This window comes from Astatotilapia calliptera, chromosome 3 (genome assembly GCF_964374335.1).
Source record: "Astatotilapia calliptera chromosome 3, fAstCal68.1, whole genome shotgun sequence".
Taxonomy (NCBI): Eukaryota; Metazoa; Chordata; class Actinopteri; order Cichliformes; family Cichlidae; genus Astatotilapia; species Astatotilapia calliptera.
In genome coordinates, this window is record NC_137424.1 from 44734498 (window position 1) to 44795563 (window position 61066).

A 61066-nucleotide genomic window follows, 5' to 3' on the forward strand; every position below is an offset into this window, starting at 1 on the left:
TATGTACTATCTCTGCTATGTCCAGTCTATGTCCAGTCTGTGGCATGCATGACCCCCTTCATGGAGGAAACATAAAACACTGCCAAATATAATTACCATTTCCATTGCTTGGACATATATGTGGCTATAGTAAAGACAACATCAAACAAAAAGAAGACAACTATGGGAAAATACCAAAACTATCTCAGTTTTAGTGGTTCAGTATATTTACAGCACAAACCTAGTTTTTGTGTGCTTACTTTACAATCATAATCATTCATTATTCGAACCTGAGGAAAATGTTTAATTAATCACAATTTTGATTTAACGTCCAACCGTCCAGCCCTAGCTCCACAACGTCCAACACTCAAACACCATTTTAATCAGCAACTCTTAAGAGAAAAAAGACATGTCTTAGTATTTGTTTCTTAACCCTTTAAAGCTGGTCGGAGTGGGCACACTCTGTTTTGCATAGCTATTTTTAAATCCCGGTAGCGCTGCAACCAAGTAAGCTAGCGCAATAATTTTTTTGTATATGAAGCCGGAGGAGTTGTACTTACATCTTATGCCATCAGCTTGTCCTAGGTCACAGTTTCCTTCCACATATAGCTTTGCAAAAACTGCATAAAAAGCACTTGCAGCAAGTTGATTTATTTTCGTTTTTCCTGCAGTATATAAAATTTGGTGTATTTCAAAAACAAAACTATGAAGACACTTAAAATAAATTTCCTGTGGTGGGAAACTATTTTGTGCAACTTTTTTGTATTTACAGTTTTGAGGGATAAGCCTCTTAAATTTTTCTAACTAGAAATATATGTTAAAAAAACAAAAAAAAATTTGTAGTTTATTGCACTTTTTTGCAATTTATGTAATTACTATGCACTTAATGCATACATATTATTAAAATTTGGGTTGTATTGATGTATAGAAACTTGAAATGCTCCCAGAAATGGCACTACAGCATGTAAAAATATAATATAAGCTCTGGCGGACTTGGTTCTATGGTAGGTCTTAAAGGGTTAAATAAACCAGTTCTAAAAAAAGTTGTTGAGCAGTTGCCACTGTGGAATTAAAGAAATTATTTTGTGGCTACAATATATTCTGCATCATTAATGATATAATCTATAGTATTGATACTGCATTAAGATGTTTATTAAAACCTGCTGACTTTATATTAACCTTTTTATTACAGGTACAGCTAAGACCATTTTATACACATTGCATTTTGTGCTCAGTAAAGAGTTAAAGCTCAGTCAATTAAAGGTCTCAAGCTTTGTTTGGCACAAATGTCCAGGCAATCTATTGTGTAGGTGACTTAAGAGCAACAGAAGGTTAAAACTGCATACACACTTACAAAACACATATAGTACATATAATCTAGAAACAGGCTTGAGTGAAGGCCTGAATGTATTCAGCTTCTTGTTACAACCTGTGGCATTTGAGTTTACTTAGTAACAGGTGACAGAAGATGGGTCAACAGGAGGACAAGTCCACGGGGACCTCCAGGGACTGAAATCATCGCCATATTTGGGAAAAGATGTTAGAAAGAGGAACTTCTGTGTCTGACCGTAGCTCTAAAAATCATCTCATTGTCTGTACAAGATACAAATGATGTCCTTAGAAATACAAAAATATGTTATAGAACGCATGAGGGGGTGTCAAACCCTGATGATATATAAACCATTCTCTTTGTATTTTTGGGCAGAAGACATATGCTGATGTGATGCTGTGTACTTCTTCCTGCATGTGTGTTCTTAATAAACTCTTCATCTGATTGCACTCTACTGGGGCCTCCATTGGTTTGTTTTTGTGCCACTTGTCGAATTCGGGACAGATTCATACAGTCCTATGTTGATAAAAACACATTAAATTAATATCTGTTTATATGTTTTTGTTTTTGATTGTTATATCTGACTCTGACACTGTGTTAGAACAGAAATATACTACAACCCTGTTTCTAAAACGGACAGGATATTGTGCACAATGTAACTGAAAGTAGAATGCAATGACTGGTGATAATTTAGAACACAATATTATTTCATTTGTGTGCCAACGGGATGCAGTGTCAATGGATTCCACAAAGAATTTAATATTTTGTTGTATTTCAGATATATATATCTACTGGGATTTTCCCACACAACCATCTCCAGGGATTACAGAGAATGGAATGAAAAAGAGAAAATATCCAATTCTCTGCATGAAAACGTCTTCTTGATGTCAGAGGTCAGAGGATGGCCAGACTGCTTTGACTTGATAGGAAGGAAACAGTAACTCAAATAACATCACAACATTATAATAAAATTTTAACAGCAAAGATTTAAAGCAGCACTGTTACTCTCAAGGTGTACCTAATAAAGTGTCCAGTGAGAGTGTTACCATCTGGCCTTTTATGACCTATGTGTTTTGGGTTTTTTTGGTTTTTTTTAAAACAGTATCTTTGATGATATGGAAGTGGAGTATCATACATGGCATTGGTTACTTGCTTGTCTACAAAGGCTTTAATACTAAATATTATATCTGTATCTGCACAGTGTGCCATGATGTATTTTTCAGGTAATGTGTTCTTATTTAAACAATGCTGAACATGTATTTTACACTCTGTATTAACAGCGAGACTCAGAAGTGAAGGAAGCCTGAGAACTGTCAGTCACTGAAAACACTGAGGCACAATGAAATGAAAACTATAACAAAGAAATTGTTTTTGTCAATATTGTCCTCAGCTGTCCAACTTTTCCTGGAGGCTAACTCACTCCTCTTAAACTGGTTTGGCCACATTATTCTGGCGCTCAGTTTTTACTGTAACCAAAAGTCGTGTTTGAAAGAGCAGTAAACTGTACCAGTGATTGGCTTGTCGATGGCTGGTCAGAGGTCTGTGGTGAACTTGTCCGGCTCACGGTCAGCCGCACTTCTCCACTCGGAAGAGTGATGGTGTGAAACTTCCTCTGCAAAACTCTGTCTTGATCTGGAAAACATCCATAAACAGAGTCACTGAAATAGCCTGAATTTAAACACAAATCTAAATTTTTTTTTTTTTTTTACAAATGATCGACTGTCCTACCCTCTTTTAACTTGAAACAGATTTTATAAACTCTTCCTCCGAGTTTTTCAAGATTTCCGCAGTCGCCACCCCCGGAGTCTCGCCTTTTCTGAAAGTATCTCCTCACTTTCTCCTTCTCTCTGTCTGTAAAGTCAGTGGCTTCAAAAAACAGTGGATACTGATATTGATCCATTTTATCTGCAATTCTACACTAACATGAGAACTTTCAGCCCGTCTAACACTTGTTTGTGTCGCTCTGTCACGGCCTGTTTTTGTTTCACTTTCACTTTTAAAGTATCACATCCTGGTGTTTACACGCCCACACCCAGCAATGGAAAAAGTCCGCATTTAATTCTCAGGGGCTTTTCTCGGCTCACCTGCTCTGCAGGTACTTTAAAGGTGTTTCAGCTGTCAGAGTATAACTCTAAATTATATTTATGTCTTAATATGGTTTTGAGAAAGACATTTTACCAGTAATTATGCTGACAGCAAATAAGGGTTTGAACTTTAACATTTGAGAAAATCTGAAACAACAACAAATATATTTCACATAAACCCATCCATCCATCCATTCGTCCTCTTGCGCTTATCCCTATCTGGACGCAGTGGAGCTGGAGCCTATCCCAGCTACCATAGGTCTGTAGAGGCGGGGCACACCCTGAACATACAGGAATCCCTCCGTGTAAAACCTTCCTTATATCCTGCAGTATTACCACACCAACCCACTAGGTGTCATTATAGACCCAAAACTGTGTCGGTGCAGTGAGATGTAATAGTAATCCAGGGAAATTTGATATTCAAGTTGTTTTTATTCATGTTTTGCTTCATTTAACATTTAGGTTTAATTCATGATGTGGCCTCCAGAGTGAAAGAAAACACATGTAATAGCAATAGAGTCATTTCTAAAATGTTAATTCGTTAATACAATGAATGAAAAGATGTTATTTAAAATGTTTATAGAAACTATGAAGCAGTTTTAAGAAGTAAAGCACAATTATTGATGTACTGATAAAATACATTTATGTAGGTGTTACACTGTGTGTTCATTAATTCATTCATTCATTCATTCATTCATTCATTCATTCATTCATTCATTAATGAAACAGTTTAAACTGATGTTAGGCAATGAATGATCTAGCTAAGAAAGACAACAAATTTAATTTGGATGTTCAGACACACACGGCCCTGACTCAGTGAGTGTCAGAGGAATGAATCCTAAAATCTGGAAATCAGTCACAGTTTTTGTACCTATATCCTTTATTTTTCTTTCTCAAAGAATTTATTTTAAGAGCTAAAAAAGTATATCTAAAAATTCAGAGGGAAAAAAAAATCATTGTTGATGTAAGACATTTTAAAAACACTTTGTTTTTGATAATGCTACTAAACAAACTCAAAATCACATATTATTCACTTCTGAGGAAATTGCAAATATTTAAGAACCCAATCTTTAGAGTCCAATTGAAGCAAGCTTTGTTTATTATGCATTAACAAATAATGACATGGTTTTTCAAAATATGGTTTGAATAGCATTGTTGAAATGCTCATATTTTTGGTGTAAATTGTCAGAAAGACCAGAAGTGACCACGTATATATGTTGCACTGTCTCAACATCAACAGTGATCTGTGCTTCTTTAAATATGTCCTTCCCATTCAAAGGTGCTTCAGCAGTTTTTCCTTCAGAGTGATTATTTTTATGGCTGCTCAGTTGATAGTAGGTTAGATCAGCAAACAGTGACAGCGTTGACTGAGAGTGGGAAGGAAAAACTCCCTTTAACAGGATGAAACCTTTTAGCAGAACCAGGCTCAGGGAGGGGCAGCCATCTGCCTCCCCGCAGCTAAGAAAAATACATCAGTTTATAGAAAATATTTTAACAGTGTGACAGTAATTTGAGAAGAAAAACAAACTACAATATCTCTTAAAATACAACAGTGAAGCCATACAATAAACCTGAACAGAACCGATACAAATATTAATCATTTTATAACCACCCCCAAAGCCAGATTTACACAGGATACAACATACTCAAGTATCCTTTTGCACCAGAAGTAGTACTGTGAAATCACTGCTCAATCATAATGTTAAACTTCTACCTTCATCTGCTTGCATGGTTGCATTGCTCCAATTGTGACTTGGGGTGTTTTCACACCTGTGCCGTTTAATCTATTTAAGCAAGCAAGCAATTTATTTATATAGCGCTTTCAGATCAGCCACGAGCTGAACACAAAGTGCTGTACACTTGACATGCCAAACATGATACATTGAGCATGTTAAAAAAAATGAGAAAAATAGTAATAATAATATAAGATAAGTAATATATATATAAACACATTTAAAACAATAAAATCAGCACATTAGATTAAAACAATAAAATCAGGGTCAGACTGTGTCATAAGCCAAAGAGTAAAAATGAGTTTTAAGACGTGTTTTAAAAGTGGACAGTGAAGGGGCCTCTCTAATGTGCTGGGAAAGATTGTTCCACAGATTAGGAGCAGCAATAGAGAAGGCCCTGTCCCCTCTGAGCTTCCTCTTGGACCTGGGTACCTCCAGGAGCAGCTTGTCAGCTGACCTGAGAGACCTGGGGGGTGAGTAAGGATGCAGAAGCTCAGAGAGGTAAGTTGGGGCAAGACCATTTAAACATTTAAACACAAACATGAGAATTTTAAAGTGAACTCTAAGATATACAGGCAGCCAATAGAGTGAAGCCAGGACGGGAGTTATGTGCTCTCTTTTACGAGTTCTGGTTAAAAGTCGTGCAGCAGAATTTTGGACCAGCTGCAGACGAGAGAGAAGATGCTGACTAACTCCACAATATAGTGCATTACAGTAATCTAAACGACATGAAATAAAAGCATGGATTACCGTTTCAAGATGCGGCTGAGATAAAATAGGTCTTATCTTTGCCAAGCGCCTTAGATGATAAAAACTGGACTTGACAGTACCCCTAATTTGACTATCTAATTTAAAATCACTGTCCATCTTAAAACCCAGGTTTGTAACAACAGATTTAAAATACTCTGCCAGGGGTCCCAAATCAATAGCAGAGGGTTCACAAGGTCCACTAGGACCAAACAGAATGACCTCAGTTTTGCTGGAATTGCATCTTAGAAAGTTTAGGGACATCCAAGATTTAATGTCTTCTAGACATGCTAAAAGTGGCTTAATAGAGAAGGCATCGTTCTGCTTCAGAGGCAGATAGATCTGACAGTCGTCAGCATAGCAGTGGAAGGATATTCCATGCCTTCTGAGGATGGTTCCCAGGGGCTGTAAATATAATGAAAAAAGCAGAGGCCCTAAAATTGAGCCCTGCGGGACCCCAGACTGAAAAGTGGCAGAGGAAGACTCATACCCTAAAAAGTTAACACTAAAAGTTCTGTCGCAAAGATAAGACCTAAACCATTTCAAAGCAGTACCACAAATGCCTGCAAGATGGTGCAAGCGAGACAGTAAAATGTTGTGATCTACAGTGTCAAAGGCAGCTGTTAGGTCAAGGAGGACAAGAACAACATGATTGCCAGAGTCACAGGAAAGGAGGATATCATTAAAAACCTTTAAGAGTGCTGACTCCGTGCTATGCAAGTTTTTAAAACCTGATTGAAAGACCTCCAGGATACCATTCTCATTTAAAAAATCCATCAATTGGCAATGTAAAATTTTCTCTAAGATTTTAGACATAAAAGACAACTTGGAGATAGGTCTGCAGTTAGCCAATACAGTGTGGTCCAGGGCAGGTTTCTTAAGCAAGGGTTGTACTACCGCATGCTTAAAATTAGCAGGGACTACACCAGATATTAAACTGCTGTTTATAACACTAAGAACAGCCTGGCCTATGCTAGGAAAAATCTCCTTAAAAAATTGTGGTGGGACAGGATCATTTGGGGAACCAGAGGGCCTCAGGTGGCCAACCACATCCTCTAAATAAGAAAGAGACACAGGCTCAAACTGGTTAAAAACAGCAGAGCAAGGGATCAAGACAGAGGGGTCAGACTCAGGAGAAGAAATGAGAGCCCGCGTGGTTGCAACCTTCTCAATGAAAAAACACATCAAATCATTAGACAGTTTATGAGAGGCCTCCAAACAGTTTGTGGAGCATTTAAGACTAAGTCAATAGATTTAAATAACACACGTGGATTGTGACTGTTGGAGGAAATGATCTTTGAGAAGTATTTTCTTTTAGCCTCTTTGATTGCATCCTGATAGAGGCGCCAGCAGTCCTTTAGGATTTGAAGAGACACCTGCAGTTTGTCCCTCTTCCATCTGCGTTCAGCTCTACGACACTCCCTCCTCACAGTCCAAGTGGCGTCATTAAACCAAGGATCGGTTTTAGCCTTGGGCTTCCTGGTTTTTAATGGTGCCACAGAGTCCAGAATGGTAAGGCAAGAAGATTGAAACCAGGAGCTGAGGTTCTCTGTGTCCAAGGGAGTACGATCGGCGGGGATAGACAGCTGGTTAAAAGCAGTTGAGAACTGGGCAGCAGTGAAAGGGTTAATAATCCGACAGCGGCGAACAGGAGCACCGGTTTGAGCTGTAGTGCGTGAAAACACAGCATCAAATAATACAGCCATATGGTCAGAGAAAGCAGTGTCAGTCACTTCCACATTAGACACAGGTAGACTGTGTGACAAGACCAGGTCTAGTGTGTGTCCGTGTTCATGTGTGGGACCAGGTACGGACTGGACCAGATTAAAAGAGTCAATGAGGCTTAAAAACTCCTTCACCAGAGGTTTATCAGGACAGCAGACATGGATATTAAAATCTCCCACAATAAGAACATGATCGTAGTTGGGCATAATCCCAGCTAGAAATTCTGAAAAGTCATTTATGAAATTCTTATTGTATTTAGGGGGACGATAAATAACAGCAAAGAGCACAGAGTTAGAGCGATTAACTTCAAAACACGTGAGCTCAAAGCTGGAAAACGAGGGCTGTAAAACACACTGTTTACATTTAAAATCCTTTTTAAAAACAACCGCCGTACCTCCTCCTCTCCCTGATGTCCTTGGTGTGTTAAAATAGGAACAACCCGCTGGTAAGAGTTCAGATAAAGTACTGGACTCACCAGTATTAAGCCAAGTCTCCGTGACACACATGAAGTCTAGTTTCCAGGAGGTGAATAACTCATTCAGAATAAAAGATTTGTTCACCAGCGATCTGGCGTTTACCAGCCCAATCCTGACAGGAGCCGGGGATGAGGTAAAAACCCCAGCGGCACAGGGGGTCCGACACAGCGGCCTCAGATTGCGGAGGTTCGCCCGGCGCACGTTGAGCCGAGGGGGACAGGGGTCACGGAGGAGCGGTGCATCATCCTGGCAGACCACGGGGATGAGGCAGGAACCCACGGGGTCCAGGAAACGTCGGTGCACAAAAACTCCAGGAAATAATCTCTGTATTCCTTTGACGGTAGTGGGATGGTGTGCTAAAGAGATCTTGAGTTTAACCAGCCGACCACTGCGCCTACCCCGACGTCTACGCCGGGGAGGTAGCATGACTGCACGGCATGGGCAAGTTGGGATATGTGACAGCAACGGACACCATGAATTCTGACCTCCGTTAGAAAATGGAGCTGTATTTTGTCCAGAACTTCGGAGGTTCAGAAGCGATTGGCGATCGTACACCAGTAATGACCCGATTTCTTGAGTGACACACGACAGGAGCAATATAAAAACAAACAAAACTGACAGCGACAGACGAGCAGCCACGTACACCGGCGCCATCTTTACTGTCATGATATGTCATCATATTTAAATCAAACATGGGTTAGTTTTCCTCCTTGGTATGGTTCGATTGTCCAGGTGTGAACAGTAATTGTACTTGGTGTGGACCAAAACAATGCCTATTTGGTCTTACTTTGATTGGCATGGGCAGGCTCTGGCAGATGGTCTCGGTACAGTTCCAAAACTCCACAGCGGTTTGTTTATGCTGTGGACGTGATCCAACCCCAACTAACAGGTGTATGTTACAAGTTTGAACTAAAGAAAGAAACTCCTGTAGCCGTGTAGACTTTGTATTCTCAACCCACGGAGGTGCTGTAGATGTACAAAGATCTCTACAGAGTAGCAGCTCGCTGGGAAATGAATATAAATTTTCAGTTTTCTCTCCCAGCACTTTCTTCTTGTATTTAAAGTAGAAAGCTCAGGGCATAAAGGTACTTTATGTAATTACCCTTTAAAGTATTTAAATACAAACTTTACTGCAGGGGACAGACTTTTACTATGTGGATTTGTTACAATCTCAGAAAATTGATTCAGATCCAGATCAGATCCACTTCTTTGGATTTTGTTACCTGGAATTTTCGGCATTTGTGTGTCAAAATTTTCAAATCTGTGTTTCTCTTTAAATATTAATATTTCCTTTTAACCAGCCTGATCTGTTTGTCTCCTTGTCAGGCTTTAAATTTCTTCCAGGCCACTGTGAGAAATAAAAATGTAAGAATGTGTTCTTAAATGAAGCTTTCACTGATTCGCTGCACCATCTAGGGGTACAAAGTGGTATTACATAAAAAATTCAACGTGTTTCTGGTTCTACCTCATTATTGCAATCTGTTAATAATCTCAGTTAAGTTTGGAAGATTTTTAGATATTTTTAGACCAAGGGCTTTACAATAAGCACCTTCAAGGCTACTTTATGGTGAATTAAAGTAAAGCTGCGATGCTGTGTCTTCTTAAGTAGAGACTTAAAGGTGTGCATCACATTATAAATTGAAATGTCCCATATGTGAAACTTTTAGCCTGCAATTATAACAATAATAAAAAAAATCTCATCAGGATGTTTGGGTATCCTCTGTTGTGTTGTTTTAATTTTTATGTGTGTGTCTTTTAAAGTCTGAACTGTAACATCACAGTTTGGTTTTTGTCCCACTCAGTCACCTGACGTGTTGTCGTCCCTCAGAGGATGCTGTGTTTCTGGATGATGAGATGGAGAGGGAGGAGTGTGTGATGACCGAGATGGGGATCATCTATCATGGTTTCTATGATGACATTGCTGAGACTGACTGGAACTATGGACAGGTCAGAGAAAACCAGACTGAGGCTCTTCAGGACTTATTTACCAGTTGTCTTGTGACTGACCTGAGGGTTTTTATGCCTAGTTCAGGGGTCGGCAACATGCGGCTCTTTAGTCCTTATAGTGTGGTTCCGCGTGGTTTGGGAAAAGAAATTAGAAGTATTTAGCTGAAGTGTATTTTATTTATGTTAGTTCTTTTTTAACTTGTAATTCTAGAAATATAAAAATACAATTCTATTCTATTATTTTTTCATCGCTCAAAATAAGCGTCATACCCGCTGAAATGACATGCATTTATCGAGACTTTCAACCCCAGGTAGGCCAATTATGGATCTTCGGATCCACATTATGTCAGCAGCTATTCTCCTCCGTGAACTATGTTAAAAACAAACACCACTCACAGATGACAGCTTACAGTCCTGCGTAAAGTTGAAAGCCCTGATTTGCAGACGCTGTGCGCAGAGGTTCAGGAGCAGAAGTCCCATTGTAAACATACCATGAACATGCTTTACAGCTTCTCTTTATTGACCACTTTTCACACACGGTTGCTGTACGCATACAGCCGGCTGTAGCTTTTCAGCTCACAGCCCGACACACACCAACAACAGCATAGAGAGCACAGACGTTAAGACGGCGAGGCGTGATTGCGGGTGCTGCTCAGGTGCGTCCGCCTCCCCTGCAGCAGCGCTTCAGACCACGCCCCGCCGCACACATTAACCAGGTAAAATACATATTTAGGCAGAATTTTGCAAATATCTATTTTTCATCTTTTAGCAGCATAGTGCTTTTTTTCCAATTATTTTTTAAAAGTCCGGTCAAGGCTCCAAAAGCCCAAAGGTGATATAAGGCTGGCGGCTCACCACAGTTTCTGTTTGCTACATGGATCATTTTAGTTCAGCTGGGTGTCTTTCCTTTTGTTATATTTCTTTAAGAGTTCAAAATGTGTTCATTACATAAATAACATGTAAGTTTCTCTGTAGCACTTCAAGGATTTCACAAGCAACACACCTTAGTCGTTCACACAAAGCATAAAAGTAAAAAACAATATATACAGTGTTATCTTCATTTTAGATGTCAAAAAGTATTTGCGGCTCCCAGTGTTTTCTTTTGCTTGGAAACCGGGTCCAAATGGCTCTTTGGGTGTAAAAGGTTGCTGACCCCTGGCCTAGTTCAACGTGTTCATTTCCCATTTAGAGTAAGATAGACAATAACGAAGGTGTAAATTAGAGCTCGTGTCCCTGAGATTCTCAGTCAGGTCCAACACTGTCTTGGTATGGTCTGGTTTTATTAAAATAAATAAATAAATAAATAAAATATAAACTAAGATAACTGCCAAAATCCTCAGCTTGGGGGTTTTAAACAGGAAGTCTGCTGTTGATTACCCACCTCTAATTTCTCAAGAATGGACCATTGTCAGTCAGTAAATCTTTATTAGGGTATTGTGACATGTTTTCAGATTAATTAGATGTATTCAAAGCACTTTACACTTGGCAAGGTGAAGATGTAAGAAGATCAACCAAATAAAAGATTAAAACCTGCATAATTGTGTAACATGTTTCCAGTGTTTATGTACATATATGTAACTTTTAATTTCATTTGAAGCAGCTGCTGTTTAGCTAGGTCGGTGACAGTGACAATTCAATTTGTAACTTTTATATTATTCATAATTGATTTTTCAGACACTTTCATTTATAAACAGTGGAAAACACTTTTCCTTTACTCTCACTTGAATGTGATGAGGTAATCAGGGTACGCTTGGTTGTCATGAAACACAACATACATGCTGGGGTTATCCTTTTTGTCTACCACACTGTCATAGCGGTCATGAGGCTGCTGGGTGTTTCGAGGTGGAGGCACCTTCATGGTAGCTTGGCCCTGAGCGAAGACACCTGTGAGGACTCGGGCGACGAACATTAACTGAGAACCATCAGCAGCTGGTTTGGAGTAGGTGGGTTGAGCCGAGTAGTTGGCATTTACAGCAAAGTAGGTCCCAAGACCGTATGCAGTTGCTGAGGGTGAAAAGAGAAAAGGAAATTAACAACAGGTGATTGTATTTACACTGTAGTGACACAGAACTAGTTACTAGTTCACTAACCGTGACTTTGTTACAAGTACTGTTTATTTCATATCTTTCACCAGGTGTTCAAGATTTTAACCATGCAGTGGATTGCAGCATGTTTTATTAGTGCATACAGGAACATAAAAACATGTCTTTAAGAAATCAAGTGCCGTCACTCTACTAGGCCTCGTTTTTATTGTTAACTCAGTGTCCCTGGGTCTTGTCCCTTGTGTTATGAATAAATCTTTTTTTTTTTTTTGGTACCGGTACTGGTTTTATTTTGTTGTACATATCTGCAACACCTTAAAGGCCGGTCCGTGAAAATTCTGTTGGACATAAACTGATCCATGCTGCAAAAACGGTTGGGGACCGCTGCTCTTCAGGTCCCACCACAACATTTGACTTTGGGCTATTGTAGCACTTTTCTTGTCTTCTTTTAGCCATTTTTTATTGTCCTATTGACCCAGCATTGTATAATTTTGAGCATTTGACTTTCTAGAACAGAGACGTTCATTGTTGACTGAATGACTCTAAGGTGCAAAATCGTTTAACGCATTTGGCTGTTAACTCACGGGCTGCTGATTTCAGACGACCCAGGGATGTAGTCTCTATGCTTAGAAGTCAAGCACTATTCTATTTTCACAGAGTTCTAGATATCTACCAAAGCAGGTGGAGGCATAATCATCCAGAGAAGAGCTGCTTTATAACAAGCTTTAAAACTCTAAAACCATAAAGAACACCAATCTTTCCATTAAGGAATATAAAGAATATAAGAAGTAAAGAACCATTTATAACACAAAGTTTTGGTTCAGTAAATGTGGACTCTATAAAAAGATTATTACCATTTTGTCCAGCAAAGCTCCTGTTGAATCCAGTTTTCACTATGGAGTCGCAATTTTCCTGGGTCGTCCCATGGTACAGAAGTTTCTCCCCTGCTCCTCCCTCCTGTGCGTTCTTATCAGAAATGTGCTTCCTCTGTGCTTCATAGGTGCGCCGCAGGTGAACGTTCTGCAAACGCTCAATCTGACATGAGAGAAGAAGGACAAAGGATTAAAGAGCTGCCTAACAAGATAATCCAGGATATTAATTACATCTGAGGGGTAGTTCAAAGTATGTCATCATAGTGATGGCATAGTTTCAATGGTGGATTGAAAGTAAAATCCTCCTAAAATCCCAAATGAATGCTGAAATAAATAAAGAAAATTTAATTAAATGAATCATCTTTTAAAAGAGGAAATGAATTTATTTGTAAAATGTGACATTGACTGATTTGGAATTAAATTTTAATATTATTTTATTCTTCCTTTTTCTATATAAATGTGTTTTGTTACTGATAAAAGAAGTTTTCATATTACTGAATGTGGGAGTGAAGCTGTGGAACAGACTTAGTGAGGAACTCAAACACTAAGTCTGTTCCACAGTTTGTCTCCGTTTCTCGTCATGTTGTCAGTCTTCATGTCCTACTGCCATGTACCCCCCATGTGCAGTTTACTTCATGTTGCCACGCTGCTTAGTTACCATTCCAGGAGTTTTGTTTTGTACTTTCAGTTTGTAGTTCTCAGCAATAAAGCTGCATAAGTTCATGTTTCGTCTCTGGAGTGCTGCATTTGGGTCCAACCTCTGCTTGCCACACAGCCAGACCTTGACAAACCCCCTTTTAACATGTTGTTACTGATTATGATTATTTAGTGTTAAGCCCCAATAGCAAAAACAACCATAACAATACGTGGACGCATAAGCAAAATCATGTTTTCGATGACATTGCCATTGCAGGATTTTGTTTTTTGCTAATAGTCAAAAAACAAAACAAAAAAAGCCAAAGAATTGAATAAACAACTGTTATATTTAGTGAATCAAAATAAATAAACTGTTCTATTGACTAAAGAAGAATAAAGTAGCGACAAAGCAGCATTCATATTATAAGACAGGTAATATAAATAGAAACTGAAATGTTCCCTTACACAAAGGACAGCCACCCACCTTCATCACAGTTTTGGCAACAGTTCGTTTGAAGGCCTCCTTCACTGCCCGGTACTCTGCAGAGGAAGGCTCCAGTGTAACGACCTTCAAGCTCTCATTAGCAGCCATGCTGTCCCAGTACAGAGGGTAAGTAAAGTCTGAAAGAGAGAAGCATATATAGCATATACCACATGAGAAGACACCTAGAGCCTATGTTGAGTTTTATTTTGCTATTTACTGCAAATCTTTAATGAAGCACGTAAAAAGAAAAAAAGATTTTAATAGTATCATGAATGAATACAACCAAAACTTGCAATGGAGCCCGTCTGACAATATTATAACACTCCTGTTAAATCAACATGATCCAACCTTATCAGCTGATCTAGGATTTTCATACTTTTTGTTTAAAAGTGAACAGTTTATTGTTGCTTTCATGTTTCACAAAGACTTTTGCAACCTTCTTTACTACAAGTAGTTTTTTAGTTTCTTTCTTCTCACCTCTCAGATTCTCAAGTCGCTTTAGCTTCATCGCCTGTCTGCTCAGTTGCTGTGTGGCCATCATTGTCTGTAGATTAACCTCCCATACGAGTCCCTGTGCGTCTTTTATTCCTTCTGTTAATTCGTTGTTTTCCAGTTGGTGATTGGCTGTTCTGGGAAGTCTTTCCCAGTTTCCGTTATGTGCCAGGATGCACCAAACAACTCGGAGGTACAAATCCTCCTCCTCCCTGACTCTCACCTCATTAGCAAGACCCATTAACTGACACTGATTCATTTTCTTCATCACCCGGGTGACCCCGTCTTTCAACCCACTCACTGTTAGAGAGCCAGACTGATCAGTTTGCATGAATAAACCCTCAGACTCCACCAGCTCCTTCAGCTCCATCATGTCGTCCTGGTCGAGGAGTTCCAGTTCCTCCTTTAAGAAGGTGTTACTGGAGCACTGTGTGTGATATTGATGCTTCAGCTTTTCCATGGCATCATCAACGTCTTTTTTGGAAAGACCCAGGAACGTGAAGACAGACTGCTGACTTGTAGAGCTGATATGGAGACTGCTGAGGTATGCACTCACAGAATGAGGAGGCTGTTGTTGCTGTACTTGAACTGGAAGTACTGGAAGTACTGGAAGTACTAGAACAAATCAGGAAAAAATTTCAGTAAAATAAATTTGTAATCAGTTTTTATTTTCAAATTCGTTTTAAAATTCAATTGCACATAAGATGTCAGTTTGTGAATATTTCTGTCACCTCTGTTGATGACAGCTGAGGAATACATCTGCATCGCTTTCTCTTTAAAAGCCAAGAAGACATCGATCTTAATCAGGGTGAGACGGATGTTGGTGAGGCTGTTCATAGATGATGCAGAAGCCTTGATCCCTTGAAGAATGGCTCCTGCTACAATCGCAGGATTCAACCCTCCAGCTCCTGAAAAAACACCACTTGCATTTAGGTGTGTGTGTTTGTGTTTCACAACAAACTGAATGAATAGAAATGCCCAAAAAAAATACTTACCAGCACAGATGGCAGGAATTGCCACTGAACTGTATTTATAGCATTCACAATAGGCAATGATATCACACACAAGTTGTTCAATGAGAGCTTGATCCTTTTCTCCACATACATGAAAAATAGCTTTACAGGGGAAGTTTCCAGACTGGGTCACATAAATTTCTCCTCGATTCACTTTTGCTGCACAGAAAGTGACACAGGAAGCATGAGTGAGAGTCAGATAAGTAAGATGAGAAGGTAAGTAGCAGCTTCTCTTTTTCTCACCTGCTTTCAGTTTAGCTTCCACCTCTGGTCCAGCTACAGTTAAGATGTCTTTGCATACTCCATCTGTAGATGACGAAAAATCAGAAAAATATATATTAAAGAACTTATAATCTGTCCGTGAAGGAAAGCTTGTGAAGCATACAGTGAGTCATCAACCCTATTTCCCCTAATCAATCTAAATGCATTTATGGGAAATGGTACTCACAGGTAAGTCAAAGGTTAATCCCTGCCAAACCTGCTTGGCTGGAGATCAAACATTTCTCATGCCAGGTTGACACCACAGGCAGTATACCAGTTCACCACGTCACCTCTGTTCCCTGCCAGACTGTTATTGACTCACTTGTCTTTGTTATAGTTTGATCATCTGATTGCTTTCCATCGCCTGTGCCTCAGAGTTTTGGATTGCCATCCACTAAGACTAATGTGCATATTATGCGTAATATGCACTTTATTCCACTATGTGAAACTATAATCATGATAGGTATGAGATCCAAAATACAACAAATTATCTAGTGTTGCAGCTCCATATGCATCACAAAATGTCAAACTGTCAGTTATGCTCTTCATAAGTATATAGTGAGGTTTTTAGCTAATCCAAGAGGCTTGTTAATAATGCTAGATGAAAACTTCAAAGATTACAATCATATGGGTATCCCTATATCTGTGCAGATTTTCATGAAGAGCTGTTTTCCTTTGTCATCCATAGAGAGCTATGCTACCATTGTGGTTAAAAATAACTTCAAAGTTACATCATGGGCCTCCTGCTCACTCCGCCTTCCTGCCTTTATATGCATCCTCGGTTTCACCTACCAAGGTTAAAATTTTGGAAGTCTGTTGTGTTCACCACAGCATCTGTAGTCTCATTAGTGATGTCACCAAACACCACATGTAGTTTAACTCCACTTCCCACTGTTATGATGATGTCATCTAGGTCGCTGGTGAGGGACCTGAAGATTGCTGAGATGAAGAACACCACACATTAGATTTTGTTTGACATTTAATCTGATGACTGAGGGTGCTGATGAATATGGTAAAATATGACACTGGCTGAAGGCTTTTTATCTGCTCACTATTCATTAATGTCACATAATAAAGACAGTCTGAGTAGTGCTAGTTTACCTTGGCCTCCCTGGTTCATATTTAAGCTGAGCTGTTTGTAGACATCGTGGTAGCACTGTAAATAAAAACACAAGAATAACAACATAAATAATTGATGTCTGGTCAGGACAGCCCTGTTCTTGTTTTTTAAAGTGTTTTATAAATAAAGTATGATATGCATATCAGATCAGGACATATCGATTGACACTGACCGCCTCAGAATCAGGGTAACCAGGTTTAATGACAATGTGGATGTTTGTAAGAGATCCAGAGGATGCAGATAATCCAAACTGGTGAATGACGTCAGTCAACACTTGAATAGCTTCTCTCAGCGGGTATTGTAAAACAATTCCTGGCCCAATGATTGGAATGGCCACTGAACCCAAATTCAGCTGTGCACAGAGCTCCAGACACCTCTTCAGACCGTTACCAAGAGCCTGCAAATCAAAAGTTACATATTTTTAAACTATGTTTTCAAACTGTTGGATTGCACACTGCAACTAACAGAGCACACATGGAAAACAGTGAGGCTGCACAAAAAGTTCAATTTGGTTGTATAAGACTGCTCTTGCAGTTATCTGGTTGGTACATTAATGCTTTCGCTTTTCAATTAAATTAAGAAATATTTTATTGTATATTTTTTTGTCTCGATTCTACTTTTGTACATACACGTAGATATCATCTGATTATTCCAATTAATACTTTCATCTATGTACAGCTATAAAGTGGATTTCAATGGTTTTCTGAAGGTAAATTAAATATGAATTAGCACTTCTCCATCACCAGAAGTGTTAATGAAAGTCCTCAATTTTACCTGAACACTCTTTCCTCTTACTCCGTCCCAAGGCAAGCACTCAATGAAGAAAATCCTGGAGCAGCCCAGAGATGGAGGTGCATCAACCAGCTGAACATCACCAGGGGCGAGGGCACAACTGGCTAAGACTGAATCAAACTTTAACTTTAATACATTCCCAGCTTTGGCCAACAAACTGTTGCCAATATTTGTAGAAGTCAGCTGCTTGTTGAGCATGGGGACCACCAGAACATCCGCCTGCAGAAATAATATTGAATAACATGAATGTTGATATTTTATTTTGGGATTATGGGAAATAGAATTGAATGGAAATAATCAAACCTGTTCATTTTCTAAACTGCTGAGTTTGATCTTCAGGTTTGTTCTGTTGATTGCAGAGTTTCCAACTGTGCTGTACATGCTGCTGCTGTAGCTGAGAGATCTAGGTGTGTCGCTGAGTCTGCTGGTGTTTCGTGGTCTTTGCACATTTGGGATGGCTGCAGTTTGTTTATCTCGGATAATGACGTGACAGGAGCTCTCTATCAGCTCTTTAGTCACTTTACCCTCTTCCTGGAAGTACTGCTGAGCCCCTGGTCCATCTAGAGTCAAAGTGTCTACTACAACACTGTCTAGAGTTGATGTTAGGGCCTCCTTGACCTCCTGAACATGACATCGAGGACCAGACACAAACACACAAGGATTTGGAAAATGTGAGGCTTGTAAGGTCACCTTGGTCTGCTTCATGCCAATCAAGTCTAAGATTTTATTAAAACAGTCGACCATTTCAGGATGAAGCAGATTGATGTTTTCTTGAGTTGAAACTTGATTCAACTGGAAGTCATGAAGAACTTCATTGAGCTTGGCCACATTTTCACTGTAGCCCACCAGTTGGACGTTGGTTGTTGAGGTTCCCCTGGCGCCTGGCATGTAGCTGATGTCCACTCTGAACTCTCTACTGTTTGCCTCGTTCTTGGCTTTCATCAGAATTTCTTTCAACCTGTTGAGATCTGTTGCACCCTGCAGCTGTACAGTGGTCACTTTAAGGTCTCTCATTACTGCTGCCTCGGCCTCATTCAGAGCATCAGAGGACAAACTGGACAGAACCAGATCTGCACCCACCTCAAAGAAAACAGGGTTTCTGAGGCTCTGCTGGAAGCGAGTTTGGTATTTTGGGATGGCATCACTGGTCTTCATGAAGGTTAGCAGAGCTGTAGGGAACTTAACGCTCTTCTCCTTTACGTTCTTAATCAGTTCAACCAGTTTTGCAGCTCCTGACTGCACCTCTTTGTCAGGGCCCTCCAAAGTGATCATGGCACTACCTCTGATGATTGTAACCTCTGGACAATTAGCACGCATTTCTCGATTGAACTCTTCTTCTATGAGCTTGAAGTTCTTCTCCACAATTGGCACTTCCTTTTTGGTGGGTAGGCTTTTTTCCAGAATTGCAATCTTCTCCTTCATGGCATCAACCTCTCCCACAACCACAGCATAGCCACTCTCTGTGTAAACTTTGATATCATCTGTCTTAAAGGCCGAGTCCTGCAGTACCATTTTCATCTGTTTTGGCTCAAGCACATGATAGCAGAGGTAGGTCTCGGTGAGCCGAATGAAGACCTGATCCACTTGGCACTCCCATTTCTCTGCAGCACCACCAAATCCTCCTCCTGGACCCTTGTCAACCTCCCCTCTAACCAAAACTTCTTCTTCATCAAAATTTAGCTCCACTGTGCAGCCGATTGAAGACAGTTGTTTTTCCAAAAATTTGTATGCTTTACAGTTGTCTCTCAGGAAAAACATCAGGAAAACATCTATCCTGAAAGTCTTCTCAAGACCCTTTATGTTTGGGTTTCTAGAGATCTGAAAGAAGGAAAGAAAAAAAATCTGTCAATTTATGATATACGATAGGCTACTTATTGTAAACAGTGGGAGTGTACCACATAGGCCTGGGCAGTAAGTCAAAAATGAATCACAACCGTCATTCAAAACCTCTAATTGACGTAATCTTTACCATGTCTGGTTTTTTTTTTTATTTCTTTTTACTTTAAATCTATTAATACTCCATCCAATATGTGCCATCTCTGCTATGTCCAGTCCGTTGCCCCAATTCACACTGTGTGACACTGTGTTAGAACAGAAATATGCTACAGGCCTGTTTCTAAAACAGTCTGGGTATTTGTGTATAATGTAAAGGAAAGCAGAATGCAATGATTGGTGAATAATTTAAAGGTTTTTTATCTGTGTGCTAGCAGAGTGCAGTCTCCATGGATTTCACAAAGAATTTAATATTTTGTTCACTCTGGCCACTATATTAGGTACACCTCTTTAAGCGTATTAATACATAAGGATAATCAGCCAATCACACGCAATTAACAATATAGACATGGTCAAGAGGATCTTCTGAAGTTCGAACTCAGCATCAGAATGAAAAATAAATTTGGGCTGCTTTGATTTATTTCTACTGGGATTTTCCTACACAACCATCTCTAGGGATTACAGAGAATGGACTGAAAAAGAGAAAATATCCAATTCTCTGCATGAAAACGTCTTCTTGATGTCAGAGGTCAGAGGAGAATGGCCAGACTGCTTCGAGTTTACTTCTTCCTGCATGTGTGTTCTTAATAAACTCTTCATCTGATTGCACTCTACTGGGGCCTCCATTGGTTTGTTTTTGTGCCACTTGTCGAATTCGGGACAGATTCATACAGTCCTATGTTGATAAAAACACATTAAATTAATATCTGTTTATATGTTTTTGTTTTTGATTGTTATATCTGACTCTGACACTGTGTTAGAACAGAAATATACTACAACCCTGTTTCTAAAACGGACAGGATATTGTGCACAATGTAACTGAAAGTAGAATGCAATGACTGGTGATAATTTAAAACACAATATTATTTCATTTGTGTGCCAACGGGATGCAGTGTCAATGGATTCCACAAAGAATTTAATATTTTGTTGTATTTCAGATATATATATCTACTGGGATTTTCCTACACAACCATCTCCAGGGATTACAGAGAATGGAATGAAAAAGAGAAAATATCCAATTCTCTGCATGAAAACGTCTTCTTGATGTCAGAGGTCAGAGGATGGCCAGACTGCTTTGACTTGATAGGAAGGAAACATTAACTCAAATAACATCACAACATTATAATAAAAAATTAACAGCAAAGATTTAAAGCAGCACTGAAGTCTTCCCTGTTACTCTCAAGGTGTACCTAATAAAGTGTCCAGTGAGAGTGTTACCATCTGGCTTTTTATGACCTATGTGTTTTGTTTTGTTTTTAAAAACAGTATCTTTGATGGTATGGAGATGGAGTATCATACATGGCACTGGTTTCTTCCTTATCTACAAAGGCTTTAAATGCAAAATAGTGTATAAAGTTTTTGTATTTGTATCTACATACTGTGCCGTCTACATGATGTATTTTTCAGGGAAGGCTTTCTTATTTAAAAAATGCTGAACTAGACTGTATATTTACACTCTGTATTAACAGCAAGACTCAGAAGTGAAAGAAACCTGAGAACTGTCAGCCACTGAAAACACTGAGGCACAATGAAATGAAAGCTATAAAAAAAGAGGGCCCAGCAAAAGTGGAGCAAACACATAGTTCTCTATATTTGTCCCTGACGTCAAATTTAATGATCGTGTATCTTTTTTTTTAAAAAGGACTGTTTTACTATTTAAAATGTATTCTTTGCAGTACTTACAGTGTCTTTGAAATATTTTATAATCATCTGTTTTTTGTCAATATTGTCCTCAGCTGTCCAACTTCCCCTGGAGGCTAACTCATTCCTCTTAAACTAGTTTGGCCACATTATTCTGGCGCTCAGTTTTTACTGTAACCAAAAGTCATGTTTGAAAGAGCAGTAAACTGTACCAGTGATTGGCTTGTCGATGGCTGGTCAGAGGTCTGTGGTGAACTTGTCCGGCTCACGGTCAGCCGCACTTCTCCACTCGGAAGAGTGATGGTGTGAAACTTCCTCTGCAAAACTCTGTCTTGATCTGGAAAACATCCATAAACAGAGTCACTGAAACAGCCTGAATTTAAACACAAATCTAAATTTTTTTTTTTTTTTACAAATGATCGACTGTCCTACCCTCTTTTAACTTGAAACAGATTTTATAAACTCTTCCTCCGAGTTTTTCAAGATTTCCGCAGTCGCCACCCCCGGAGTCTCGCCTTTTCTGAAAGTATCTCCTCACTTTCTCCTTCTCTCTGTCTGTAAAGTCAGTGGCTTCAAAAAACAGTGGATACGGATATTCATCCATTTTATCTGCAATTCTACACTAACATGAGAACTTTCAGCCCGTCTAACACTTGTTTGTGTCGCTCTGTCACGGCCTGTTTTTGTTTCACTTTCACTTTTAAAGTATCACATCCTGGTGTTTACACGCCCACACCCAGCAATGGAAAAAGTCCGCATTTAATTCTCAGGGGCTTTTCTCGGCTCACCTGCTCTGCAGGTACTTTAAAGGTGTGTCAGCTGTCAGAGTATAACTCTAAATTATATTTATGTCTTAATATGGTTTTGAGAAAGACATTTTACCAGTAATTATGCTGACAACAAATTAGGGTTTCCATTTTATGCTTCATCTGATCTGCAAATATATTTCACATAAACCCATCCATCCATTCGTCCTCTTGCGCTTATCCCTATCTGGACGCACTGGAGCTGGAGCGTATCCCAGCTACCATAGGTCTCTAGAGGCGGGGCACACCCTGAACATACACGAATCCCTTCGTGTAAAACCTTCCTTATATCCTGTAATATTACCACACCGACCCACTAGGTGTCATTATAGACCCAAAACTGTGTCAGTGCAGTGAAACGTAATAATAATTACATTTAAGGTGTTTTTATTCATGTTTTGCTTCATGTGACATTTCGGTTTAATTCATGAAGTGGCTTTCAGAGTGAAAGAAAAAAAAACATAATAGCAATAGAGCCAGTTCTAAAATGTTAATTTGTTAATACAGTGAATGAAAAGATGTTATTTAAAATGTTTATAGAAACTATCAAACCGTTTTAAGAAGTAAAGCACAATTATTGCTTGTACTGATGTACTGATAAAAAGCATTTATGTAGGTGTTATGTGTGTATTCTTTAATAAATAAATAAATGTTCAGGATGTTCAGACACACACGGCCCTGAGTGTCAGAGGAATGAATCTAAAATCTGGAAATCAGTCAGTTTTTGTACCTGTATCTTTGATTATTCTTTCTCAAATAGTTTATTTTAAGAGCTAAAACAGTATATGTTAAAATTCACAGGGCAAAAAAGCATCACTGATTTAATACATTTTTAAAACACTGAAATTTTCATAAAGCCACAGCTACTAAACAAACTCAAAATGCCATAATATTCACTGCTGAGGAAATTACACATCATTCACTTCATTATTAAACTCTGCATTTACTTATAAGTCATCAAGTGTTTTCATTTTCACATGAATGCCTGTTTACACTTATAGATTTTGTCTTGGTCTTCCACAGTGTTCTTCCACATTCTCACATGTAGTTTCAAGTAGTAATCTACAAATATCTAAAGCTCAGACCCCAAACTTTAGAGTTCAATTGAAGTAAGCTTAGTTTATTATGCATGAACAAATAATGGCATGTTTTTTTCAACATATGGTTTGAATAACATTGTTGAAATGCTCATATTTTACGTGTAAATTGACAGAAAGACCAGAGACCTGACATAAATTATATGTTGAACTGTCTCGACATGAACAGTGATCTGTGCCTCTTTAAATATGTCCTTCCCATTCAAAGGTGCTTCAGCAGCCCCGCCTACAAGGGCTGGGGAAATCTGCCTCTTCTATTTTCATCTCACTCTGTTACATCAGTTACATCGATTCTTAATGTATTTTAACATTACCATGTTTCCCAGAAAAGCTCCTATTGAATCAGTTTTTTATGATGGACTCACGGCTGTCCTGACTCGTGTCGTAATATAGAAGGTTTGGTTTTGCATTTCCTCTTTATAAAGGAAGTGCAAAACCAAATAACCTTCCCTTTTGTAGAGCGAGCTGAAACTAGTCCAAATTAAAGCTAGTGTGGCACCCCTGTGAGGGAATGACCACATTAATGTTATTTTGTGTAAAACACTCATGTAACGGGACATTTTTCATTGCTATATGTATTTATTTTCAGTTCTTTAAGAGGATAGAAAGTCCATGTAATAGGGATTCATTTTATGTTAGAAAGCAGTGAGGGCGGAACTTTGGTGCTTGCTCCGGGGTTTCGGGGTGCAGTAAGTGGAGCCCACCTTCCGCTGCTTCCTCAGACACGTTCTGGAGGAAAGCAGAGACGCATCGTGTCTTCCTTACTCCGCTCTTCACCTGCTTTTACAGGTCGGTAAATGGTGCTCGCACCGAAAATGTTGTTTATTGTTACCATGGTTACCCACGTTAATGTGAATGAGAGAGTTAAGGCGGTCCGCCCGAGTTAATTACATGTAAACGCGGGAGAAAACCAGAGGAGTGTCCCGCGCGACCGCACCGCGAGCCCGCTCGTTAGGTGGAGCGCTCGTGAAGCAGAGTCAGTGCGCTCCTATGCTCTGTGCAAACGTGTTGTAATGCTCCAATCAAATCAGTTCTGTGAGATGTGAATGTTAATAGTTATGTGGAAAGTGACTGAGTAGATTAGCTAGTGTAACACAAGCACTCTGAGCAACTCTGTGTAGCTAACAGAGGCATTCACGGGTTAATTAAACAAGCTGTGTTTCATGATGCACTAAATAGTGATTTTGCCAGTAAATTACTGGAGGGAACAAATGTAATGTATTTACCAATGCTGTTATTGAATATAACTGTTTAGCCAGTAAGACACTGCAGAAGACAATGTGATGTGTTTATGGATATGATAAAAGAATGTAGTTGTTATGGAAAGAAGTGTGAACTGGAGAAACTGAACCAGTTAAAAGAGTATATTTCACTGATGTTGTGAAATAAGTAAATGTAATTGATGTAAATGAGGAACCAGCTGAACAGTATATTGAAAGCTCATGTTTAGTGTTTTATAGCATTTATTTGTGTGAAATAAATCAGCCTGAGACACGTTCTGGAGGAAAGCAGAGACGCATCGTGTCTTCCTTACTCCGCTCTTCACCTGCTTTTACAGGTAACATATTTGTCATCGTGGTCTTCATCCTTGGGACCCGTAACACTAGACTGAAACTTCAAAGCATTTTGCTGACTGTGGAACTGGCAGTGACTGGTTTTATACACGAAATACCATGAACTTTATGTTTTGTCTGTTTTTCTTACATTCACTTTAATTGGGCCGCACCTCGTAATCTTTAAATTCTGGCGTTTTCAGTCTCATTGCCACAGGTGTACAAATCAAACGCCTAGCTGTGCAGTCTGTCTTTATAAACATTTGTGAAAGAAATAGTTCTTGGGTCGCTCTAAAGAGGCCACTGAAGTGAGCATGGTGCTGTGACAGGATGTCACCATGCCAACAGGTTCGTTTGTGACATTTCTTTACTTGTACAAATTCCACTATCACCTCAAAGAGGTGTTTTTTTTTCAAAGTGGAAACATTTAGGAACCACAGCACCTCAGCCACAAAGTGTGAGAACATGTATACCTACAGAGTGGGGCTGCCGAGTACAGATGCTGATAGTGCCTGAAAGCTATTAACTGCAGGGCTCCAAACCCCCAACTGAGATTAATATCAGCACAAAAACTGTGCACTGGGAGCGTCATGGCATGGGTTTCCATGGCTGAGCTGCTTCATTAATGTATAGCATAGCCCAGTTTCAGCTGTTGTGTTTAGTGCTAATGGTTAATTGTTTGCTTAAGTTTGCTAATGCTCATTTTGTGCAGCAATAGACATATTTACCATCAGCAAATCGCTGACCAGATTGGGGAGGGATTCACGAATACAGGATATGACAGCTGGACTTCTTTTTGGCTCCTATACTCTATTTTACTTGTTAAGCACCTTGGCATACCCTTGGTTTTTAAGTGTGCTTTATAAATATAGTTTATTATTATTATATTATTATGATGAATTTTTACCTCATGAAGAAGATTTTCATAAAAATATGCTCTTCGGTGAGCAGTCACAGTTATATATGTTGGGTCTACGCTTCCACAGGCCCTGCTGGTTTAGAGACTTATTCCCACGACAAGGAAGCAAGACGCAAGAGAAGGACCTTAGAGCAGCCCTCCTGCCCTCGGTCAGACCACTTCGAAGAACCAGCTTCTGCTTGCCGCCTTTTATTGGAAACAGTTACAGTACACACAAGCACCACCCACTGTAAACCCCCCCTATGGTTCTAAAAGACAAGGTACTATGTGTGTATGTGTGTGCACGTGTAAGCACGTGTGTCTATGTGTGTGTGTGTGTGTGTCTGTGTGTGTGTGTGTGTGTATGCATGTATGTGTGACCATCTGTGTGTGTGTGTGTGTGTGTGTGTATGCATGTGAGTGTGTGTGTTTGGGGGTGCGTTTGTGTGACCTCCTGCCCACAAAAGGGTCATAAAAGCAGGAAGCTTACTAAACAAGAAAACAGAACCTTCACATAGGATGTGCCTATAATAAAATACAGGCTGGGGAGGTCAACAGAAACAGAAGAATGTCTTTGATCATTCTTACAAACTTAATAACACAATGACAATATTTAACAATTTCAACCTCACAATATATAAGGTTTTAACAAGAGATCTGAAGTCTGCTGAATCAGTCCAATGTTTGTTTGTTTGTTTGTTTTAGCTATAATAGCTATTAGCTATAAACCACAGTTATAAACATGCAAAAATCCCTGTCTTAGGCTGCTAGGTCCAGAAGTGGGCCAGTGAAGTCACCACACACTAGGAAAGCTGACTGGGAGCCCACCAAATCCTGAACTTATTTATGTTTGCTTTGCAATTTTCCATTAGGGTCATGTGCAGAGCCGTGGGGAGGACCTTGAAGTTGGGAATGCTGACGTTAGTGTATGTCTGTGTGTGTAGTGTAAAGGTTTGCTTTGGGGTATGTTCTAGGGTATAGAGCAGTTCATTCAACTTGTCACATCTTAATATAACTCTACAAAGTATGTCAGTGTTGAAACTACCAGACCCCACTGCACACAGGTCACAAGAATAAACAGTGAAACTTAACTGGTCCTGAACCCCACAGCTAACAAAAATATATCAGCTTATAGACAATATTTTAACAGTGTGACAATAATTTAAAAAGAAAAACAAACTACAACCCACATAGCAAAATTGGTATGGCCTGGATATGGCCCACACAATGTGCTTACACATGGCCCACATACTGCAAAGAATGACGGCCCTTTGGTGGCTCAGATCAGGTTTACCAGAGGTGGCCCACACATGGGCCAGCACAAAGCCAGTTGGAGACACAATGGTGGTCCGGTGCTGGCCCATGTGTGGATTACCTCTACATGTCAGGTGGTGACCTGCAGTATCACCCCCCGCCCTCCAGTTGGAGTCAATTCACTATCTGTCCCTGTGTCAAGGCAGTCCCTTCTCACGTCACACTCTAATCAAACCCTTCCACCTGCCTCTCACTCACTTCCTGTCCCCATGTCAGTCTGTCTCTCTGTTAGCCCAGTTTCTTACTCTGTCTCACTTTATCCATCAAGTGAGTGAATGGCATTCCGACGGACCACCCAGGTCCCGCTGTAAATCTCTGAAAAAGTCTCAAACCTAATCAGATTCCTCATATGCTACATATACATATGCTATTCTACATGCTTTTAAACCATTTAAAATTACAATTCATAGTTTTATATGTAAATTACATAATGTTAAATTACTATTAAACAAATGACTGACTAAGTATTTTAGACTTTAGTTTACTTCAGCCATAATCCATATAAATCAGGTATCATACAAAAATAAAAATAGCTTCAAATACAGTCATGACAATAAAAGAATATGACTTTAAGGACTTAACAACATTACTTCAGTTATAGTACACCAACATCTCTTATACATTAGCACTAAGGGAACACTGAATGACCTGGTGGTTTTTGTACATAAAACTACTCATCTAAGATGAATATTATTCTGTGCTTGATGTGCCTCAGCTTTGGCCCTGGCTCTTCCTCTCTAACTGCACTAGGACATATTGCCACCTGATAAAATAACACATTGATTCGTGCCATATAAAAAGTGAGACATGTCAATTCAGATTCTCTGTCAAATGTACACTAATGAATCAGTTTACATCAGCAGCCTAACAACTGTCATGATAATAAATACTATTTAAACTATAGCACCAAATCATCAGTCAGTCACCTGTGACCTCGCCTCTGTCTGAGCTACAACATGGCAGAGCTGCCTCTGTCACCTGATAAATAACAGTGAGACATTCCAAATACATGCAGTCACACATGTGCTTCAAATAGTCATGAACCAACAAGTCATCATCCAACTTCACCTGTAATCTTGTATCACCATTGCTCTCTGAGCTTTGTGTTGGTTCTTCTGTCACCTGACAAATAGGACATACATGACAATAAGAATAAAATGTGGAGCTGCTTCAGTGCTGTCAATTTGTGCAGATCTTGACTCATCAGTAATGTTTGTAGCGTGAGTGCATTTTTAAAACAATTTGTGCAAACTGCACTACAAGGTGGATATTTGCAAAATCATGACTACCTCATGATATTTTGTCTCAAAAATTAACCCTATGAATATGTCAGTACCATTAGGATGAAATTATTGTGTCACCGACATTTTAACGTTAGACATATAATTCTAACAGCCTCTGTATCTAATATCTAATATCCTGGCTTACTCGACGCTGCCGTTTTCTGTGACAGTTTCAATCAAAATTAGAAATGCTCTGGGAGACTGAGATAACTAATAGTGCTGCCTGCTGTGCAGTTAGTTTCCAAAACACGCTATTCATGGTTACATACAATTTTAGACTGATGTGGGCCAAAGCTTAGTATAGCCTGTAACCGCTGGGTGAATGAGACGTTGACAGATCGTTTTTTTTTTCTTTCTATCGGGTTTGTTTTTCTTTACTCGAAGAGATCAAATTATTGGTGGGGACAATTCAATAATCGCTGGATATTAATGGGGACATGTTCCTTCCGTCCATGCCAAATCTACGCCCTTGCTTCTGGACATGCTGAAGGAAGGTAGAAGTAACCGTATTTTTCGGACCATAAGGTAGACTGCATTATACGACGCATTAAGCGAAACAAAACAGTCAGAAGAGTCAAACTTTACTCGACTCATTCTTCTTGCTTCCTCTACTTCTGTACCATTGATTCATTAATGCTTTATTCCCATGTTCTGGACCTGAAAACAGGGTCTGATCTTTGTTATTTTTCTATTAAGGTTTGAACTTTGAGAGTGTTTAAACAAGAGAAGTGTGAAAATGTCCATGCCTGTCTGAGAAAAGTGTATAAAGTGTGTAGTGAGAGGTTTTACAGCCTTAAAACATCTATAATAATTGTAAAAAATAAAGTTGGCTACTTTGTGGATTTCACCTATCGCAGATTATTTTTAGAACTCCTGCGACAAAAAAGGGACCACTGTAACACATTACGTATAACGCGTTACTGCCCATCTCTGGTTACAAGTATTCAATTAAAAATTCACAGTTTCCTTTTGAATGTTGATCACCCACCTACTCTAATTTTTCCCCTTTTTTAAGCATGGACCAGACTATCATTCAATAAATCTTTATTATGGTATTGTGACAAGTTCTCAGATTAATTATATGTGATTCTAAGTGCTTTATACTTTACAAAGTGAAGATATATGATGCAAATGTCAACTATATAAAAGATTTAAAACTGCATAATCTTGTAATATGTTTCCAGTGTTTATATACATATCCATCTGAGAACCGAGAATAAGAGACTCTTCCCATTGACCTTTTTTGGTGATTTTCTTCCTCTTTAGAAGTAATAGAGACAATCCAAACACATGAGATATCAATGGAAAGCCCAGGATGTCCTCTATTTAGTACATCAGGACTTAATAGGGTAGCTCAAAGAGGTCAAAAGATATTGACTAAAAACAAATGTCCATTACAGAGGCCATAAATGAGGCCATAAAAGGCTGGTTCTCAGGACTTGTCATTTCATTCAATCAGAAGCAGTTACTGTTTAGCTAATTCTGTCATGAACTGGCTGTGTGGCAGGCAGGAAATAGGACCCAAACGCCAACTCACAGGAAAACAGGACTGAACTCAAAATACAGCTTTATTGCTGACAAAAGATGACAACGATACAAAATAACATGAAACTAAACTGGGAAGTACTAAGGAATGGACTTACTCCACGAGTTTAAAATCAGATATAATTCAATACTTAATTTCATTTCATTAAATATAATTGTCTGTAGTTTCAAATGTACATATATAAGTTTTATATTATTATTTGGGGTTTTTTAAGACACCTTCCTTTGTAAACAGTGGAAAACACTTTTCCTTTACTCTCCCTTGAATGTGATGAGGTAGTCAGGGTACGCTTGGTTGTCATGAAACACAACATACATGCTGGGTTTATACATTCTGTCTACCACGCTGTCGTAACGGTCGTGAGGCTGCTGGGGGTTTCGAGGTGGAGGCACCATCATATCCTTTTGGCCTAGAGTGTAGACGCCTGTGAGGACTCGGGCGACGAACATTAACTGAGAACCATCAGCAGCTGGCTTGGAGTAGGTGGGGTGGGCTGAGTAGTTGGCTTTTACAGCAAAGTAGGTCCCGCGACCATATGAAGTTGCTGAGTGTGAAAAGAAAAAAACAAAATTAGCAATAGGTGATCCTATTTACACTGTAGTGACTTGCAACATTAATTACATGATACCCCTCAGCCTCCTGGCAGTAGATTCTTTAGGTGTCACAAATATCCTGGAAGTACAAGCTGTAGAACAGAGAATTACTAGTTCATACTGTTACTTTCATATCTTTCACCATGTGTTTTAACTACACTGTTAATTGACAGGAACACAAAAACATCTTTCAACCTGATAAGGAATCAAGTGCTGTTATTGTACTAGACCTGAAAACATCTTCACAATCACTTAAAACCCCACCGACACTTAAGCCCCCAGGTTTCATGTGTCGCTAAAGCTACAAATGCTTAACAGTGTAAAAAGAAAAAACACAAAAAACAAATCCCTGCCTTCCATGTCATCCTTCAAACACCAATGTCACCAGACATGAAAATAATTTATTCATTCTTATGTGCGCGTAATCACAGTGTATTCTTACCTGCATTGTCATGACAGTATGCAGGACCAAACAGTGGTTATCGTTGACTGCCTGTTACTTGTCAAAGGTTTCATTAAACACATTAACTCTCCTCATTGGTAACTAGTAACAAATACTGTAATTAACACTTAAATCTATGCACCTTAAGAGTCAGTTTTCTGAAGCGTGGAACATCCTTTAACACTTCTCTTATCAAATTGTGCTCTGGCCCAAAAATTCCATACAGTTGTACTTACATCCATATCCCCCTGACCATCAGCAATACAAATTTGTCCTCTGTAGAGGACATTTCTAAACCTGAATATCTCCCATCCACTACATACTACAGAATTACCTCCTTTTGGTATTTACAGAGCACATTTAGGGCTTTCCAATGATACCAAATGTAAAGAGGTGAGGCTTTGGGAACTTTAGTTTTTTCATCAAGGAACATGACGGCCATTACTACAAGCACATTTTATGGGAAGAAAAAAAAGTAAGTGCATAAAACATTTTATTGAGCAATTTTTTTTATTTTTTATTTTATTTTTTTGTCCTGTTTGGATCTTTAGCCATCAGAATTGTTGTCTTAAGGCCAAGAAAGATGCCAAGCGGATTTATTTTACCAAGTGGATCATCATGGCCTTGCCATATTGGTCCATTTGATTGACCTTTATTATAATTATGAATTTATTTTATTTTCAGTTGCTACAAACGGGACAGACATGACTGGGGGATAGGACAGGGAGAAAGAATGAAAGAAAGAGAGGGAGAGAAAGAAAACCAAAGGGGAGAAGAGATGGTGAGAAAGGGGGGAAGAAAGAAAAAACAAACAAACAAACAAAAAAAAAAAAACACCTGGGTCACCTGTATGGAGAAAAAAAACAGAAGAGAAAGCAAACAACAAAGAGCAACATAATAAAAAAAACGGCACCATCCCAATAAACTAGCTAGCAGTAGATATCAGTAGATACTAAATAATAAACGATATTGTGCAGCACGCAAGACAGACAGCGCACAATGTGCTTTGAGGCAGCAGCCAAGAAAGCTGTAGTCCGCGTCTGTGAATACCCGTGTGTACACCTGTGTGCACACCTGTGTGGATCAGCATGCTTGCATTCCAAAGGTTTCTCCATGTAACGATCTGCTAGGGAGTGTGGGGGGGGCCACAGCCCCGTCCTCCAGGGTATGAAGCAGGTATGGAGGAGATCAAAACTCCAGACATCCAGAGGCCCCCAGAACACAAGAGACCAAGGAAGACCAACAGAGGGGCAGCCGCGCCACTGTCCCAGTAAGAGCTGAGGAGAGTCCCAGATGAGGGCTCACTCAGCAGCCGCGGAGGAGAAGCCAGGGGGAGTTGCAGTAACGCGCCCGTGAGCTCCGCCGGCAGCCAGCTGTGCCTGAGTGACCGAGCCCCAGGCCGAGAGGCCGGGGGCACCCCACCTCCGAAGTGGCCCGAGCGAGCCCCAGGCTCCAGGCCCCGATAAGCGGCCGCCAAGGAGTGAGCCGGTGTGTACCCGGACGCCCACCCCCAGACACAAAGAACCACCAACGCACCGACACCTGAGGGAGTCCGCCACTGGCAGGGGAAGTGGTGGTGGGTGGAGATAGGCCTCCAAACCTTGGAGGGCCTGAGATGTCCCCAGAGAGGTGGCGTCTGATACCCAACCTGACATATAGACACAGACATACAGGCACACACATATACAAACATCCATTCCCACCCTCATGCTCTCATATGCACTTACTCCACACTCAACCAACGTGGAGACAGACATAAAGAGACGCTGTACACACGATCACACTCCCCAAGCGTACTCTACGAACCGGGTCTAGGTACCCTTGCCCCTGGAGGGGGGAACTGCACCCAGACCCAGGTGGTGTTACCCTTTTCCCTGCGGTGGGGGGAGGCAGACCGCCCCGACTCCGTAGCAGCAGGGAGGCCCCACACTCCAGACCGCAGTCGGACGGCCAACTCCTCCTCCTAGCCCCCCCGCTCCAGCAGGCCGCAGAGAATGGGGGTGAGAGAAGACTCCAAACCTCCCTCCACCCGCTCATTGTAGTGTTGATGCATGTGTGTTCTAAGGTGCAATTAAAACCCAGGAGGGCATGGAGCTACCTGCCAGAGAGCAGCAGGTAAGCGCATAGTCCCTCCTGCTAGCCCTCAATGTCTACGTGTATTTAAAATTGAGAGGTGGGCAATGATGCCAGGGGTGAGGTGTACACCCTGATGGTAATTTGGACTCCGTGTATCGTGCCCACCCCCAAGATCCTATATGTATGTGTAATGAGAGTGTGAGTAATGTGAATGTCTAAGTTGTGGGATAAAATTGAGGCAGAGGCAGCCAGAAGGGGACAGAGGGGGGGGGGGGGGGTAGCCTCCTCTGCACCCTGGTGACATACCCCTACTCCAAGGTCCTGCATGTGTGGGTGGTTGTGGTGGAGCAATTTTTGACTATAAATGTTGTTAACATATTTTAGATAAGTCCCTTAATAATAACACATTAAAGCATAGTATGCTAATTTTACTTTAATTAAGGATAGTATTGAAGTGTTTAAAGCAGGGGTAGGCAACCTTTCTGATGGCGAGTGCCATTTAAAATTTCCTCAGAAGTCAGCGTGCCATATGATTGCATTATCAATAAATTTAATAACGCTCTATATGAACAGTTACACACAATACAGAACCACTTTATAGATTTCTATTTGTTTGCAGATGTTGGCAGCTATCAGTGAATAGTTATCAGCTATTTTGAAACAAAAAAAGACAAAAGAAAAAAGACTTTTCATCCATAACAAGAACTCCATAACAGCAAATGGACTGTACAACAGAAAATACAAATGCTATATATGGTCTCCTCACAACAATGATAAGAAAAATAAACTAAGCCAATATGGCATGTTTGTTAATACAGAGACACACATGTTAATGTGATCTCTGGTCTCCCACTCAAAGACACAGGTCTCCGAGTGTCCAGCATTCAGACAGCTACCTGAGGACACTTATGTGAGAGAAAATCTGATTTGGTTGTAAGATTCAGATAATTATTTAATAACAGTCAGACATTTTAAATGAGAATAAGAAAGAAAAGTATTTCTTTGTGCCCCCTTTCCCTGTTAATGCTCTACCTGGCCCCCCTGGCAAAACTTTGCTAGATCCTGATAAACCTGTTTCTCCATCACCTGTTCAGCTGTTGATGTTTCCCTCTCACCAGATATACAAACCGATATCATGACCAGCAGCTTTTACAGCTGTGGCTCCAGCAAACATCAGCTGATACTAGAAATGAATATTAAATAAATCCTAACAACAGCTGATCAAGCTTAAACGTGCTGCTGTTGTTTAGTGCGACATCCGCTGGTTTCCTCTTTCTGGCGCAAAGTGGGCGATAAACAAACAAGAGAGTAAAGCCGATCAGCTGATCATTGATCAGTTTCACGATTAAAGTAGAAACAGGAGAGAGAGGGGAGAGAATGAGAGAAGAAGAGGCAGCTGTGCAGCGTAACGACAGAATAAATCCACCTTTGTGTCTTTTTCATCCTAGATGAAGTCCGGGACAAACTGCGTCCCTTCTCAGCTCAACACGAAACGCGTAATAATTTCTCTCAATACGGGACGATTCTGTTTTTTACGACACAGTTGGCAACTCTACTAACTAACCTTATGAATAAAATAAAGTTCACTATCAGTAACATCATAGCACCCACCCAGAAGTATATAAAATCCATCATGCTAGCTAGTACGCAGTACGAGTTATTGTAACTGACTGTAAAAAGTCAGCACAACGAAAATAAACTCCACCTAAACTTGGTTTATATCTGACCCAGATAGACTGCAGGTCATAACTTCTTACCTGAAGTTCAGTTCACCGCCTCGGGTCTCTCCTCCTCCTGCCTCCCCTCTCCCTCATCTGGCCTCCACCACTTGTTAATGTTACTGAATCTGTGGAAGCTCCACGATGCCACCACCAAACAACTGAGTTATTTTTACACACCAGCCAGCATCTGGCCAATCCACCACCTTTCATTGTTTACACTGTCATCGGGCCACCGAGCAAATGCCCGGTATGCCCGATGGCCAGTCTAATTATGGTCGTGACATCATTTATTCCTTCGCGTGCCAACTGTGGCACGCGTGCCTAGGGTTGCTGACCCCTGGTTTAAAGAAATGTTCTCTGTAGTGGACATTTGTAGTTATTTCCTCCATTTTCTTCTGTTTTTTTAAATGACCAGAAGCATATGGAATTTTATTGCACATTGTTGAGGGAAACTCAAATCTTGAGTTGTCTGATGAAGAAGATCAAGATGCATTGTTTGAGCAAGAAGCAGAGGAAGATGATTCAGGGAGCTCTGAGGATGAAATTCAGGCAGGGCAAGCAGATATTGAGGAGTCAGATCAAGCTGAACAGTCCAGTCGGTGTCCACTCTGGAGCAGGAATTCAAAGTACATCTTGAGTTTGTATTTTTGTCATGGCCCACTGTCCTCACTGGGTGTCTTGCCATGGTGATGTGTCTTCAAGTTCCCCGTTTCCTCATCTGTGTGTGTGCATGTGTGTGTGTGTGATGTGTTCTGGTCTACTTGCAAGTCCGGGTCTGGAGAGTGGTTTCCCCGTCATGAACAACAGCTTTTGTAGTGTTTCCTGCAGAATCACGGAAACAGGTGGATCGAGCTGACGCGCAGGTTTTGGGAACAGAGGAAATGGAGACAATAATCGCCAGAAGAAAATATTCTGCATTTTGTCACTCACCTCACTGTAAATGAACGCACTGTCTTCATTCAAAGAGTCCTGTGTGTGGGTTCTACATCCGCATATCTGACAATTTTAAAACAATGCCAAATTTTGTTTAACAATTGCGCCAGTGTGCCTGTATGTACCAGGCAAGTCATGCCCAACTGGATTGAAGGTGTTTGTCTTAGCCGCACCAACTAGAGTTTGTGGTCTACCAAGGCAAAACTACCTTTGAAGATACAGGAGGAATAGGCATTGGAGAGCAAACTGTTCTTCATTTGGCAGAGTCTGTTCCCCAAGAAGCCCACCTGTTCTTTGACAGGTTCTTTACAACTATTAACGTCCTTGAAACCCTAAAGATGAAAGGGCTGGCTGGAACTGGAACCCTCATGAGGCATCCTCTGCCTATGGTATTGAACCTCAGGACACATGCACAAGATGATCCAAGAAAGACAAAAAGTTTGTCCAGGTGCCAAAGCCACTGGCAGTTTCTGAGTACACTATCAACATGGGTAGTGTGACCTTGTTGACCGAATGTTGAGTTTCTACAGGATGGCCTCTTGCACTCGGACAGTATGTGCAGTTCTACACTTTTTTAATCTGGAAATAAACAACTCGTGGCTTCAGTATAGAAGTGACTTGCAGTTGCGGAGGAAGAAACCACTGAAGTTCCTCGACTTCAAGCTGCTCCTTGGTGAAGAGTTGATTACTTGGGCTCAAGCAGGAAGCGCAAGTGACAGTGAAGATGACTCTACTCCCCCAAAACAAAAGTGGAAACCACAGCCAAATGAAGCTCTGAGACGCTATGTTGCTATCCATCTTCCAGAGATGGTGGACATGAAACAGATGCATCAAGATGTCGCAGATCCAACTGCAAGAGCAAAACATAAGTGATGTGCACAAAGTGCAAGGTATTTCTCTGTGATTCCAATAAGGGGAATTGCTTTTTAAAGCATCATTCCAAATAAGCACAACAGAACTAATCAAAAGTGATGCTGGTCTGTGGATGTTAAACTTGTTCTTAGGTTTACCCCTTTTTTTGGGTCGGGGGGAGCAACTGTTTGCCATCAAAGTTCAGTTTTACCTGTTTGGCCTTCCAATGTCCTGTACAATGGGCATGTGATATCTTAAAAATAAAAACTTTTTTTCCCCAAAACATTATTTCAGTCTTCTGATTACCTTACAAACATTGGGGGATTAAAAACAATTTGGTTGGACAACATTTTCTTTCCTGGTAGTCAGAACCAGTGAAAGGCTTACTACTATTATGAAAATTCACTGAATGCAAATTGGGAAAAAACTCTGAATGTCATCTTTAAAAAGACTGAAACAGGGGTGCTGACTTCAAGGCCACTGAGATTTGAACTCATACAAGATTTTTAATAGAGACACCTATGATATCGATTTGAAAATCTTATGTCGCCTCATTTTTGTGTTATGGTGTTCACAAAGTTGGTTGCTCATGCCAACCAACGCTTTGGATAACGCATCGATGGACTGATGGAGTAAAAAAACTATTAATACAAAGTGTTTTTTCTCACGTACCACTTCATAAGGTAAAAAATCTGTTAAGTCTCATACAGGATAGTAAATTTTGTTTAAAATAAACTAAACCAAAATGCAGAAGCAGTGTATGAAAAACTAAGACCCTACGACTCAATACCTTAATAATTAAACCATCTTAAGTAGTAATAGTTTCAAGTAATCATTTCTTGTGTGATTTTATCAGTCTTGCACATTGTTATGGAGAAATTTCAGCCCCCTTCTTCTTTACTGCGTTGTTTCAGGTCATTGAGGTTTGCAGGAATTTATTTATGAACAGCTCTCCCAAGGTCCCACCACAGCATTTGAGTAAGGACACTGGGCCATTGCAGGACTTTTTCTTCAGCCATTCTGTTGTAGATTTGCTGTGCTTGGGATCATTATCCTGCTGCATGATCCAGTTTGGATATGCTTTAGCTGTCAGACAGATAGCCTCCCATTAGACTCTCTAGAACAGAGGCGTTCATGGTCAACTGAATGACTGTAAGGTGCACTAGTCTTGTATCTGCACTAAAAAATACAACCCTTCCAAACAAGCCATACTCTTTCAGTTGTTTTCTAGCTGTACAGAGATGAACTTTTTTTTTTAAACATTTATTTATTGGTTTTAACCGGTTTTACATGATGCACCGTGAGCAAAAAAATAATAATAAAATTAAATAAAAAAATAAAAAAATAATAAAGTAAAAATAAAATAAAATAAATAAATAAAAACAAAACCACAACAACAACAACAACAACAACAGAAACAACATAATAATAGAAACAAAAACAAAGAAAACCATAACAAAAGGGAAGGACAGATATACAAATCAAGTTAGAGTTTCAGGCTGTTAAGTCCACAGTGTATACTTTGCAGCTCTCCAGAAAGTCGTAGAATTTAGACCATATCGCCCAAAACTTGTCCAGTTTATTCCTTAATGTATAAGTTATTTTCTCCATAGATAGTATAGATGTCAGTCCATTAAGCCATTGAGATAGTCCACATATTTTTTGATTTTTCCAACACATAGCAATACAGCGCTTGGCTTCCAAAAGTCCAATCATTAACAGAGCTCTATTGTTTGCAGCAGGTACAAAATTATTCGGGTATATATTTAAAATATATATTTTAGGATGAAGTGGAATCACATCACCAATAATTTGACTCAACAGATTTATTACCTTTTCCCAAACATTTTTCACATGTGGACACTCCCATATACAGTGAAATAAAGTGCCCCTGTCCACTCCACACTTAATACAGGTGTCTGGGATGTTTGAGTTAAAATGATGCATTTTTGACAGAGTAATATATTGTCTTGTTAACCATTTATATTGAAGTAGCCGAGATTGCACATTAATTGTCTGACTCTGGGCCAAGGAGCATGATTTATACCACTCATCATCAGATATGTTCATTTGCAAATCATTCCTCCAAGCCTCTAAAATAGACTGTGTTGATTCTTTGGAATTTTCCATAAATAATTTGTACAATGGAGAAACTTGGCCTCTCCCATTTAGATCCTTTATAACTGTGTTCTCTAGAGAGGAGTAGGTGGGGATTTTTAAGCTGTTACCTTGTGTGGTTAAGACAAAATTTCTTAATTGAAGAAATTTAAAAAAATGTTTGGCAGGAATAGAAAAAGTACTTCTGAGTTGTTCAAAAGACATAAGAGTATTATTCCTAAATATATCAGACACTTTTCTTATACCTTGATCGAACCAAAATTTAAAACCTGCATCCGCCCTACCAGGAAGAAAGTTGTTATTTCCAAATATCGGAGTAAACCTAGACAGTTGTATCATTTCTCCCAAGTAGTTATGTATTTCAAACCAGATCATTATAGTGTTTTTAGAAAGGGGTTCTTAGTTTGCTTATTTAGTGTCTTCCTGTCGGCTGAGTAAAGATATAAGTTAGGGGGAATTTTGATTTCTGTAGACTCCATAGAAACCCACACTGGAATTAACTCATTAACAAAATAAAACATTGCCGCTCTGATTTGAGCAGCCCAGAAGTACCACTTTAAATTTGGAAGTTGTAAACCTCCTCTTTCATAAGGGAGGTATAATAATGAGATTCTGAGTCTTGGTCTTCTGTTATTCCAAATAAAGTTTCGGAATAGTTTTTGCAAATCTAAGAAGAAAGAGTTTGGTGGAGAGAGAGGTATTGATTGAAAAAGGTAAAGATATTTTGGCAAAATTGACATTTTTAGTATATTAATACGACCAATTAAAGATATAGGTAGTTTCATCCATCTGTTTAGAAGTGCAGTAACTGACGTCGTTAAGGAATTATAATTGGATGCCAGAATATTTTCAATTGTGTGAGTTAATTTCACACCCAGATAAGTAAACCCATGTTTAGATAGCAGAAAGGGAGTATTGATTGGAGGATATTGTCGTTCATTTTTATTCAAAAATAATATTTCGGATTTATCAAAATTTATTTTATAACCTGGAAATGTACTAAATGTATTAATGAGACTTAATATGGATGGTATTGATTTGTTTAAATTAGTGCAGAACAGGATCACATCATCTGCATATAGGGCAATACGGTGGTCAGCATTGCCTACTTTAATTCCTGATATGTTTTTATGATTCCGAATTGCCATTGCAAGAGGCTCAATTGCCAAGGTGAACAAGAGAGGTGACAAGGGGCACCCTTGTCTAGTTCCACGATATAACCTGAATGGTGCGGAAAAAAGACCATTAGTTAAAATCTCTGCTTGAGGGTTGGAGTATATCAACTGAATCCATTTAAAAAATATATTTCCAATACCAAACTTTTTCAAAACTTCAAATAAGAATGGCCATCCGATCCTGTCAAAGGCTTTTTCCGCATCCATTGAGATTAACGCATTGTCTCTGGTCTCTTTTTTCTCATAAATGATATTCATGACCCTCCGTATATTGTGAAACCCCTGCCTCCCTTGGATAAAGCCATTCTGGTCTGAATGAATCATTTTAGGCAAGATTGTCTCTAATCTCATAGCATAGAGATGAACTTTATTTTAACATGCTAACTGATGCCTGTAGAGTCTGAGATGTAGCTCTCGGGTGTTTCACAATTTCTTTGAGCATTGCAAGGTCCTGACCTTGGGGCAACTTTGCTTGGATGTCCACTCCTAGGAAAATTGTGGTATTATGTTGACACACACCTGAATGCTCTAGATCAGTAGAATGCCAAAACTCCTGCTTTTATAAAGATGTTTTCTTAAGGGGACACTTTAGTTTTCATACACTGGCTCCCCCTTTTGCTTAATTTTTATTAAAAGAATAATGAAACTTAATATATCATGTTTCCCTATCAACCGGGGTTTTATTTACTTAATTTTAAGACTAGACTGCTAAGGACCAGGTTACTTTTATTATGCCCTGAAACAGAAAACCTGTTAGTGTAAAGACAATGTTTTTTTTTCTTTCCACATTTAATTGTAGCTCTACTCTCCTTGTTCTACTTGTTCAGTGCTTTGAAAATATTTGTGCAAATGTAAGAAGACTCCGGTGTTGACTTTGGTTAGTTGTTGGCACTGACAGTTTGCATTTGGTACTTTTCAAAACCTTAGGAGATAAATGCTAATATGTTCTGTAATTGTAGACTATAAAAACACTCACCATTTTGCCCAGCAAAGCGCCTGTTGAATCCAGTTTTCATTATGGAGTAACAATTGTCCTGGGTCGTCCCGTGGTACAGAAGTTTCTCCCCTGCTCCTCCCTCGTGTGCATTCTTATCAGAAATGTGCTTCTTCTGTGCTTCATAGGCACGACACAGGTGAACGTTCTGCAAACGCTCAATCTGGCAGAAAGAACAAGGCCAAAGGATCAACAAGCTGCCAAACAAGGTAATCAAGGATATTAATTACATCTGACGGGTAGTTTTATACTTATATTATGTGGGCCTTAAATCGAGGCGTGCATCCCAGGTATGAGAAGATTTTGTGTTGTCATCAGCGATCAATTAATTACTTTAATACTGCAAATCTGAGAAACTGAAAACACAATGACTTGCAGGCAGGTTTTACAACTGTATTGTAATATCTTTCTTTGTATTGTTTCTGAGAAAATTATGAAGATCATCAATATATTGGACTACAGAGATATAGTGGACTGAAACTAAAATCCTCCTACAATCCCAAATACATTAATTAATTAATTAATTAATTAATTAATTAATTAATTAATTAATTAATACAATTTAAATAAATAAATTATATCTTTTGAATGGGGAAATTAGTTTTTTTAATAAAATGTGACATTATGTGATTTCTTGTAACTTGTTTGAGCGACGGGGCGATCGTGGCTCAAGAGTTGGCAGTTCGTCTTGTAATCGGAAGGTTGCCGGTTCGAGCCCCGGCTCCGACAGTCTTGGTCGTTGTGTCCTTGGGCAACACACTTCACCCGCTGCCTACTGGTGGTGGTCAGAGGGCCCAGTGGCGCCAGTGTCCGGCAGCCTCGCCTCTGTCAGTGCGCCCCAGGGTGGCTGTGGCTACAATGTAACTTGCCATCACCTGTGTGTGAATGTGTGGATGACTGAATGTGTAAAGCGCTTTGGGGTCCTTAGGGTCTAGTAAAGCGCTATACAAATACAGGCCATTTACCATTTACCATTTGTATCCATGTATATGGAAGTGAAACACTTGCGCAAACTAAGGAACTGAAATAATGACCTATGCAAAGATAAAGTTTTCGCAAAGTACATTGCTCTGACCGGTCAATCTCACACACTGTGTGTATATTTGTATCAGTATGTGTGTATATGTATATCTATATGGACATCTCTGGGCATGTTGCTGGGGTTACAAAACAAAATGGTAGGATATTATAATCCGGAAGCAATAATAAATAAATAATGGGGATTTACTGTATATAATATACACATATATTAAATCAAAGTAAATAAGAAATATCTATTTGTTCCACTTTACAGTAGCATAATATTTCATGAATAACATTTAATACCATTGGTTGTAATTTTTTGGAAGAATAAAGTAGTGATGAAGCAAGCATGCATATAATAAGACAGGTAATAAAAAGTAGAAACTGAAATGTTCCTTTATGCAGGGAGAGCCACCCACCTTCATCACAGTTTTGGTGACGGTTCGTTTGAAGGCCTCCATCACTGTTCGGTACTCTGCAGAAGAAGACTCCAGGGGAATGACCGTCATATTTTCACTGGCAGCCATGCTGTCCCAGTACAGAGGGAAAGTAAAGTCTAAAAGAGACAAGCATATATAGCATACACACGAGAAGACACAGAAAGAGCCTATGCTGCGATTTATTTTTTGCTATTTACTACAAATTTTGTAGTAAGTGGCAATCAACAAATCTCATATATATATATATATATATATATATATATATATATATATATATATATATATAAAACACCCAGCACGCCCCTGCGGGCGGTTTATCCTTCAAGCTCGGGTCCTCTACCAGAGGCCTGGGAGCTTGAGGGTCCTGCGCAGTATCTTAGCTGTTCCCAGGACTGCGCTCTTCTGGACAGAGATCTCCGATGTTGTTCCCGGGATCTGCTGGAGCCACTCGCCTAGCTTGGGAGTCACCGCACCTAGTGCTCCGATTACCACGGGGACCACCATTACCTTCACCCTCCACATCCTCTCGAGCTCTTCTCTGAGCCCTTGGTATTTCTCCAGCTTCTCGTGTTCCTTCTTCCTGATATTGCTGTCATTCGGAACCGCTACATCGATCACTACGGCCGTCTTCTTCTGTTTGTCTACCACCACTATGTCCGGTTGGTTAGCCACCACCATTTTGTCCGTCTGTATCTGGAAGTCCCACAGGATCTTAGCTCGGTCATTCTTCACCACCCTTGGGGGCATCTCCCATTTTGACCTCGGGACTTCCAGGTTATACTCGGCACAGATGTTCCTGTACACTATGCCGGCCACTTGGTTATGGCGTTCCATGTATGCCTTGCCTGCTAGCATCTTGCACCCTGCTGTTATGTGCTGGATTGTCTCTGGGGCATCTTTACACAGCCTGCACCTGGGGTCTTGCCTGGTGTGATAGACCCCAGCCTCTATGGATCTTGTACTCAGAGCTTGTTCTTGTGCTGCCATGATTAGTGCCTCTGTGCTGTCTTTCAGTCCAGCTTTGTCCAGCCACTGGTAGGATTTCTGGATATCAGCCACCTCCTCTATCTGCCGGTGGTACATACCGTGCAGGGGCCTGTCCTTCCATGATGGTTCCTCGTTTCCCTCCTCTTTCTTGGGTTTCTGCTGCCTGAGGTATTCACTGAGCACTCGGTCAGTTGGGGCCATCTTTCCAATGTATTCTTGGATGTTCGTTGTCTCATCCTGGACTGTGGTGCTGACACTCACCAGTCCCCGGCCCCCTTCCTTCCGCTTAGCGTACAGCCTCAGGGTGCTGGACTTGGGGTGAAACCCTCCATGTATGGTAAGGAGCTTTCTTGTCTTTATGTCAGTGGCTTCTATCTCCTCCTTTGGCCAGCCTATTACCCCAGCAGGGTACCTGATCACGGGCAGGGCGTACGTGTTGATGGCCCGGATCTTGTTCTTACCATTCAGCTGACTCCTCAGGACTTGCCTGACCCTCTGCAGGTACTTGGTGGTTGCAGCCTTTCTAGCGGCCTCTTCATGGTTCCCATTTGCCTGCGGGATCCCCAGGTACTTGTAACTGTACTCTATGTCTGCAATGTTGCCTTCTGGTAGTTCAATCCCCTCAGTTCTGACTACCTTCCCTCTCTTTGATACCATCCGACTACACTTCTCCAGTCCGAACGACATTCCAATGTCATTGCTGTATAGCCTGGTAGTGTGGATCAGTGAATCGATGTCTCGTTCACTCTTGGCATACAGCTTGATGTCATCCATGTACAGGAGGTGGCTGACAACTGCTCCGTTCCGTAGTCGGTATCCGTAGCCAGTCTTGTTAATGATCTCACTGAGGGGGTTCAGGCCTATGCAGGACAGCAGTGGGGACAGAGCATCTCCTTGGTAGATCCCGCACTTGATGGTGACTTGTGCTATGGGCTTGGAGTTGGCCTCTAGTGTTGTACGCAACATCCCCATTGAGTTCCTGATGAAGGCTCTTAGGGTCCCATTGATCTTGTACAATTCTAGGCATTCCAGTATCCAGCTGTGGGGCATTGAGTCATAGGCCTTCTTGTAATCAATCCAGGCAGTGCACAGGTTGGTCAGTCTGGTCTTGCAGTCTCGGCTGATTGTTCTGTCTACCAGTAGCTGGTGTTTTGCGCCTCTGGTATTCTTGCCAATTCCTTTCTGTGTCCCGCTCATGTATTGACCCATGTGCCTGTTCATCTTAGCCGATATGATGCCTGACAGGAGCTTCCATGTAGCAGCTGGATAGCGTAGTGGTTAAACTACACGCCTTTGGAACAGAGGATCGCAAGTTCGATTCCTGCCTGGGGCGTCTGTATCCAGTAAGGGTCCTAAGGCTAGACCCCCTATGCTAAGCAAGCCTACCGCAGACATGAGCGAGACAGATAAATATGAAGGCATGCCGGCTCGGACGTCGCCCGGATCAACAAGGTCCGCGTCAGGTGTTGAGGAACCAGGGCACCCTGACGAAAAGTGGGCTACTGGAACAAGAAGGCATCGGTGGGCAAGGGACGAAAACAGGGCGTTGTTGGAATGCTACTACGCAAGTAACCCCGGTGGAAGGGGCTACATGAATAGGATGAGGGACCTATGGATTCTTCGATACCCAACATCCACAATGACGGCGAAACAACTAGTAGCTCAGTGTTCCAACATTCGAAAGAACAGAAGAAGACGGCCGTAGTGATCGATGTAGCGGTTCCGAATGACAGCAATATCAGGAAGAAGGAACACGAGAAGCTGGAGAAATACCAAGGGCTCAGAGAAGAGCTCGAGAGGATGTGGAGGGTGAAGGTAACGGTGGTCCCCGTGGTAATCGGAGCACTAGGTGCGGTGACTCCCAAGCTAGGCGAGTGGCTCCAGCAGATCCCGGGAATAACATCGGAGATCTCTGTCCAGAAGAGCGCAGTCCTGGGAACAGCTAAGATACTGCGCAGGACCCTCAAGCTCCCAGGCCTCTGGTAGAGGACCCGAGCTTGAAGGATAAACCGCCCGCAGGGGCGTGCTGGGTGTTTTTGTTTTTATATATATATATATATATATATATATATAACCAGAGATGGGCAGTAACGCGTTACTGTAATCTGATTACTTTTTTCAAGTAACGAGTAAAGTAAGGGATTACTATTGCAAAAACGGTAATTAGTAGTGATGTGCGATACCACTGATTTCCTTTCCGATCCGATACCAAGTAATATTCAGGGTGGTATCGACGATACTGATCCGATACCGATACTTTGTACAAAAACGTATTTTATTTATTGTATCTCAAATTATAGCATCATAATGATTACAGGACATCAGATTACTTGTTCTTATCACTTAATAATGCAGAGTTCATCATATAGAAATAAAAAACCTGAAGTTGTGCTATTTGAACACGTTGCCTGCCTGCAGCACTAAAGGACTCCGTGAGAGACGTCTGTCTCGCCCTAGCAGCACCTGTCCCTCTCCTTCTCTTCAGTTCGTCTCAACATACGCTCGTCATATTCTGTGATATGATTTACTCTGAGGTGTTTGACAAGGTTAGTGATGTTGCCACAACCATACATGCCAACCCTCCCGATTTTTCCGGGAGAATCCCGAATTTCAGTGCCCCTCCCGAAAATCTCCCGGAGCCACCATTCTCCCGAATTTCTCCCAGCTTTCTTTAGACCGCAAAGGCCTCAGGTGGAAGCAGCCTCTGAATTTGGACACCCCCGCTGTTTCCGGGCCAGCCAATAATAACGGTGACATTTAACGTATTTTGTCCGATAAATAAACCCTGTAAAATGTATTTATCCCCCCCCCACAACAGCCCTTTTGAATGTCTCCCAAATTCTGAGGTCTCAAGGTTGGGAAAGTATGGCCACAACACCTCACTCTTGGAGCACTTTTTTGCCACATGTATCGCAAACCACGTCTCAGCTGTTTGTGGAGGTAAAATACGTCCGCACATGACGCTCAGCCATTGTTGTGAGTGCGCACGCCAAGGGGCTGCGAGACATTTATACAGCTGTATTTCACACATGACTATGAAAGACAGAAGAGGAAGTAGTTCCTTTGAATATAGACAATCCGAATGTTATAGTTTCTTTCCACTGTGTTCCTGTTAATGATAAACTACAAATTTACTCTGAATTACTAAAATATCGATATTTTAATGTGAGAATCGATTCTAGAACATAAATGACTGGTATCGGAGGAATCGATATTTCAGGATCGATCCGCACATCACTAGTAATTAGATTACCGTTACTTTCCCGTAGTAACGCTGCGTTACTGCGTTACTAAAACCGTGATTTTTTTGCGAGAATATCTCATGACAGTGACGTAAGCGAGTGCGTCGTTAGTGACAACAGCTGTCTGCAGATCAACAATGGATCACATATCGATTGTGGGAGAGAGTATGAGCGTGCAGCGTTTAAAGCGTGGAAGTACTGACCTTACTTTGAGTTTGATTCCATAAAAAGTGACAAAAACATTAGTGTCCATCGTGCGTGGGAAGAAAACTTCTTTTTACAGTGGAAAAAACCCCCTAAACTTCCAAGCAAGCACCGAGTGCGCAACGACGTAATGGGAAACTCACAGAGAAACTCGCGGATTCTTCAACTGACCGCGGCACAGCTGCACCAGGGTAAACCTCCGCCTACTGCAGTCCTGCTTTACAGGTGAAAATAGAGCAACAGGACCGCTGAGTCTTTGACTTTATTTATTTTCTGCTGTGTTTTACTTGCATCTATTTGAAAGAGTGAGTGTAAACACAAAAAATATTTTATTTTATGTGCTGGAATGTGTAGAAAATAGGTTTAAATGTTAAACTAATTTATGCAAGTCAGAGAATGTTGCATATAATTAAGTTTTTGCTTGATGCATAAAGTTAAAAGATTAAAACTAATAAAACAAGTTTTAAAAAGAGACTTTTCCATTTGATTACATTTTATATGATGGATTATGTAGAAAAAGTAGAATTGGGCTGAAAGCTCTATCGCTTTATCACCTCTTCAGGTTGTAAATCGTGTTTTTAAAAAGTAACTAACTAAGTAATTAATTACTTTTGAAAATAAGTAATCAGTAAAGTAACAGGATTACTTTTTTGGGGAAGTAATCAGTAATTAGTTACTGATTACTTTTTTCAAGTAACTTGACCAACACTGCATATAACTGGGAATAAACTGTGAATAAACCAAAACGTGTAATTCTGACAATACATGTCAATATAACACTCCTTCTAAATTAGACATGAAATAGACGGACAACGTGTTCCTCCCTTATTGCTGATGTGGGATTTTTATATTTCTTGATTAAAAATGAACTGATTATGGTTACTTTCATATTTACTTTTGCAGCCTTCTTTACTGCAATTAGTTTAATAGTAACATAATTTCCTTAGGGATTAATTAAAGTATTCTGATTCTAATTTTTTGTGTAATTATTTCTTTAAAAACCTTAACATTTCTTAACATTTACTCTACCTCCCATTCTTACTTACCCTGCCCTCCCTCTCACCCACTCCCTCATACATCATTCATACACGTAGGGTCTTAATGGAGGGTTGTGGCTTGCATATGTCACAGTGGGTGGAGCCATCTTTCTGCACCCTGTTTCACACACCCTACTAGGTGCACACGGGTCACATTTTTTGTATCACCTCTCTTTGCCAGGTACTGGGTGATTTTTGGATGGCTGGATGCCCAGGACCCTGATCTATGGCTTGAACCAGGGAAGCCAGGCTCTAGCGGGGTCGTCTGTACACTTTGAAGTTTTGTGTTCCAGGTGTTGTATGATTGTTTTTCTTACAGGTGCGGCAGGTTGCGATACATTTTGCATTTCTATTTGTACTCTGTTCTTTCATTACATCTTGTACACCTTAATATTTGTTTCTTTTGGTTTTGTATTACTCTCAAGCATCAAACACCAATATCAGTCAGGCTCATTTTGTAACATCACTGAGATCTTCTCACCTGAGAGATTCTCAAGTCGTTTCAGATTTGTCGTCTGTCTGCTCAGTTGTTGTGTGGCCATCATTGTCTGTAGATTAATCTCCCATATGAGTCCCTGTGCGTCTTTTATTCCTTCTGTTAATTTGTTGTTTTCCAGTTGGTGATTGGCTGTTCTGGGAAGGCGTTCCCAGTTACCGTTATGTGCCAGGATGCACCAAACCACTCGGAGGTACAAATCCTCCTCCTTCCTGACTCTCACCTCTCTAGCAAGGGCCATGAACTGAAAATGATTCATTTTCTGCATCACTCGGGTGACCCGATCTATTAGCCCACTCACTGTTAGGGTGCCAGATTGATCAGTTTGCATGAATAAACCCTCGGCCTCCACCAGTTCCTTAAGCTCCATCATGTCATCCTGGCTGAGGAGTTCCAGTTGCTCCTTGGAGTACTGCGTCTGATATTGATGCTTCAGCTTTTCCATGGCAGAGTCAACATGTTTTTTGGAAAGACCCAAGATAGACTGCTGACTTGTAGACCTGATTCGGAGTCTGCTGAGGCATGCACTCACAGAAGGAGGAGGCTGTTGTTGCTGTTGTTGTTCTTGAAATAACACTGAAAGGTGGATGAAACAAATATGCAAGTATTTTCAGTAAAATAATAATTTAATCCCATTTTATTTTAAAAGTCAATACACTAAATAACCACACAAGATGGCAGTTTGTGAATATTTCTGTCACCTCTGTTGATGACAGCTGGGGAATACATCTGCATCGCTTCCTTTTTGAAAGCCGAGAAGACATCAATCTTAATCAGGACGAGGCGGATGTTGGTGAGGCTGTTCATTGATGATGTAGAAGACTTGATCCCTCGAAGAATGGCTCCTGCCACAATAGCAGGATTCAACCCTCCAGCTCCTGTTAAAACACCACTTGCATTTAGGTGTGTGTGTTTAAAAACAAACAGAATAAATAGAAATGCTAAACAAGATACTTACCAGCACACATGGCAGGAATTGCCACTGAACTGTAATTATACGATTCACAATAGTAAATAATATCACATACAAGTTGTTCAATGAGGACTTCATCCTGTTTTCCATGCATGTGAAAAATAGCTTTACAGGGGAAGTTTCCAGGCTGGGTCACATAAATGTCTCCTCGATTTACTTTTGCTACACAGAAAGTGGGAGAGGAATGATTAGTGAGAGGCAGATAAGATGAGAATTTAAGTAACTGCTTTTCTTTTTCTCACCTGCTTTTAGCTCGGCTTCCACCTCTGGTCCAGCTCTAGTTAAGATGTCTTTGCATACTCCATCTATAGAAGATGAGAAATCATAAAAATATACATTAAAGCATAGCTGGACTGGCCATCGGGCATTTTTTGGTAACGGTATAAACACTGAAAAGTGGTGGGTTGACCAGATGCTGGGAGATGTGTAAAAATAACTCAGTTGTTTGGTGGTGGCTATGGCGGAGCTGCCACAGATTCAGTAACATTAGCAAGTGGTGGAGGCCAGCAGGTGCAACACGCTGGCAGGTGGATGACGGAAAGGCAGGAGGAGCAGAGACCCGAGGCGCGAAGGAATAAATGATGTCACGACCATAACTAGACTGGCCATCGGGCATACCGGGCATTTGCTCGGTGGCCCGATGACAGTGTAAACAATGAAAGGTGGTGGATTGGCCAGATGCTGGCTGGTGTGTAAAAATAACTCAGTTGTTTGGTGGTGGGATTGTGGAGCTTCCACAGATTCAGTAACATTAACAAGTGGTGGAGGCCAGATGAGGGAGAGGGGAGGCAGGAGGAGGAGAGACCCAAGGCGGCCGCTGGTCCGAGTGTCAGGTAAACTGAACTTCAGGTAAGAAGTTATGACCTTCAGTCTATCTGGGTCAGATATAAACCAAGTTTAGGTGGAGTTTATTTTCGTTATGCTGACTTTTTACAGTCAGTTACAATAACTCGTACTGTGTACTAGCTAGCATGACGGAGTTTATATACAGCTGGGCGGGTGCTATGACGTTAATGATGTTGAACTTGTTTTATCTTATTTTATTTATAAGGTTAGTTATTAGAGTTTCCAACCGTCCCCTAAAAAATGGAATCGTCTGGTATTCAGAGAAGCTGAAGAAGAAGAGCTGCCTCTTCTTTTCTACTATTTCTACTTCAATCATGAAACTGATCAATGATCAGCTGATCGGCTTTTCTCTCGTTTGTTTATCGCCCACTTCGCGCCAGAAAGAGGAAACCGACAGATGTCACGCTAAACAACAGCAGCACTTTTAAGCTTGATCAGCTGTGGTTAGAATTTATTTAATATTACTTTCTAGTATCAGCTGATGTTTGCTGGAGCCACAGCTGTAAAAGCTGCTGGTCATGATGTCGGTTTGGTTATGTGGTGAGAGGGAAACATGAAGATGAAACCAGGAGATGTCCTTACTGAATCATCAGAGCTGAACAGGTGATGGAGAAACAGGTTTACCTTTTAGGTCACATGAATGAGTTGAAGGGAAGTTATGAACTGTTTCTGAGAAATAACACCAGGATCCTTTTCTATGTAGCTGACACCTGGTAACTGTGCAGGGGCGGGTCTAGCAAAGTTTTGCCAGGGGGGCAGGTAGGGCATTAACAGGGAAAGGGGGGCACAAAGAAATACTTTTCTTTCTTATTCTCATTTGAAATATTTAGCTTTTAACAAATAATTATCTGAATCTTACAACAAACGTTTTCATCTGATGTAAACTGTATAGAAATCCATTATTGTACATACTAATTTTTTTTAAGGTCCTATCATAATTTCTTCAGAAGTAGCTAAGTACTGTATATGATGCCAGTATTTTCCCACATTTTCTAGATACTGTACCAGTACTGTGTCTAAAATGCCATCAAAAAGTCAATTAAGTTTTATTCTTTCTCACCAGTCTTTCTCCTTTCACTTTTTAAAGGTTAGAAAAAATATTTTGCCCTGCCATGGTGTTTTTGATGTGGCAAATGAATGGTTTATGAAAATATATCTAAATCTGTCATTAGTAATCAGTAATGATCATGTCTCACCTCTAGTCTTCTCTGTCTTAATTTCAGGTTTTCACCATGTGTTGTAGATAGTTCAGGAGGTTAACTCGACCAAGCAGTCTACTTTTGGGTACTGTTTAGAGTACCAGAATAGGGAGGATGGTGTAGGTTTAAGTTTATTAGACTGATACATATATACCAACAAGACAGTGTATATCACTGTGACAACAGTATGTTTTCATTCAAAGGCTTTATGGTTTTTCCTATAATACCTGGTGGGCCGGTCTCTAGTCAAAATTCCCGGGCTGATTGTTTGTCCCAGTCCAGCCCTGCATTAAAGGACTTACAATCTGTCAGTGACGGCAATTTTGTGAAGCTACATGCTAATCTTGTGCTACTTTTAGCATGCAAACACGGCTAATCAGCACCAGAACTGAGTTATTCTGAATCATATACAGTCAGGTCCATATACAGCGGCTTGCAAAAGTATTCGGCCCCCTTGAACTTTTCCACATTTTGTCACATTACAGCCACAAACATGAATCAATTTTATTGGAATTGCACGTGAAAGACCAACACAAAGTGGTGTACACATGTGAAGTGGAACGAAAATCATACATGATTCCAAACATTTTTTACAAATAAATAACTGAAAAGTGGGGTGTGAGTAATTATTCAGCCCCCTGAGTCAATACTTTGTAGAACCACCTTTTGCTGCAATTACAGCTGCCAGTCTTTTAGGCTATGTCTCTACCAGGTTTTCTTCCAGGATTGCCCTGTATTTGGCTCCATCCATCTTCCCATCAACTCTGACCAGCTTCCCTGTCCCTGCTGAAGAGAAGCACCCCCAGAGCATGATGCTGCCACCACCATATTTGACAGTGGGGATGGTGTGTTCAGAGTGATGTGCAGTGTTAGTTTTCCGCCACACATAGTGCTTTGCATTTTGGCCAAAACGTTCCATTTTGGTCTCATCTGACCAGAGCACCTTCTTCCACATGTTTCCTGGGTCCCCCACATGGTTTTTTAAATACTTGGTTGCAAATCTTTTGCAGTCAATTACAGCCTGAAATCTGGAACACATAGACATCACCAAACGCTGGGTTTCATCCCTGGTGATGCTCTGCCAGGCCTCTACTGCAACCGTCGTCAGTTCCTGCTTGTTCTTGGGGCATTTTCCCTTCTTCAGCGTTTTGTCTTCAGCAAGTGAAATGCATTCTCAATCGGATTCCGGTCAGGTGATTGACTTGGTCATTGCAAAACAGTCCACTTCTTTCCCTTCAAAAACTCTTTGGTTGCTTTTGCAGTATGCTTTGGGTCATTGTCCACCTGCACTGTAAAGCGCCGCCCAATGAGTTCTGAAGCATTTGGCTTAATATGAGCAGATAATATTGCCTGAAACACTTCAGAATTCATCGTGCTGCTTTTGTCAGCAGTCACATCATCAATAAACAAGAGAGCCAGTTCCACTGGCAGCTATACATGCCCACGCCATGACACTTCCACCACCATGCTTCACTGATGAGGTGGTATGCTTAGGATCATGCGCAGTTCCTTTCCGTCTCCATACTCTTCTCTTCCCATCTCTCTGGTACAAGTTGATCTTGGTCTTGTCTGTCCATAGGATGTTGTTCCAGAACTGTGAAGGCTTTTTTAGATGTCATTTGGCACCTTAACCATTATCTGGCCTTCCTGTTTTGGGGGCTCACCAATGGTTTACATCTTGTGGTGAACCCTCTGTATTCACACTGGTGGAGTCTTCTCTTGATTGTTGACTTTGACACACATACACCTACCTTCTGGAGAATGTTCTTGATCTGGCCAACTGTTGTGAAGGGTGTTTTCTTCACCAGGGAAAGGATTCTTCGGTCATCCACCACAGTTGTTTTCCGTGGTCTTCCGGGTCTTTTGGTGTTGCCCAGCGCACCGGCATGTTCCTTCTTTTTGAGAATGTTCCAAACAGTTGTTTTGGCCACGCCTAATGTTTTTGCTATCTATCTGATGGGTTTGTTTTGTTTGTTTCAGCCCAATGATGGGTTGCTTCACCAATAGTGACAGCTCTTTGGATCTCATCTTGACAGTTGACAGCAACAGATTCCAAATGTAAATAGCACACGTGAAATGAACTCTGGACCTGTTATCTGCTCATTGTAATTGGGATAATGAGGGAATAACATACACCTGGCCACGGAACAGCTGAGAAGTCAATTGTCCCATTACACTGGTCCCTTAACAAGTGGGAGGCACATATGCAAACTGTTGTAATTCCTACACCGTTCACCTGATTTGGATGTAACTACCCTGAAATAAAAGTTGACAGTCTGCAGTCAAAGCACATCTTATCCCTTTCATTTGAAATCCATTGTGGTGGTGTATAGAGTCAAAAATGTTAGAATAGTGTTGATGTCCCAATATTTATGGACCTGACTGTACATACATACCTATTGCCATCTATTTTGTTAGCAACATGTAAACCTTTGCTTCTGTAAAGTTTAGGGCAAGTTGCACAGCTGATTAACAAATACTTTTCTATTTGTTAGCATATAATAAAAGTCACAAATGCCAGTCTTATTGTAACATCAAAAGAAAAGCTGGGTCTCCAAAAAGTCTAAGATAATCTTATTAAAATGAAGGTCTGATGCCTATTGGTTAAATACTGATATATTTAATAAATGTATTTAATTTCAAGGACAAATTTGGATCATCTCTGTAAATAACAACAATAATTGGACAATGCATGCCACAGTTTTATTTTAAGTTCCATTTTGTGTCTCGGTTGGACATAGAGATTCTACCCATTTGATTTCTTAGTCCTGCTTCCTGCTTAGAATGACTCATCAACCCTATTTCTCGTAATCAATCCAAATGCATTTATGGGAAATGGTACTCAAAGGTAAGTCAAAGGCTAATCCCTGCCAAACCTGCTTGGCTGGAAATGAAACATGTCTGACACCACAGGCCATAAACCAGTTCACCTCTGTTCCCTGCCAGACTGTCACTGACATCTTATATTTGTTACAGTTTGATAATCTGAGTCCTGATTGCTTTCCATCACTTACGCCTAAGAGTTTTGCATTTTGTCATCCACTAAGCCTGTTCCTGCTGAATGTGTCTAATATGCACTATATTTCACTATGAGAAACTATAACCATGATCGGTACTAGATCCAAAAATCAAGAAATTATCTAGTTTTGCAGCTCCAGATGCATTAGAAATTCCATCCATCCATCCATCCATCCATTCACTTCCGCTTATCCTTTTCAGGGTCGCGGAGGGCGCTGGAGCCTATCCCAGCTGTCATAGGGCGAGAGGCGGGGTACACCCTGGACAGGTCGCCAGTCTGTCGCAAGGCTAACACACAGGGACAAACAACCATTCGCACTCACATTCATTTGCACATTCACACCTAGTGACAATTTGGGTTATCCAATTAACCTATCCCCACAAGCATTAGAAATTAGTGGCATAATTACTTATGTTGTTGGACCTTGACTCTCTATTCTTAGTCTTGCTTTTCATAAGTATATGATGAGGTTTTAGCTAATATAAGTGACCTGCTGATAATACTAGATGACAACTTGGATCTTCAAGGATTATATTCATATGGGCATTCCCATTTCTGTGCAGATATTCATGAACAGCTGTTTGTCTCTGCTATCCGCAGAGAGCTATTCCACTATTGTGGCTAAAAATAACCTTACAGTTACAATATGATCCTCCTGCTCACTCCACCTTCCTGCCTTTGTGTGCATCCTCACTTTTACCTACCAAGGTTAGAACTTTTGAAGTTGGTTGTGTTCACCACAGCATCTGTAGTCTCATTAATGATGTCACCAAATATCACATGTAATTTAACCCCACTCCCCACTGTGATGATGATGTCATCTAGGTCGCTGGTGAAGGACCTGAAGATTGCTGAGAGGAAAAAGACCACACATTAGATTTTGTCTGATATTTAATCTGATTCCTGAGGGTCCTAATGAAGATGGTAAAATATAACACTAGCTGAATGCTTTTTATCTGCTCACTATGCATTAGTGTCACATACTAAAGACAGTCTGAGTAGTGCAAGTTTACCTTGGCCTCCCTGGTTCATATTTAAGCTGAGCTGTCTGTAGACATCGTGGTAGCACTGTAGATAAAAACACAGAATAACACGATAAAGAATTGATGCATGGTCAGAACAGCCCTGTTTTTGTTTTTAAAAGTGCTTTATAAATTAAGTGATATAGTGTGATATGCATGTTACATATCAGATCAGGACATATCGATTGACACTGACCGCCTCAGAATCAGGGTAACCAGGTTTAATGACAATGTGGATGTTTGTAAGAGATCCAGAGGATGCAGATAATCCAAACTGGTGAATGATGTCAGTCAACACTTGAATAGCTTCTCTCAGCGGGTATTGTAAAACAATTCCTGGCCCAATGATCGGAATGGCCACTGAATCCAAATTCTGCTGTACACAAAGCTCCAGACACCTCTTCAGACCGTTACCAAGAGCCTGCAAATCAAAAGTTACATATTTTTAACTATGTTTTCAAACTGTTGGATTGCACACTGCAACTAACAGAGCACACATGGAAAACTATGAGGCTCCACAAAAAAGTTGTATAAATCTTTCCTTGCATTGATCTAGTTTGAGCATTAATGCTTTTGCTTTGCAGTTAAATATTTTATTATCTTTTCTTTTGTCTGTGCTTCTACTTTTGCACACACAAACTTATATATCTGTTTTTTCCAGTTAATCCTTTCAAATATGCACCACTTTAAAGTGGATTTCTGTGGTTTTCTGAGGGTAAATTAAATATGAATTATGTTTTTTTCCATCACCAGAAGTGTTAATGAAAGTCCTTAATTTTACCTGAACACTCTTTCCTCTTACTCCGTCCCAAGGCAAGCACTCAATGAAGAAAATCTTGGAGCAGCCCAGAGATGGAGGTGCATCAACCATCTGAACATCACCAGGGGCGAGGGCACAACTGGCTAAGACTGAATCAAACTTTAACTTTAATACATTCCCAGCTTTGGCCAACAAACTTTTGCCAATATTTGTAGAAGTCAGCTGTTTGTTGAGCATGGGGACCACCAGAACATTTGCCTGCAGAATTAATATTGAATAACATGAATGTTAATATTTTATTTTGGGATTATGGGAAATAGAATTGAATGGAAATAATCAAACCTGTTCATTTTCTAAACTGCTGAGTTTGATCTTCAGGTTTGTTCTATTAATTGCAGAGTTTCCAACTGTGCTGTACATGCTGCTGCTGTAGATTAGAGATTAGATTAGATTAGATTAGTGGTGTATTGCTGAGTCTGCTGGTGTTTTGTGGTCTTTGCACATTTGGGGTGGCTGCAGTTTGCTTCTCTCGGATAATGACGTTACAGGAACCCTCTATCAGCTCTTTAGTCACTTTACCCTCTTCCTGGAAGTACTGCTGAGCCCCTGGTCCATCTAGATAAGATAAGATAAGATAACCTTTATTAGTCCCACACGTGGGAAATTTGTTTTGTCACAGCAGGAAGTGGACAGTGCAAAAGTTATGAGGCAAAAATTAGAATACAATAAGAATAAATACAGTACACAACTGTACAGAATAGAATAAAATACTATATACAGTAGAATACAATAAAATAAATATACAATAAGATAAAAATAGAATACAAATACAAATACTATATACAACTGAGTAAAATACAACGATGACAGAAAGGATTATTGCACTTAGTATTATTGCATATGTATGGATGTGTGTGCTTGATCAGTCAAAGTGTCTACTATAACACTGTCTAGAGTTGATGTTAGGGCCTCCTTGGCCTCCTGAACATGACATCGAGGACCAGACACAAACACACAAGGATTTGGAAAATGTGAGGCTTGTAAGGTCACCTTGGTCTGCTTCATGCCAATCAAGTCTAGGATTTTATTAAAACAGTCGACCATTTCAGGATGAAGCAGATTGATGTTTTCTTGAGTTGAAACTTGATTCATCTGGAAATCATGAAGAACTTCATTGAGCTTGGCCATGTCTTCAGTTGGACTTTGGTCGTTCCAGTTCGCCTGGCGCCTGGCATGTAGCTGATGTCCACTCTGAACTCTCTTCATGTCCAAGTAACTTACAGAACATTTATAAAGCTCAGGTGTTCAAAACTACTTTGGCCAGTGTACATTTTACAAGTTGCATATAAGTATATATAGGGTTATATGAGGTAAAACAGCAAGTGGCACTTACATATCTAGTTCTCTACAGTTATATTTGTAATTTTATTGTGTTGCCCCTTTGACAAATAAGCAAACTGAATTAGTTAGTATCCTAAGTTAGTCAGTATCCTATGGGCGATCGTGGCTCAAGAGTTGGGAGTTCGCCTTGTAATCTTAAGGTTGCCGGTTCGAGCCCCGGCTTGGACAGTCTCGGTCATTGTGTCCTTGGGTAAGACACTTCACCCGTTGCCTCCTGGTGGTGGTCAGAGGGCCCGGTGGCGCCAGTGTCCGGCAGCCTTGCCTCTGTCAGTGCGCCCCAGGGTGGCTGTAGCTACAATGTAGCCTGCCATCACCGGTGTGTGAATGACTGGAAGTGTAAAGTGCTTTGAGGTCCTTAGGGACTAGTAAAGTGCTATACAAATACAGACCATTTACCATCTAAAGCAGAATTCAATGACTGGTAAATTATTTAAAACACAATGTTCAGGTTTTTCCCCTGTGTGCTAACAGGATGCGGTGTCTTTGGATTCCACAAAGACTTTAAAAATTTGTGTGATCAAACCACACAGACACACACTCTCTGGCCACTATATTAGGTACAGCTGCTCAAGCGCTCATTTATACACATGGATAATCAGCCAGTCACACGCCACTAGACATGGTCAGGATGACTTTCTGAAGTTCAAACTGAGCATCAGAATGAGGAAGAAATTTGGGCTGTTTTGAATATTTCAGATATATTTCTCCTGGGATTTTCCCACACAACCATCTCCAGGGATTACAGAGAACGGACTGAAAAAGAGAAAATATCCAATTCTCTGCATGTCATCTTAATGTGCTTTAAACTGATAGGAAGGGAACAGTAATTCAAATAACATTACAACATTACAATCAAAAAGTACAGTGAAGATTTAAAGCAGCACTTTCGTCTGGTACTAGCAAGGTGACCAGTGAGAGTGTTATCATTTGACTTGTTATCACCTGTGTTTTAAAAAACATTATCTTCGATGATGTGGACGTGGAGTAACACATGTGATATGATTTACTTGCTTTTCTACAAAGTATCTGCATGCTGTGCCATCCACATGACGAGTTTTTCAGGGAAGGCCTTTCTTATTTAAACAACATTAAACTTCACTCTGTATTTTCAACAACTCAAGTCAAGTGGCTTTAGTGTCATTTCAACCATGTGCAGTGGTCAGTACACAGTGAAGCAAGACAATCTTCCTTCAAGACCACGGTGCAACATATAACAGACAATCAACACAGCACTACATAAAGTGTACTTGTACAATAATTGCAAAAAACAAAAATAAATAAATAAACAGTGAGACAGAGTGAAAGAGGCCCGAGAACTGTCAACCAAAAGAGGGCACAGCAAACGTGGAACAAACATTTACCTCCAGAACTAAAGTGGTTGGTGTTTCCATTTCCCAAATGTTGTAAGAAGAGGAAGTAATACAACACTGACATTCTTCTAAAACAACAAACATATTCTCTAAACTTGTCCCTGATATCAAATTTAATGATTTTTTTTTTTTTTTTTTAAAAGAGAGCGTTTTACTATTTAAAATGTATTCTTTGCAGTACTTGCAATGTCTTTCAAATATTTTAAAATCATCTGTTTCTGTCAATATTGTCCTCAGCTGTCCGACTTTTCCTGGAGGTTAACTAATTCCTCTTAAACTGGTTTGGCCACATTATTCTGGCGCTCAGTTTTTACTGTAACCAAAAGTCATGTTTGAAAGAGCAGTAAACTGTACCAGTGATTGGCTTGTCGATGGCTGGTCAGAGATCTGTGGTGAACGTGTCCGGCTCACGGTCAGCCGCACTTCTCCACTCGGAAGAGTGATGGTGTGAAACTTCCTCTGCAAAACTCTGTCTTGATCTGGAAAACATCCATAAACAGAGTCACTGAAACAGCCTGAATTTAAACACAAATCTGAAAACATATTTTACAAATAACTGACTGTCCTACCTTCTTTTTCCTTGAAACAGATTTTATAAATGCTTCCTCCGAGTTTTTCAAGATTTCCGCAGTCGCCACCCCCGGAGTCTCGCCTTTTCTGAAAGAATCTCCTCACCTTCTCCTTTTCTCCGTCTGTGAAGTCAATGTCTTAAAAAAAAGTGGATATGGATATTCATCCATTTTATCTGCAATTCTATACTAACATGAGAACTTTCAATCCGTCTTTCTATCCGTCTAATCCGTCTTTGTGCCACTCTTTGAGTGCATTTTTACTTTTACTTTTAAAGTATTGCCTTCTCATGTTTACACGGCCACACCCAGTAATGGAAAGCATTTAATCAACATTTAATTGTCAGGAGATGTTCTTGGCTCACCTGCTGTGCAGGTACTTTACAAGGTGTTTCAGTTGTCAGAGTTTAACTCTAAATTATATTTATGTCTCAATATGGTTTTGAGAAATGCATTTCACTGGTAATTATGCTGAGAGCAAATTAGAGTTTGGACTTTGGATTGTATAGTTCATCTGATGTGATAGAAACTTTTCAAGAAATCTGAAACAACAAAAAAAATATTTCACAAGAACCCGACCATTCATCCATCTGCATGGGAGCTGGAGCCAATCCTAGCCATATGGCCAGAGGCAGGAAGACCCTGAGCAGGTCACCAGCCTGAGGCCTCCACAGGAAACCCACTAAATGTCAGTACTGAACCAGGGGCAGATCTAGAGAAATTTTCCTAGGGTGTCATGGAAATCAAATGAGGTGGCAAAATCAAAGCCTTTAAAAAAAAAAAACATATGTAGGTGTTACATATGGTTAAAATTATTCAAATGCAGTATGTATACATGTTTTCTATAACTAAAGTCTATAACTTAATTATTTTCTCTAGCCCACATAATTAAACATTTCAACTAAGCAAAAAATGTGAATTTTGATTTTATTTATGTAGCCCAATAACTATAAAATACAGAAAGCTACACAACATGGAGAATCTAATTGCTACATGCCTAATTTCACACAAAATATCAGAAATCTGCACTGTAATGAACAAAAATTTAAACCTAATTTTTCATGATTTGTTTGGTTAACCCTCTGAGGTCTAAAACATAATCGGCCATTTTTGACTACTTTTGATTTTACATTTGTATTTCACCTTCAAATTGTCTTTGTTTCCTTGCCTTGCTTGGTATCATTCTTTTTAGCACAATCTCATGTGTCTGAATTTACAATTATTTTTTCATTGATGTTGTCATGTTTCAGCTGTGTGGCAGGCAGGAGAGGACCCAAACGCAAACTCACAGGGACAGAACTTGAACTCAAAAGCACAGCTTTAACTGCTGGAAAAATAGAACACAGGCAATACAAAACTAAACTGGGAAAGCTAATCATAAAGTATACCGGGAGACTCACACACAGCATGAGGGAGACTACAACACTGACAAAGAGAAACACAGGGCTTAAATACACAGAGGGATAACGAGGGAATGAGACACAGAAGGAGAGCACAGCTGGGAGTAATCAGGCTGGACGAGACAAGGGAAGCAAAACTAGAAACACTCACATGAGACATGGACCTTCAAAGTAAAACAGGAAACACTGACTGAATTCTAAACATGCAAACTTAACAGCAACTGGGGAGACAGAACATAGGAACCTGAAACATGGTACAAAAACATCACAGTGGACATAACATGGAACACAGGGAAGCCATATGACAAAGC

General features: G+C 40.3%; 3 protein-coding genes across 3 annotated transcripts in view; all 3 read right to left on the reverse strand.

The window, feature by feature from the left end:
- Positions 1-3781, reverse strand: part of LOC113018873 (protein mono-ADP-ribosyltransferase PARP14-like) — a 17904-nt gene extending 14123 nt beyond the window's left edge. The window contains exons 1-2 of the mRNA XM_026162273.2: positions 3038-3781; positions 2817-2941 (exon numbers count right to left, since the gene is read on the reverse strand). Coding sequence (XP_026018058.2) covers positions 2817-2941; positions 3038-3209 — 297 coding nt within the window. The 5' untranslated portion in view covers positions 3210-3781. The remainder of the gene's footprint in view (positions 1-2816; positions 2942-3037) is intronic.
- Positions 3782-11426: 7645 nt separating this feature from the next.
- LOC113018871 (protein mono-ADP-ribosyltransferase PARP14-like) lies at positions 11427-22050 on the reverse strand. Its single transcript, XM_026162271.2, has 14 exons — positions 21799-22050; positions 21579-21703; positions 18037-19551; positions 17716-17952; positions 17114-17338; positions 16923-16977; positions 16614-16760; positions 15804-15866; positions 15543-15719; positions 15279-15455; positions 14533-15162; positions 14056-14192; positions 12918-13098; positions 11427-12025 (listed from the first exon to the last, which is right to left on the reverse strand). The coding sequence occupies exons 1-14, from the start codon at positions 21968-21970 to the stop codon at positions 11739-11741; spliced, it is 4128 nt and encodes a 1375-aa protein (XP_026018056.2). The 5' UTR covers positions 21971-22050; the 3' UTR covers positions 11427-11738.
- Positions 22051-29867: 7817 nt separating this feature from the next.
- On the reverse strand, positions 29868-60283 carry LOC113013600 (protein mono-ADP-ribosyltransferase PARP14-like). Its single transcript, XM_080291207.1, has 14 exons — positions 59356-60283; positions 59141-59265; positions 56358-56630; positions 56037-56273; positions 55452-55676; positions 55247-55301; positions 54938-55084; positions 49412-49474; positions 49155-49331; positions 48898-49074; positions 48182-48772; positions 42210-42346; positions 40750-40930; positions 29868-30407 (listed from the first exon to the last, which is right to left on the reverse strand). The coding sequence occupies exons 3-14, from the start codon at positions 56433-56435 to the stop codon at positions 30115-30117; spliced, it is 2361 nt and encodes a 786-aa protein (XP_080147333.1). The 5' UTR covers positions 56436-56630; positions 59141-59265; positions 59356-60283; the 3' UTR covers positions 29868-30114.
- Positions 60284-61066: the final 783 nt, after the last annotated feature.

Coding starts and splice junctions, on each gene's coding strand:
- LOC113018871 (XM_026162271.2), bottom strand. CDS start 21,970: ATGGATGAATATCCGTATCCACTGTTTTTTGAAGCCACTGACTTTACA. Junction 16,978..17,113: donor GTTACCCTGATTCTGAGGCG/GTCAGTGTCAAT, acceptor TTTTATTTACAG/TGCTACCACGATGTCTACAA. Junction 15,867..16,613: donor CTTCCAAAATTTTAACCTTG/GTAGGTGAAACC, acceptor CGTCATCTACAG/ATGGAGTATGCAAAGACATC.
- LOC113013600 (XM_080291207.1), bottom strand. CDS start 56,435: ATGTACAGCACAGTTGGAAACTCTGCAATTAATAGAACAAACCTGAAG. Junction 56,274..56,357: donor GCAGTTTAGAAAATGAACAG/GTTTGATTATTT, acceptor TTAATTCTGCAG/GCAAATGTTCTGGTGGTCCC. Junction 30,408..40,749: donor GCGCTTTGCTGGGCAAAATG/GTGAGTGTTTTT, acceptor TTTCACACTCAG/CAACTTCATATGGTCGCGGG.